Source organism: Olea europaea, chromosome 6 (genome assembly GCF_002742605.1).
Source record: "Olea europaea var. sylvestris chromosome 6, O_europaea_v1, whole genome shotgun sequence".
NCBI lineage: Eukaryota > Viridiplantae > Streptophyta > Magnoliopsida > Lamiales > Oleaceae > Olea > Olea europaea.
In genome coordinates, this window is record NC_036242.1 from 10300519 (window position 1) to 10366945 (window position 66427).

The window sequence follows — 66427 nt, forward strand, 5'->3', positions numbered from 1 at the left end:
GGGGGGGGGGGGGGGGGGGGGGGGGGGGGGTGTTAGAATCAAACATGACATCTCAGGAATATTCCTAAAAAATTTCATTGGCACGGTAAATAGATCTCAACAACTCCATAAAATAAGTGGAAATAAAGCAGATGAAAAAGATGTGCGGCAGAAAAAGACCATAGAATGTAGATTAAGGATAATAAATGTCATATACTGTTGCATAGAAGTTAGAATAAGTTTGCACTTTCTATTTTTACCTTTTGCTTTCTGAAGTTCAATCAATTGGTTGTCTACTTGCTGACCCTCTTTTTTTTGCTAACTGAAGTCCAGGAGGAAGGTATAGAATCAAACATGGGACATTCATTGAGATTTCATTGCCACATTAATAGATCTTACAAACTCTGTAAAATAAGTTCGCAGAAGTAAAGCAGATGAAAAGAGTATGCGGTAGGAGAGGACTGTAAAATGTAGATTACGGATATATTTCAGCATACAAGTATATGCTTAACGCTTTGTTGAGTTTAATTGAGTTGAAAACTTTGATTATCCTAAGTATTGAAGTGTTAGTGATCAAATCACTTCATGTAAATTTGTATTTTGAGAAAATGAGGAATGAAGGTATATGAAGTGCGGGAGATGGCTGAGGCACTCTGATAGAATCTGTATCTCTGAGTGAGCTCGATAAAGCAAAATTAGTATTGCGCAATTAATTTGGACTAGTCCCTTCGAAAGCTTTGTTGCTCTAGGTCCAACTTTCAAGTTACTTGGCAGACCCTCATAAGTAAACTGTAGAATAGTGGATACTATCTGATTTTCCTGCTAACATTATGGTGTATCTGTAAAAATATATCTTCCTAGGTTTATTATTATTCTGTGTGTCAACTTTTATGATATTATGTGCCTTAATTTTCTTGCACGAAAATTGTACTTCTATTCCTGACATTGTTGATTTATTCTCTCAATATATTACATTTCAGGATCTTAAAACTCTTTTTAAAGAGACAAAACAAGAAGTCCAGTGGGTTCAGTTAGGATGGGGGAAAGAACTTCAAAGGCTGGGTGAGATACAGACCACTGCTCCGGTTAAAGGCTGGCACTGTTCAGTGCACAACAACATTTTAGTGTTATACTTAGGTGCAATATTTTCTTTAACTTTACCATGGCCACTACTTTTTCAGAGCACCATTTTAAGAGCCTTGAAGTGGCTGCTTCTTCTTATCACAAAATTTTGGAAGAGAATCGACTGCTTTACAATCAAGTCCAAGACCTAAAAGGTGATACATTTTAAATTTGAGTAAAAATTTACTGTCAATTTTGTAAAACTGAAGTTGAATAAATATGTTATCTGCAGGGACCATTAGAGTTTTTTGTAGAGTGAGGCCTTTCCTTCCGGGGCAGTTTCGTGACCAATCTACAGTTGATTACATTGGAGAAAATGGAAACATCATGATTGTTAGTCCCCAAAAGCAGGGTAAGGATGCAAGGAAGGTTTTCACGTTTGATAAAGTTTTTGGGGCAAATGTGACACAAGGTAAGTCTTTTAACAACTCTTCTTTCCAGTGCTTTAGTTTACTTTGGCCGGCTTTAGAATTAGAGACGTTAAAATCAATCATTCAACAATCATGTTGACCAGAAAGGGAGAATAAAATTTTTGACATTTTTATTATTTACGAATCTGTACATTTGCAAAGAATAATAGCGCTATTACCATCAATATAGAATTTTGAGCTTCTGAAAACATCTCACTGTGATTTGTTTTAAAATTTGCAGAACAAATATATGCAGATACTCAACCATTGATCAGATCAGTACTTGATGGTTATAATGTTTGTATGTTTGCATATGGTCAGACTGGCTCAGGGAAGACATATACAATGGTATGAAAAAGCACATCGTTCTGATTGTTGCTTTCAATAGGTTTCATAACCTTGTATGGCATATTGACATTATGTTTTTGCAAGTTACAATTTGGGACAAGCCATTCTATTTATGGGAGAGTAATTTTCACAACTGATCATTTAAAGGAACAATTCATTTGCACACAAATCTCTGCTGTGGTAGTATGTAAAGTTTTTATACACACACACACATTTCACTTCTCTTCTATAGAGTTTCTGTAGACTACTGAAACTATCATACATTTAACACTGAATTGGTGTCTCTAATTTCTTGTTTGAGTATGCCAGCTAGAGTTCAATCAAGACATTTAGATCTTAGTTTCAAACAATATCAATCTTTCCATTAAATGCTTTTACCAAAGCTTTGACAAGAAAATCTGGAAGACTAACTCCAAAACTTTTGTGCAACACTTTTAGCTTACATATACTCCTTACACTATAGAAATGAGTTTTTTTAGGATTATATCCTGTTTACGCGAATATGCCAAACTTGCTTTCCTTGTATAGAAGTTGTGGATTTCTGAGATAATTAATTTCATATCTAATTGAACATGATTACAGAGTGGTCCTGATTTGACAACGGAGGAGACATGGGGGGTGAATTATCGTGCTCTACGTGACTTGTTTCGCATTTCAAAGGCAAGAATGGATGTCATAAAATATGAGGTTGGAGTCCAAATGATTGAGATATACAATGAACAAGTGAGAGATTTGTTGGTCGTTCATGGGAGTAATAGAAGATATCCTTGACAAATTTCTTTTTATTGTTGTTAAATGAAGACTTTCAAAGCTTCAATATGCGTTGCTTGGTTAGAATTTGAAAACAACCTTAACAATGGACACATTAGACATCCGCAACAATTCTCAGTTAAATGGTCTTAATGTTCCTGATGCAAGCTTGGTTCCTGTTACATGTACTAAAGATGTTCTTGATTTGATGAAAATTGGACAAAGAAATCGTGCTGTGGGTGCCACAGCTTTGAATGAGCGTAGCAGTCGATCTCACAGGTGAACTTTTCTCTACCTCTTTTCAGTTCATATTGTTCCCTTAACATCAATCTTCACTTGTTAATTGTAATAAATTTTGAATGTGACACTTCGCAGCATTTTAACAATTCATGTCCGAGGAAAAGAACTGGTCTCTGGATCCATGTTAAAGGGTTGCCTTCACTTAGTAGATCTAGCTGGAAGCGAGCGAGTAGATAAATCTGAAGCTGTTGGTGAGAGATTGAAAGAAGCTCAACATATTAACAGATCTCTTTCTGCTCTTGGGGATGTCATTTATGCTCTTGCACAAAAGAGTTCTCATGTTCCCTATAGAAATAGCAAGCTTACACAAGTACTACAAGATTCGTTAGGTAGTGAATTAAACCACGTGCTCTGGAAAAGATTCTGATTAGTTTACTCTTCAGAGTTCTCAAAAAATAGATTGAAAGAAACACGTTTATCTTAAAGCTTAGTGAATGAGTTAAGATACGATTAGATTTTACAGTATTGGAAACCATATGGTTCTTATATTCAGTTTCTCTTTTCCACAGGTGGTCATGCTAAGACATTGATGTTTGTGCATATAAACCCAGAGGTCAATGCTATAGGGGAAACAATTAGCACCTTGAAATTTGCAGAAAGAGTTGCCACTATAGATCTGGGGGCAGCTCAATCTAATAAAGAAGCCAGCGAGCTCAGAGAATTTAAAGATGAGGTCCATTAATCTTCGATCACTTGTTCAATTGCATTGATTTTATTTAGCTACTTACTTCTTCTATTATTTCATGTTAATGTGTAGATCTCAAACCTTAAGCTCGCACTGGAGAGAAAGGAGGCTGAATTAGAGCAACTAAAAAGTAGGACTAATATTCAAGGCATGCTATCACCTCTTCGGGTGTCGAAAAATGGCAATTGTGTTAATTCGAAGCCTGAGACTGCTCAGCAACATGGCTCAGAGGTAACTGCCAGGAATCATGTTGTATTGAAACCACAAATAACAGTTCATTTTTCAATTGAGTACTCAAAAGTCACCTTCGACTTTAAAATTAAGTTGTGATTATTTTGGAGTTTAAGCAGGCTAAGAGTGCTTTTAGTGATATCAGATCGGATTCTCATAAGACATAACTAAGCGTTTGTTTTCAAATGATTATTTGAGAATTGATTCTTTGAAAAGTGTTTTTTTGGTGAATATGTGGTTAGAATTTAGGAAAAAATTATATGGGAATGTGTGATTGAAAATGAGTTTGGAAAGAAGTGATTCTCAAAGAACTAAATCAAACAAGGCCTAAATATTGTGTTTCCATGTGGTCTTATCAGCTACAAGTAGCATCTCATCTCTTTAATCTAAATTGCAGGTACGAAGCTGTTCCTCAGGAAAGCAGAGAAGGCCTCGAGTTCCCTCTAAGTTCACTGACAAGGACGTTGTACCAAAAATGCCTTTTCTAGCTGAAGAGAGATCAATGAGCTCCATTAAGCCTAGATCCCCGTCTCCTCCTATTAGGAGATCAACATCAACTGATAGAGGTTCCCTCGTCAGAAGTAGAAACAGACATGATGCTCTTGATAACCCACCTGTCATGAAACAAGTCTTTCCATCTTCTATTTCGGCCAATAAATCCGTCACCAACATACCTGCAATCACCCCATCAGCAGCAAATACACGTCTTTATCCGGGTTCCCAAGAGCCAATAAAGCAGGATAATGTTTCTGATTTATTCAACAGCCTCCAAAGGGCCACGACTCGGAAAGTTCACCTGGAAAAGGAAGATGAACAATTTAAGCAAGCACTAAATGTACGGCAAGGTGGCATCAGAAAAAGCAAACCCGAGAGTAAAGTCAGGTCCAAACATCAGTTGCCAGCTAAGAATCAAAAGTCTGACATTGCAGAGACACTTTCTGATATGGATAATGGCAAAATGCTGGAGGCTAAAAAAACAGATTTTTCAAATCCTGAAAATGAGCCTGTTCAGTTGCCAGTATGTGGTACAACAAGAACACATAAGCTTCATAGAAGCTTCTCAAGGAGCTCTCAGCATCTTGAGCCGAGGTATGACTGAAATATGTTATGAAATTCGTTGCAAATATGATAGCTTTGCTTGGCATCTTCTTTGCTTTAGTTGACATTAACTTTCTTTTCCCGAAGCAGAGAACCAGCACAATTGGTGGAACCCTCATTGGCCGGGTACCATGAAAATAAATTTCCCAACAGTGTACTTCAGAATGTAAAGGAAGCCGGCAATTCATCAGTGCCTGAATTTCGGAGGAGCAGATCTACACCTAGAGGAAAATTCATGGTTTGACCTTAACAAATTTAGAGTATGTGATCATGAATGTACAGAATCTCCTTAAGTTTTGGATCCATTTTGCATGGTCTTCAGGGTTGGGAACTTGAATGGTATCAGGCGAATATTAGAGACCTGCTCCTTCCTTTTATACAAGTTTTGAAGCTTGTCTTCTATACGGTCAATGCTCTAATTTTTCGAGATTGTCTTGTCTTTCTTGATATGTAATTCATATGAGATATTTTACAGTTTTCCCTTACTTAAACTGAAAGATATTGTTACCCCCACAAAAAACAGGAAAAGAAGATGAGTGCATGAATTGAGTTATTGATATAAATATAAGCTTTTGAAGGATGGAATGAGCTCTCTCTCTGTCATCAAATATGAGCCTCTTCTCCAGTACCTATATTGTAGCAATACAGCATTTATGTGTAGACTATTCAGTATATTTATGAGCATTAGAACCTGAAATATCAACTCAGATGCGGATGGGTTGAACCTGTGAATTTCTTTAAGTTTTTAAGGTTTGAACCAATGATACTACTTTTTATTTTTATTTATCTTTTGCTAAATTTAGTATAGAAATTTCAAGACTGCCAAGAATACAACACGGCAGTTTATACATCTGCTATTGTGAAATACTAATCTATCAATAAAGATAAGGCATACGCATTTTCTGGAAAAGAGAGGTTTCATGCCTATTTTATTTGCCAAAGCCCCATTTACACTCCCATCTTTCTTTTCCAGATTGATTTCCTAAGTTTTGATTCTGATTCTTAATCAGAAATTGTACATCTCCGACGAGCAAAACCAAGAAAAAAAATTGTTGGATCAATTTACTGGCAATTCTTGCAGATTTTATCCTCTTTTGAATTCTATGGATTCAAGAAAATCGAGGTAAAATGCAGCTTTATAATTAGTGTCTTATTATATTCTTCTCATAGGCAAAATTACAAAATTAGATTAGACAGAAAGGTGATAGTGGTGATTTTCATTATGAGTTTTAGTTCTCCTTGGGATAAATGAAAAAAATGGATATTGATTTGGAAGGCCCAGATGGATTTTATGAAAAAATTTCCGGGATTCTTACATTTGAATAGGTAGGAAATGCTGATTGAATAGGTCAGAAATGTTTATAATTCCTGTGATTTTTTTAAATAAGGGGCAATTGGAAGAGAAGGCTGTGGATGAGCCAACCACAAATAAACTTGCACAGAATTTTGTCTCCATTCTCAGAGCCAACTGGCGGAAATGTTTTAAAACATAATTGTAACATGGGCCAAAAATATGATTAGCCAATCTCTTTATATCATGGTAGAAAACCCTTATGACGAAGATCATTTCATGTGCAAAATTGATCTTAAAACATGGCAATTTTGGGAGAAAAAAGGCCTGAAATCATTTAAAGTTGACGAGAAGCACATTGATGTTTTCTGGGATTTACGCTCTGTAAAATTTAGTAGCAGCCAAGAACCAGCCTCTGATTATTATATAGCACTGTTTTCTGAAGAAGAGGTGGTTTTATTGCTAGGTGATCTGGAAATAGGCATTTAAAGAAATGTTTTTACACCAAAACTACATTAGGACAGGGTAAAAGGGAGCACAACATAATCATTGAGTCTGCTCTATCCAGCCCTTGTGATCCCGAAATGTGGATTAGTATAGACGGGATTATATCAATTTGCATATCAAATATGCAATGGAGATTTAGAGGCAATGAAACAATTTGGCGGATGACTTGCCCTTACAAATTCTGTGGGACGTTCATGAATGGCTGTATAATGGCCAGCATCAAGAAGCAGGCATATTTATCTTCAAGCAATGTGCAGATGAACCTGAAAGTATTCATCTCGATAGGGAAGATTTAGCAAACCAGTCCTCCATAGATTTCTGCTATTTTCTCTATGCTTGGAAATCTGAATGAGAAACTTCTGGTCCAGAAGTTTCAGTACCATGCCAATGGCCTTAATGATTTATTTTGAAAACAATGTCTAACTTCAGTTTCAGCAGATGTATAATAAATGCCATTGTGTTTTTTTTTTTTTTTTTTTAAACAGCCCATCAGGCATTTATTCATAATAACCCTCACTTAAGGTAGAGGAAAACCATAATAACAACCGAATAATCAATAAAACTAACGAATAGACTAAGCTCCTATCAATATAATCAAACAACAGAAAATAGCTTATTTTTTCTGACAAATGAACAACACACCCACCCTATCTAAGCGGATCAACCCTCGACAAAATCTTGGTAGTTCCATAAATGATAAAAACCGTTCTATCTTCCCCGTCGCACCAAATTTCGCCAACTCATCCGCAATCTGATTAGCTTCTCTGTACTGATGCATGATGTGAAAGTCAAAATTCTTGAGAATTTCTATCAAATCTTCCCAAAAATCCCACAAGTACCATAACGTACATTTCCTTATCAAAATCCAAGAGACCACCAACAATGAATCACATTCAATATCAACCTGATTTAATCCCAAATCCTTACACAAGGTCAATTCATCAATAAGCGCTCACAACTCCGCCTCATTGTTAGTGCCATATCCGAAGAAAGACAAAAAACCTGCTATCAACCTGCCCATTTCATCTCTCACAACCCCACCACCGCTAGCCATACCTGGATTACCTAGACAGCTTCCATCTACATTTAGTTTTACTCTGCCAGCCACAGGTTTAGCCCATTTAACGATCCGAAGAGGTCTTTCTTGTGTCACCATTGGATTAATATCAAAGTTTCTAAGAAGTAATTCTTCTGACCCCGAGAGAGCTTGTTCCTTTTTTAGATTGGATGACACTTGTTGTAGCCAGAATTTTATCGAGCGAAAAATCTGCTCCACAGTTTCATGAACACCTTCCATTCTCGCTTTACAATGCCTCATCCATAGCCTCCATGTCAGTATAGTTGGAAGTAGCCCTTGTAAGCACCCAGCCTGAGATTTTTTATCTGCTCTGGCCCACAATAAACGTACTCTATCATGCCAGTTTTGTTTAGATCTCCACCGGATGTCCAAAGCCACTGAAACTTTCCTCCAAACTTCATTTGCCACCTCGCCTGTACTCAGAACATGGTTAGTAGTTTCTTCCTTTCTCGTAAAGCAGCAATCACAACGAGAAACTAAGGCTACACCCATTTGAAGAACTCTACTATCAACACTTAGAGCTCTAGAAAAAGCCTTTTACATTATCAATGAAAATCTTTTTGGGAGTGCAGAATGCCATACCCATCTTCCCCAAGAGGTTTGAGGATTCCAAATTCTAATCATGTCCCATGCACTCTTGGAAGAGAAGGTTCATTGACTACTCGCTTTCCAGATAAGAACATCATCCCCCTCTCTACATTTACTCACCTTAGCCATAACACTAGCGGCTTTGTCTTCCCCTACAAGTTACAGTAATTGATCCACATTCCATCCACTGTCCAAACAAATATCTTTGATTTTGAGAGTTGGTTGATCAATATGTAATGCATGTCTTGCCAACGGGCCATCCTCTAACCAATGAGCATACTAGAATGAGATAGAGCCCTCCCCGATCCTCCATTGACTATTGTTAATCACATCAAGTATGCATCCCACAATAGAGCACCAAAATCGAGAACCTATACTTCGCAAAGTGGAAACATCAATCAAGCCATGCTTAGTATATTTTGCCCGAAAAAAAGTTGCCCATAAGTAATCTGATGACAGTAATTTCTATGCAAACTTCATGTGCAGGGCACGCTGGACATCTTCAAATTTTCTAACTCCAATCCTCCTCTCCACCACCGATCTACAGAGTTTATCCCAAGAACACCATTTTTTCCTAGTCCTCCCATTAGCCTCACCCCAAAAGAAAGATGAAAGGATGGAATTAAGTCTCTTAAAAATAGATTTTGGAACATTCAACACGGACAATAGAAGAGTAGCCATACACATAAGGACATGACAAAGTAAAACCAGTCTGCCCCCTTGCAACATCAATTGCAGCTTCCACCCTGCAATTTTCTTTCTGATTTTCTCCACCAAAGCTCGAGATGGCGGGCAGTTAATCGACCCTGAACCACCGGAACTCCCAAGTAAGTAATTGGGAATTGACCCTCCTTAAAACTAGTGTCCCTTAGTTTTTCTCCTTTCTAAGCCATTGAACAATTTTTTGAGAAAAATATAACAGTCTTCTCCTTGTTGATCTTTTGACCAGACCAGCTCTCATATAGACATAGATCTTTCTTGAGTTCTATGATAGACTTTTTCCCTGCATTGGCAAAAAATACTAAATCATCAGCATACATCAAATGAGTTATTGCACTTGCGCCCCTAGGGTGTGAGAAGCATCCAATCCGTCCTTCCTGAAAATCTCTCTTCAACAATCTAGTCATCACATCTTTCATGATAATAAACAAATAAGGAGATAATGGATCTCCTTGGCGAAGATCACGCGAAGATTTAAAAAAGCCTTGCATGGTTCCATTCATCATCATTGAGAACCATGGTGTAAATATACATTGATCAATTAACTTACAAAACCTCGCCTGGAAACCAAAAGATGATAACACATGAAGCAAGAACTGCCACTCCACTCTTTCATATGCTTTAGCCATATCTACTTTAACCATCACATTTTCACCACGAACCCTTTTATTAAGAGAATTCACTAATTCTTATGTGAGTGTAATGTTCTCAAAAATACTCCAACCTGGAATGAAGGCTCCTTGCTCTTAAGAGATAATCTTAGAAAGAATATCACTCATTCTCTGAACCAAAATCTTCGAAAAAAATTTATACACAACACAGCAAAGGCTGATTGGTCTAAACTTATCAAAACCACTAGGATTTTCCACCTTTGGTATCAGCACAATATATGATGATGTATAAAATCGAGGTGGCACCCCTCGTTCAAAAAAATCCTTTGTTGCCTCCACTAAATCCCCTTTAATAATATCCCTGCACTTGATAAAGAAAGCTGACACATATCCATCAGGCCAGGTGCGCTATCCACTGGTATCGAAAGAGTTGCAGCTCGAGCCTCTGTCGGTAGGGCACATAGCACCTCTCCTTCCTCTTGTGAAACTGCTGATTCGATGATGTATGATAAATGTGGCAAAGTTCTGCTTTCCTTGCTTGTAAGAATAGTCTAAAGATATTTCACAGCTTCTGAATGTATTTGTTGCGGTGTTGATAGAATAGTTTCGTCCGTAAGCTTCATCTTATTCAACTTTGATTTTCTGCGTCTCTGCGATACTAAGCATGATAAAATTTAGAGTTTTTATCACCATCAGTCAACCATCTCTTTTTTGCTAGTTGAGACAATCTAATTTCCTCTCTCCTTTGCCACTCCTCCAATTCAATTTTAGAAATCAAATATTCTTGTTCTACATCATCAGAATATGTGTCTTGTAACCTGTGATCGAGAGCCTCCACCCGTTCTTCTTACTCCAAAATAATATTATCTACCTTACCAAAAACCTGTTTATTCCACACTTTCAAAGCGTTTTTAGTAGCCTTCAGTTTAGTCGCTAATTTTTCTAATCCACCCAACATCATACCACTGTCTCCCAATTTCCATGATGCCTCCACACATGGCAAAAAGCACTTATGCTCGCACCACATTCGTTGGAATCGAAATGGGGTCTGGCCATAAGAAGCATACTGTTTTTACAAGTGAATAGTCATAGGACGGTGATCTGAAGATGTACCTGGCAGGTACTTCATATTTGCCTATGGGAAATCACGCAACACCTCTTCACTTACCAATGTTCCGTCTGGTCGCGCCCAACTTCTGGTCAAGCCTTCAGGTCCATTGCAGCAAGATAATTTTCTACCTAAAACTGATAGCTCTAAGAGACAACACTTATCAATGCAATCATTAAAATCTTCCATAGCTTGAAGAGGTCTAGGGTGGCCACCCACTCGCTCAGAGTCATTTCTAATGATATTGAAATCCCCAGAAACTACCCAAGGAAGGCCAATCACCAAAACATTCTCCAACTCCTGCCAAAGTTTCATCCTTTCTGAAACATTACATTTCGCATAAATGAACGAAACTAACATCTTATACTTCCCCTTCATGAAAATTCCATGTAAAGCTTGATCCGAAAGATGAACCCACTCAACCTTGCAATCATCACCCCCAAAAAGCTATAATTTGCCTCCTTCTTTCTCATTTGATATAAAACTTGGTAACTTTATTTTACAAGCCAAAAACTTCATTTTTTCTTCCCCATGAAAAGGTTCCACAATCCCTAGTATTTCCACATTAAATTTCCTCACCAACTTTCGTATCCTTCATTTTGACGTGCCCACCCCTCGCACGTTCCACATTAAGAAATGACCAATCATAAGTCAAGTTTAGCAGGGCGTGTTCGCGCCCTCTATGATGCTCTAGTACCCTAAGAGATAGTCTTCTTTAATTCAGCATATGTTTTATGGACCTTTGGCTCAGACCAGTAGTTTGGATCTTTCTAGCCTTCGGTTCCTCTTATTTCCTTTTCACCATCAGACTAATGGAGGAGAGGGCTCTGTACAATTTGCTGCTGTTCATTGCCAACACACTGCACATTCAAATCATCGCCTTCAATAGGATACCTCTCCCGCACTATTGATATGTGGCCATCTTCAGCCTCCAAAACTTCGTCAACCACTTTGGAGTGGTCCTCACACTATCAAAACTGGTAGAATCTTCCTTCCGTGCACTTGTTTCAGCACATGTTGGATTACCTCTCACAGTCATCTCCTCACTTGATTCATCCTCCAACAGTATATCTTTCATATCTTTAGTTTGAGCATTCTCTACCACATTCAAACCACTTTCTCTCGTATTCACTGCGGGGCCAACCTCTTTAACAGATACTATTGCATCACACAAGATTCTCCCTTCCTAAGCTTGTTTTCCTGCCCCCACCGATGAGTCCCCATTCTCTCTTCAAGTAAACTTTGGTTGTTCAAATAATTCCTCCACCTTGTCTTTATGTTTCTCTCCATCCTGCCCCTGCTTCTTACGCCATTCCTGTCTCTCCATCACTTTGTAAGGGAGCACACACTTCTGTCCAACCCGACACACTGATTCAGGATGACCTTGCCGACCACATTTTATACAATAGAAACCTGGCTTCTCATACCGCACCTCCTGCCAATGCGTCCTGGATGGAGTAACTATAGGAAAATCACTCACTGGTTTGGCAAGCAAATCCACTTCAATACAAATTCTAGCACCAGTGGCCCGAGAACGATTCAATGTTGCATGATCTTTACCTAAGTATCTTCCAAATCGAGTTGCCAAAATTCTCCGGCAATCTGTTCTGTACGTATACATTGGCAGACCAGGTAAGGAAATCCACTGTGAAGCAATGGATGGTTCTCTATTTATTTATTTAATAGTATTTCACTGTTTAGCTTGGATCGTGAATAGGTTCCTCTTCATTGCTACCAAGTCGAAATTGGCAGGAAAGGCCTCCGTGCGAGAGCCTAATAACATGTTCATGGCTTTAACATCCCAGCTTATAATTGGGGAAATGCAATGGTGGTGCAAGTATGCCAGTGCACATGCAAATCCTTACATTTGTAAAAAGTGCAAATTTATTTTTAACCTTTATTTTAACACTTATATTCAATATTTGTCATACATTGTAGCTGATTCAAAATCATTTTTTGCTATGAGAAAATTCTTGAATATTGAAGGCATTAGCGTCAACCTTCACCATACTCTGGATTTAGGAAACTTGACATATATGTTTTGGAAGAAATGGGCCAAGAGATTATTTCATAGGTTTCTAAAGGTTTCTATCTAATAGGAAGTTAACATTTAGCGTGTGTTTGTTTCCCATATTGGTTGCAAAAAATGCATTTTCCGGTCAAATCAAAGTGGGCCATGTTGGTGGCTTGTATTCTGAATTGAATTTGAAATACCATAAAATGCCAGCATTGCCCTTGTTCTATTGTACCATCACGTGAAGAATCCATTAGCTTTTGACAATTCAAAAGCTGCCATATTCCCCAACTTCTTCAATCATGTGGGGCCGGAGACATTTCTCCAATTTGGCTATTATTCCACACCTAAGGTAGAACACATGAACCCGTTTTCTCTATCCCAAGACTAGGTCAAATTGTGCCACACCCCCAAGTAAACTGACCCACCCACGCTTCGTTCACATTAATTTGTTGCCACATTCGTCTCCGACGTTTTGAATTAAACCTTGTTTACTCACAACCCACGTTATCAACGCACTCAATCTCATTGAACTCGAATACAAAATGCAACAATCTTAGGTACCATACAGTGACAACGTCCACCCAAATTGGAATGGATATGAAATGTGGGTACATGACAATGATAAATTTTCGATCAAAAGCGACACTCACTACGAATCACCGTTATGGTCGTTGTGTTATGTAGTCACACAATCTGTCCCACTCATTTCGCTATATTTCGACGGCATTCATTTCGCCACATTTCGACGGCATTCATTTCGCCATGCATTTCGTCCTCCGCGTTGGACAGCTCCACCTTGACGAGCGCATCCTCATCTGTGTCCGCCCCCAAGAACGCCTCGTCCATAATCCCTGAACGGCGTAGTAAGTTATGAATATCCATCGTCGCTACGACAACTACCACTTGTGTTGGAAATGGGTAGCTAGGCATACAGTCGAGGATTTTCCACCTCTGTTTCCACACACCAAATGTATGTTCTATGACGTTTCTGCACGACGAGTGCTTGAAGTTAAATCTCACACGCATTTCGAAACCTTCTGCGTCGCCCCGTGCCATCATCAACGAACTGTTGGAAGTGATACAGAATATCTGAGCCTTTATAAGGGGCCATATACCCCGGTCGATGTGCGAAACCTGAGTCCACCAAATAATATTTACCCGAGGTCAGTTGCAAAAAGTGTATTTCGGGACTGTGAATTGCACGAGCTAGTATGCGAGCACCGTGCGTACATCCTGTGGTGCCAGCGTGCACGAAGGTGAAACATAAATTGAAATCGCATGCAGCTAAGACATTCTGCGTTGGTACTCCTTTCCTTCCAATGAAGTTCACACGCTCGTGACGCGGTAGCACGGCCTTCACATGCATCCTGTCAATAGCGCCAATGCAGTCTTGGAATAGTGGATGCTTATTCGGGTCAGGCCTGTGGGGCTCCACACCTTCATTGTAGTTGTCAGCTAGACGGATCATTCGTTGTGCTAATGCAATGACAGCACGAAGCACCAGCTTGAAATAGTGACATACTATTTGCAACGAATGATTGAATAATGTTGTCACCTGGCGGTATCCCTTACCATGCACCAAGATGCAAAGGAACATTCCTAGATATCCACCTGCTGGTTGCTACATAAGCCGTACTCGTCACGGAGAATATGAGCGAAATGCTGCAACATTGGCGAGTACATTCGAAATTCTTGGTGACACATACGTCCCTTCCCTTCTAATGCCTCTATCATAAACATGTGGCCATTCCTTGCGAACGAAAATCTGCGAATTCGTCGTCACTGTCTATTGTAGTAGTTACGGGCGTCACTATCAGATACTCTATAGTACTCCAGCCACGCGTTGACATCCGTGGCAAGGCCATTGCAAATTTTCTCCTCGTGGATTTCCTCCTCCGCCTCTTAGTGCGAGAATAAGAAGCAATTAAAATCCATCACATCCATTTGCGGACTACTATGTTTAGAAAATATTGTAGTAAAGCGACGTAAAACACCCTTGCTTAAACTCGTTATGCTCTTCCACTTGTGGAACAACATATATGTAGAGGTGTGAGGAGCTGAGCCATTATTGCATTTATGACTAATACGAATGGATAGTATGTCATTGTCAGGGATAGATTCATTATTAAGGTACAAGCATGACATGTACAGAGGAAAAAATCTTACAAAGTACATAAAATATCTAAGAAAGTGGGAAAGTAGGCACATGGGAAAACATGTTATTAAAAACAAACACAGTAGCACCAAATAAACATTTCCAACATTAGGCGGCACGCAAACCTAGAGTATATCGCACGTACGGGTAATCAAGGAAAAAACCAACACGGTAAAAATATTACAACACGAACTCATGAAGCGTACAAAGGGTAACACACAGTCGAACCAATGCATACCGAAACAAGCTAATGCAATGATCCATTTAAACTTCTCATCGGCATTTTGCATGACACTGAGCATGTCTTGAAATCTTTTTTGCGCTAGGAAAGTGCAAGCATAGAAGTACATTGGCGTTCGTCACTGTAGCCGACCGGTCGAAATTAATTCCTCCACACATGCAGCTCTGGCATTGTCCGTCGGATCAATGATGCTGTTAATCTTCGCCGCCACATCCTTAGTGGCACTGTTCGCCCGATCGACCGAGAAGGACAGTTCACGAGCTGAAACATGCTTTTTCTTCCCACGCTGCTTTGATGTCGAGGACTTCCTTTTATCGCCACTTGTGGGCCTAGACATGCTCATGCTTTTGCTACCGTTCCCGTCGCCCTCGTCACTTGAACTGCTGCCCTCGCCCTCGACAGGGATTGCATCTCTATGGTCTTCAAGAGCATTGTCCTCAAAACATTCAAATCCAGTTCTGCACAGCTTTGTTGGGGTAACTGCGTACTTTTCGCTGTTGTAATTGTCCCCCAATAGCAGACGATATCGAATGTAAATGTCGCTCACATCTCAATCCTTGAAGTCCTTGTACTCCTACGATAAAATTGGGAAAAATAGTTAAATCAACATCGTACGAGGTGTGAACGGGACATAAAAAATGTACTCCAATATCCCATTCATAAAATTGCACCAACAATTTGCCCCCAATGCCCTCCCATGCATGACAACAAAATATAGTTCAGTGAGTTATGTGCGGAGGCAGGAAAAAAGGCAGTACAATACGTGCACAATGAAGTGGCTTCTGCTTATGTAAAACACGCTTCAGTAACATGTGGGCTGAAAAAAACCACATTCCTCATTTGTCTATGTGGTGCAGTGAGCAATTATGAAAATGTGCATAACGGATTCAAATTTTTTCAAAATGTAAGTCGATAGTACGTAAATCATGTTGAAGTATCCTCAACAAGTAAAGGCAGTATACCATTTTCAGATTAATGAAGCCGGTCAGACATGTGAAAACATTGTTAATTGTCACCTCAAAATGGAAATCTCAGCAATGGAATTTCGATAATTGAATTATAGATTCACCGTTTGCACCATTGAGGGACAAAGTCGTTACCTTAAATTTTCGTGACCACCACACCTCGGAGGCAACAATTTTGCCAGTCGAATCGTCGTATGCAACCTTGCTTCTATTAAGCGGCTCCGACAGACGTCTATGCTCTCGACGCATCGCGTCCTAATGGTTGCAGAGTTGTTGTTTAGTCCAGCTATGCCCGGACACCAAGTTGAATAGCGCCACCACACGTTCCTAGTCGTGTTTTGTGAAACATTGCCCAACGCAATGTCCTTCGGCAATGGCAGTCTCGCAGGCTACAATAAAGTCTGCCTTTCCACTGGATTCCATCGAGTATGCTTTCTTGACCCCGATTGTTGGCCAATTGTGGCGGCCATGGAGGAACTCACTAGGGGAACATCACCTGGCTAGGAAAGTAAGACTCAGAATTACAAAGTATGAAGCTCGAATAGGAAAGTAAAGAATGAAAATGTAAATGTGATGTATGTTTGAGGGCTCCATAGATAGCGGAACAGGGTGTTCTCACGAGGCACATTTTGATGCGGTTGAAAGTCGAGAAAACTTATTCTCGTTCTTGGCAGCCGGAAGTTGATGGACAAAATAATGAGATGTACCGAATTTAATTGGCCGAGATGCTGTGCACCCTTCTTCCAACAGTAATTCCCAAAAGGTTTATTCTCATCTGCGAACAAAATCGGACTGTCACGATCGTCGATTGCTACTGCGTTGCGATGGAAATTGGTTACGAGTCCAAGATTATCACCTGCGTTGTGCTTAAACGCTGTTGGAGGTGTGCCCTTCCCGTCCTTGAGAGCTCCCTGGTAATAATCTACCAATCCGAAAGGCAGGAGGTTGGGCGCTGTGTACAGTATGGCGACGTGCTTTGTCTGATATGCAAGAAGTCGTCGACGGCGAGTATGCGAAGTGGGCTGCTGTGGTACTCGGTGGTGTGGAGGTCTTGGTTCAATGGAAGAGATGCTGGAGATTTAGGAGATCTGTGGGTTGGTGGTGGAGGGCATTTGGGGAAACATGGGTATTAAATGCAATAAATGGTTTTGCAGTGACAGACGACTTTGTCAAGATAACGTTCGAAATTCTCATTTTATTTTCCACGAAATGGGAAACAAACACACGCTTAGCCTTTATTTGACAAATTCATCAATCATTTATAAAGATTAGGGATAAATGAAATTGCGGATGCCATAAAATGTATCTGTTGCTGAAATTAATATTTAATTTTGATTAAATTTATAAATTGACAGTACGCCTACTCGTCAGTAAACTTTAAATGGAAAATTTAAGCATATGAATGTTAAAAGGAATTTGATTGAAGATGAGTTATAATTTTACATGAAAAGATAGTATTTATGAGAGGTTTTGATACATATACATAACCATTTACGTAATGGTTTACCAATAGATGATGTGATAATATTTCATTGGATCAAAATTTCGTCAATCAAATAACTTTTTCACTTACATTTTGACACTTCTTCATTATGTAACCAATTATGTAAATTGTATGTACAAGATATATTTTCCATTTATGAGTTGATAAAAGAAGTGTTTCTACTAAGGGCTATGCTACATGTACACTTTTAATGTACATAATTGTTTACATGCATCAAAGGTGTACAAATAGACTAAGGATCTTGCTACGTGTACGTAAAGATTTACATAATGGATTACATAATATCATATGTTACTTTATCAATTTAAAATACAATTAACTTTTATAAAAAAAAATTTCCATCCATATTATATTATGTAAATCATCATGTATATTTTCTATGTACAAGTAGCAAAATGTATAGACTAATCCTTCTACTAATTTTCTCATATGGATTTTCGGATCATTGGGCCTCCCAGGATGGCCCTCTAACTCGTTAACTAATTGCTAGCAGCCTCCACACTATATATATAGAAGCCCCAAAATGAAAATTCATAATCGGGTTCCTGTTTTTCCCGGAGCTCTCTAGGGCTTCGATAATTCGAAAGATTCTTAGATTGTCGTACACTAGACCTATCTTTTCCTATCTATATCTGAAAATCAAATCAATAATCGATGGGGAGGAGGAAGGAGCGTAGACTCGCGGCCATGAGTGCCGCTGGTCGTAGAGTTAAACTGGATCTGTTCGCGGAACCCTCTGGTAATTATCGGTTAAATAGTATTTGTATATGATTATGCACGTATATATTGTAGCACGTAAGAAAATATATTCAGTTTAAATATAATAAAGTTATTTTTGATTGGCAAACAAGTTGGTATTATGAACTCCAGGCTTTCGATTTTCCCGCTTTTTATTCTGCTCATTGAAGTTAAAACTAAATGATAGTACCTTGTGAATTACGTTGGAACTGTTTTTTGTGGAACTTCTCTGGAAACTAATACTTTATAATCTTTTTAATTCTGCTAATAATTGGATTGTTCAATGATTTCCCATTGAGTTAATTTCTGAATGTTGCACACTAAGTTCTAAGATGGGTAAAACTTCAATTTTCTGATATTTGCCATCTTCAGTGATATTTCTCCTTCGGTGAGAAAATTGCACACTATCTGTATAATTATGTCCATTTTGGTCTGAACATTGTATGCTGTTCTTGTCCTCTCTTAGGAGATTCGGGTGCCTCCTCTGCCGAGGATAAAGTTGGAGAGAATGGTGACTCTGAAAATCATGCTGGGTTACCCAATTCACCATCATCTTCAGGTGGGTTCCGTCAGTTTTCTTCAAAAAGGACTGCTCTTTGTAGAGAAGACATGATGTGACCGCATAAATATTGGTGGAAATTATTGCTTTTCTTTGCACAAGACATGTTATTTGCACCCCGAAAGATTTTGTTTTCAGATTGTAGGGTGGCAATGATATTGGGGACAATCAATTGGTAATCAGATTACGTCAGTCCCTGCCACAGTGAATTATTATGTAAACTTTCAACCTATCATGCCCTTCTTGTTGGCATCAAAGGAAGTTTGGGGATCTCAACAAGGAATTTTTGCCCATTGGTTCGTATGTCCTTGACTTGTTTTTGCTTTTTAACATACTGATGGTTTTCAATTTCTGTTGCAGGTAGAATGGGTTATGCAGAATACTATAAATCTTGATTATTATTTGATTAATTGACTATCTTATTTTACTTTTTGACTGCTTTTTGTAGTTTCTCGCCAAACTGCACGTGTTTTTTATTTTTTGTTAAAGAGATGTTGGTTGTTACAAGTTGATTTCATTGGCATTTGATAGTCTAGAATTTGTTTGCAGGACAACAGCCAGGTAATCCTCTACTGCTTCTTGAGCAGTATAGTGATGAAGAATTGGATGAGGAATCAAATGAAGGACGAAATCGAGCAGTTTCTGAGGACCCATCTGTTGACACTGATGGCCAGGTGATTTGCATAAGTATTACCAATTTTTCTGGAATAATGTTATGTGTTTTAAATAGCAACTGTTGTGTTTTTGAGCCAGCGAACAAAAACAATGTTGAATCCAGCTCTTTGTGTGTAGCGGGACAACTTGATATGTATTTCTGTTGACTTCTGTTTCTTAGATTTTCTTAATCTGTCTCATTTCATCTTCTCAAATGCTGTTTTACTCGGATCATGATTCTATAGGCTTTCTGCATTGCTGTCACTCCATTTTCTGTAGATTGGTTGCATCCTAGCTCATCATCACTCTTCTGCTTTTAGTTTTCATGAATTTCTTTTCTGAGACGTGGTCTCATTGGTTGCAAAATCTAGCGACAGCCATGTTTTCTCTTATGAGATCCATTAGCAGGTGTCTAGTAATGTACTTTTTCTTGCTGCATTAGATTTATGTTCTTTCTTTTTCTCAGAAGATTATGTTCTTTCTTTTTCTCAGACAAAAATTGCTGATGGGAAAGAAATTGGAGATACTGGAAACAAAGATGGGAATGAGCCTTCTGTTCTTGTGATAGATAATGATTCTACTCAGAATCCTTTGCAGAAACTCAGGAAAGGGAGTGAGATAATAAGTGATTCTAGTGATTTGGACAGAGGAACAAATCCAGCCGAAGAAGTCACATATCCTGGAGTGTCTGATGTGCAAGTTGTTGGAGATGTGAGTACAGGCTGGAAGGTCGTGTTGCATGAAGAGAGTAATCAATATTATTACTGGAACATTACAACCGGTGAAACTTCATGGGAAGTACCTGATGATTTGGCCCAGATAACTGATATGAGTTGTTTAGAGAAAGCTACTGCTGATGCTGTAGAAAAATGCATTGGTTTAGAGGGCACATCCGGATCAAGTATACCTTTGGACATGGAACATGGCGATTCCACCACCGGGCAACTTAATTGTGGCTCTGACGCCAATTGCAAAACAGGTTATGTTAGTGAGCAAGTGGCAAAAATGCATGGATATGACGAAGGATGTAATGGTGATTCTGTAGATGAAGAAAAAGGAAACCAAGATGCTGATCAAAATAATGAAACTTCATTGCTTGCCAATAATCTTTTGGGCAATGAGATCGCCTCAAGTACCAAAATAAATCATGGAATGCCTTCTGAGGAATGTGAAACTGGAGCCAACCTTTCTTCTCAGCTGGTGAAGCACTGTGAAAGATTGTTGGAGCGATTGAACTCTGCGAAAGGGTATAGACATACCTATTCTTCTTCTGTCTTTATCACCATAATGATTATCTTTACTTTTTACTCTTTCTATGCTATAAACTATGTATAAAGCATTTCATGATAGATTGACAATACACTTCCCATGTATTATCCTTTGATTAATAAAATTATATGATTACCTTTCAAATAATAATAATAATAATAAAGCATTTCATGAATTTTATTGCATTTTTATTTATTTGCTATTCCCATGAGTTTTGTTCACATTGCGGATCCTTCTCTCAAACAGTGTAAGCTGCCATCTACAAGCGCGTGATCTTATATCAAAATATGTATTGGAAGTTGAGATTAGGCTTTCTGATATCAAGGCATTAACAAATCATGGTACATCACTCCTGCCCTTTTGGTTTCACTCTAAAGGTCAGCTAGAGCAACTTGAAGCTGCTATAGATGATGTTGCTACGCTATATAATTCTTCCCTGACAAATGAAGTTGAGGGCACAAATCAATCGTTTGAAGGCATTGGTGATGCAGTTGTTTCTAGTGAAAAGAAGCCATTATTTCCTGTCATAGTTCCTCAAGATTCTGAATATGCTGCCCACGACTCATATTATAAATCTTATGGTGATGGTGCCTTTACCGCTGGAAGTGTTGCCTCAAGTGGGCATCTTACTGCACATTCAGGTAATAATTCTGGAGGAAAAAGTGAAATCAATGGATTTGCACTTCATAGTGAATTAACTCCCAAAACTGTCCTCCATTCTGGGGAGGAAGTAGACATGGATGTGGACATGGAAGTTGAAGATACAGTTGCTTCAGCAAATCCATCTATACAAGATGCATTAGGTGCGGAATCTCTCCTCCCATCAGAGCAAGCAAATTTGCATAATCTACTGGCTGACCAGGAACATTCAGTGCCAGGGCAAATATTTAGCGTTCCACCTCCTCCACCTGAAGATGATTGGATTCCTCCCCCGCCACCTGATGATGAACCTTTTCCTCCCCCACCACCAGACGTCGAGCCTCCTCCCCTGCCACCTGATGAGCCACCTGAAACCTCAGTCCCCCCACCATCTCACTTAGAGTTAGGACAACCTTTTACATACACTGGACAGTACAATCTATCATATCCTGGCAGTAGTCTCGACTACTATGGGCAAACAAACACAGAACTTGCTGGTGCTAGTCTCTATACAAATCCCGAGGGAAGTCAGGTGGCTGTCTCCCATCTACCACAGTATTATGACAGTGTCTCGAATGTATATGGTGCTGCTCCCTTAGTAGTCAACCCTGTTGAGCCTGCTTCGTATTACAGCCTTCAAAATGGAACTGTACATCCTGCTTTGTTGGTTAGTGGCACAGCTGTGGAGTCTTCTGGGACTCATAGTGAAACTATTCTCGAAAGCCTCGGCTCTGAAACAGCTGGATCCTCCAATGCCCATGCAGAAACGGGTTCCAGTTTGTTATCACAGACAAAAGCTGATGTTCTTGATGCTGACCAGGTAACCGTCAAGGTGCCAGTGGCTCCTGATTCTGAACACACTATTGAAGCTCCACCAACTGCTTCAAATACAAAAAGTGTCTCTGTCTCATCAACCTCTTCAGTTACTGCTGCTACTATTGCTGGAGCAACATCTTCTAAGGTACAATCTAAAGGTAATTATTGAAACCAATGTACACGAGGACTCAAGCAAGTTTGCATTTAACACTAATGTTTTTGTTGAGGCAGACAACTTATACATATGTTTTCCACCTTGTTCTCAGTTTCACGTACTAAAAAAAAGACTGCTGCTGTGGTATCCACGTTGAGATCTAATAAAAAGGTTTCCAGCTTGGTCGACAAGGTAATCCTTTAAACCCATTGTGTGAATCTGTACACGATTCATGATTTTTATCTTTTGAAATTGAATGTTTTATTCTGTTTCTTTAGTGGAATGCTGCAAAAGAAGAGTTGCATGAAGAGGAAGAAGAACCTGAAAATGCCGATGAAATGTTAGAGAAGAAACGACGGCGTGAAATAGAGGTTTGTAAATATTAGCATCTGTTTGCAGTACTGATGAGTAATGCTTTTCCATCTTTTTCCTTAACTTCAGTTTAATTGCAGGAATGGCGAGCACAGCAGATTGCCAGTGGAGAGGCTAAAGATAATGCTAATTTTCAGCCACTGGGGGGTGATTGGTATGGAGCCTGGACCTTCTGGATATTATCCTTTTTTTTTCTTTTCTTTTTTTAAGTAATCAAATATTTTATTAATCACGGACAATACACAGGAAGTGTATTATCAATTTATACAAGAAAGAAACCATATAAAGTTGGGCAACCCATTTATACGAGTAGTAGCCGCAGCATTAAACCAATTATACAAGGTCAAATAAAATGATTCTTTGATATGCTCTGTAGTCCTTGAATGATTGTTAAAACGACCGCTGTTTCTTTGGACTTTCTGGATATCACACTAGTATATGAAAGTTTAGGAAATATTAGGTTGCGGTTGGTTTAGTTTTTCATTTTCCATTTTCGGTTTCAAAACGATTTTTAGTTTTCCCCGAAAACGGCGCGTTTTGGGTTTTTTCCGCGTTTTGGGAATTTATAACTGAAAACGCTCAAAATGATAAAAAGTCGTTTTTCGTTTTCAGTTATAAATTTTAACTCGTTTTCGAAAATGCATTTTCGAAAACGACAGACCAAACGCGTTTTCCGTGTTTTCGAAAACGGAAAACGGAAAACGGAAAACGGAAAATGGCTTGAAAATGCCAACCCAACCACAGCCTTAGTATTTAGACTGAGTGATTCAAATTGTTAGATACCTGGTCCTGACAACTTTTTCATCGCTGACCTATTCATGTCGTTTTATTTGACGTTTCTTTATGACAGGCGAGAACGAGTGAAACGCAGGAGATCCCAAAAGATGAATGAGACTGAAAAGAGTGAATCAGATGTTGCAACGGAAGGGAATCAGCAACCTGATTTAGCTTCACTTTCAGGAGGTCTTCCAGCTGGATGGCAGGTACCCCTTGTTTCCTCAGGGAACAATGAGCTATTGGCAGAATTTTTTCAGAAAAATCTCAAAATGTGCACGTGATGTGTATTATATATCATCTTTTGTACGTCCATTATATTCACATTGCTTTCTTGCCCTTTCTGCCCTTCCATTTTCCCTGTATTCAGGTTTACTGGGATGACTCTTCGAAGCAGGTCTATTATGGAAACACATTGACGTCGGAAACAACCTGGATTAGGCCAGCAGATTAGGCTGGACCTCTGTCCAAATCAATTTCTAGTTTTGCTATAATGTAATTGATTTTAGCTTCCAATATATTGAAGTTTCTAATCATTCATCTCTGTCCTGGTAGTCTTCTAGTAAAATATCATGTTTGCAAAGTGAATTTTTTTTATAATTACTTTTGGTCAAAAATACTTTTTATCCCCAATTCTGAAGAAATGTGGATGCTAATGCTATTTTTCATGTTACGTAGTACTCAAATTATGATCACTTTCCAAACTTGCATTCTAATCCCCTTTTAAGTTGTATAAAGTCCATTATGGAAACTCTTAACTGTGTGACAAAGCAAGTTATCCCGAGATACTGAACACACACGACCGAGTTAAAATCCGAGCTAGAGATCCAACACTGAACTGAACACTTGGGAGTTTTACTAAGCTCACGTCGTTACAAGGTACACCAATTTGCGTTATCGAGTTAGAATACCCTGATTGAACTATCAGAAGGTCGAGCTAGAGAGTCGGAAGTCATGCAATATACGAAAGGTATTTGAGGTGCAGAATAGATCTACCAAGTAGAAGTCACAATATGTTCCTTTCCATTAAGCACATATCAACTTCTGGAGAAGGAAAAAACATACAGGATAGGCATGATGAATTTCTTATTGTGAAAAAATAAAAAAAATAAGAACTTTTTTCTTCTCAAGTAGAACCCTTTTATTTACATAAACATATTTCTCTCTTGCCTTGAGACCGTCGCAAATAAATTTTGGGTACAAGGTGAGCTACGATGTACAAGAAATTCACTCGCCTAGAAACCATGTGAAATTCATACGATGGTAAATATATATCTTCAAGAACAGATTTTTGTTGCTATTTTTCGTTTTTTCGTTGTGGGTTATTTCTCTAGTCCATGTTTACAAAGAGGACAGCAAGAGATAATCTTGAGCCATTGATCCACACACTTTAAATGAAATATATGAGTACATGGCAACTGCCTAATCTCATCCTTGACTCTGTACTTGGCCAAACAGATGCAGCATTCCTGTTAAAACATAGAAAAATCATTAGCTCCTTATTCCTTACCAAATAATCAATTGGTTTAAACGCTAAAACCTCTGTGTTTTTTTTTTTCCAAGTTGCTAAAATCTCGCATATTAAAAAAAAAAAATTAGTTCATTACTGACACGTCTAGTTTTATAGAAAGAGAGATTTTCGAAAATATGAAATTTTTAACCTTCTATGAAAAGATAGGATAGTTATTGACAACTTTATCAAACACCGACATGACAACATTAAGAAACAAACTATCGAGCCTAATGTACAATATTACATACCAAACATGTACAAGAGATTGATTTATCCACATTTTTTCTGATGAAATACTATTTCGATAACCAAGTAAGGTAACGTACTGTATTTTCATCGTCTTTTGTCGAATTCCCAAGATCGAAACTGTTGCCAATATCCTTATATTTCCAGGCTGGTAATTTGGCAAGTTGTTCATCAGTTGCCCCTCTATCATGGGATGCCATGTTCATGTTATAACCTAGGAAGCTGCTGAGCATGGGCACACAGCAGCAAAGTAATACAAAAAGTAAGAATGGAAATGAATAGCTGAAAGCATTCCAAGAAAGCAGGGAAATGCAGAGGACATTAAGTTTAGGAGCTTGTCGAAACAGCCCGAACCGGGAGTCGAACACCCATACATTCCCCATCACAAACCATATTGCAAATAAAAGCTCAAGCCATGTCCTGCATTTATCCATGTTCTGCAAACTTCTAATTATGGTAACCTCATATCAGTAATGATACTATGTTTACAAACAAATTTACATTAAAAAGTTGTTACTTTACCTTGATTCTTGAACATTTCTTTGCTGTTCAATATCAGAAAAACTGGGATCGTTGTTTCTTTGAGTTACGTAGAAGAAGAGATAGCGCCAGTTGAGGAGAATAAGGCTAAGAAAACACCCAAAAGCATACCCGGAAACCCATAATCTCATGGGCCAAACCGGCTTCTCATCTTTGGAGATGCTCAGAGTATATGTAATGAGAGTAATTTGAAAAGTTAAAGCAAGAAATTCTATCAACATCCAAGTCCGAGAATTGAATGGATTCGAACTGAGATCCAATCTTGATCCATTTTGGTAATGAAAAACTCTTCTCAAGAAACTGTAACACCTTGATCTTGATATTCTCATGGCTAATCTTATCAAGAAATCAGCAAAAGGGGCAGCCCTATTTCTCAAATTATTTGCTGATATATCTCTGTTTTCTACAGCCTCCCGTGGCAAAACTGGTGAAAAAGAGGCTACACTGCTAGAGTTGCATAACTGATCTGGTGTCATCAAGAAATACCTAATACTCATCGACGTTAATCCTGGATTCTTAATTTAAGATTCAAAGGGACACAAAGAGTGCAAGGAAATGAATGGATTCGAGTTGCGAATGAAAAGATTATGAAGCAAAAGAAGAAGGGTGAAAGGTACAACTAACAAAAGCAGTAAAGCAGATGAGATGGTGACCAAAAATCTCAGAGTTTTGCTTTTAATCCAAGTGAATTGGAAGATATAACCATAACCGTTGGCCTAACTTTCACAGGGCGGGGGGGCTTTAATTATTCAGTAAGCAAAGCTGAAAGCTCTGTTGCCTCTTGCTGCTTCCTCAAACATGTCGACTCGCCTTGTCGAACAGGGGACGGATACATTTATTTATATAAATTCATTTTCAACGTGACTCTCAAGTACTTGCCAAATTCCCATTTGTGTAACTTTTCATAATTTAAGGTGTAAAAATATTTAAAATCAAGATTTCGTATCATCTCATCTAAAATTTGAGAGACTAGAGTATAACTTTCAACAAATCAAGCATCATCCTTGTTAATATGGAACTAAATCAAAGATATTATTATTTTTGTAACGTTATTGTTGAGTTAATCATGCTATAATTTAAATTAAGAAATAATATTATAACATTTATTTGGAAAGAAATATTGAAAAAGATTTCGAATTCTGGCGGGTCCAGAATGGTTGGCCAACAAATCCGTGGACCCACCCTCGAGTTAGCCTCGTATTGTATTTCAGTAGAACCCACTGCCACGTGTAATAAAAATGAAAGGAATAGTGTCTATACAAAATTTTATACGATGTTATTTTCAGCCACTTGGATTTGAACATAACATAGATTAATCACGTGGTAGAGAAGTAGTCACCGGGATCGTGTTTGGCCAAGGTCAAACGGTTTACTTATAAGTAAATAAGTTTTTTAAAAATAATTTTCATATAAATCAAGATCAAACAATGTAATAAAAGTTGTTTTCAAAATAATAAGGTAGTGGTTGGTTTACATTTTCATTTTCCATTTTCATTTTCAAAACGATTTTTAGTTTTCCCCGAAAACGGCCCGTTTTCCGCCTTTTGAACATTTTTGACATTTGTAACTGAAAATGCTGAAAACGATAAAAAGTCGTTTTGTATTTTCAGTTATAAATTTTAACTCGTTTTCGAAAATGCATTTTCAAAAACGACGGATTAAACCCGTTTTCGAAAACGGAAAATGGAAAATAAGTCGAAAATGGCAAACCAACCACGGCCTAAGGTTGCAGTTTAGTTTTCCATTTTCCGTTTTCGGTTTCAAAACGATTTTTAGTCTTCCTCGAAAACGGTGCGTTTTGGACGTTTTTCGCGTTTTGAAAATTTATAACTGAAAACGCTCAAAAAGATAAAAAGTCGTTTTGCATTTTCAGTTATAAATTTTAACTTGTTTTCCAAAACGCATTTTCGAAAACGATGGACCAAACGCGTTTTTCTGCGTTTTCGAAAACGGAAAACTGAAAACGGTCCGAAAATGCCAAACCAACTGCAGCCAAATTATTTTAACTTACTAAGTGTCCAAACGATCGTAAAACTTGTTTTCATTAAAACAGTTAAAAATCCTTATAGGCACGCTACATGTCATCTTTGGGCCTACTTCTAGGGAAGTATCTTATTTGCATTACATGGGAAAAAAACTATGAACTTTGAGTACACAAGTTAATATGCACGTTGCACTTCTACTTACCTATCCAATAAATTCGGGTTTTCTTATTTATAGTAACTTTGCTTGATATACAACTTTAAAAGCTATACACCTTTACATCTTCCTCACAATGAGGGGGCCCACAAATATTTTATCTACATGAGGAGACTGTACACCATGGTGTAAATGGTTTTTTTTTCCTTCTATTTTATGAATAGATTTTAAGTACGGGAACAACAATTCCTTTTTCAGTTTTCTTGATTAGGTTGAGAATTTCAACCTCTAATACATATTTTGTTGCTAATATTTAACTAGAATCTCAACTCTTGGTAAATTTTTGACCCTACTTTGATAATTAAAAATAAAATTATATTGAGATTATAAACTAATGGGTCCCATGAAATGTGGCATTAAAGATTGGATAAAATTTGTGGTTAAAAATAAAGTTTGAGTAATTTGAAAGTCTTATATATGGATGGGTTAATCTTTTATTTCCATTGTTTTTTGATACCTTATAAATGGTTGATTTTGGCACCTTTGATGTGCATCTATTTTGTTTCTTATGGAGTTTTCAATTTTTATTTTATTTTTTATGTTTTAAATATTAACTGATGTCTATGGCCTCGTTTGTTTCTTATTTTTATAAGAATGTGAATGAAAAATATAGTCGTTATGGGTCCCATATAAAATATAAAAATTCAAATTTAATGATTTGATGTGATAGATAACGATCATATTTTTCATTTTAATGGAGAAATAATGAAAAAACAACTGGAGCTATATTATTGATTGGTGTCAAATGGTACTTTGGTCTGCCAATAAATATTTCTTTCCTTCACTCAGTGCTGTTTATGTGAATTTATCTTTTCTATATCTATACAAGAACAGTGCAGTCCAATTATGTTAACTAGATTTTGTTGGGTCAGCAATCTGAGGTCCATGAACCTTCCCTGTTGGCCCACATGGACCCTTTCCCATGCCCGATGAAGCCCATTGGCCATTAGTCAAGGGATGAATAAATATAGGGCCCGTTTGGTAGGGATTTTGAGAATTGATTTTTTGACCGTTAGAAGAAAAGTGAGGTCCACATATGAGAGAAGAAGTCAAAAATTACGGCTTGAATAGTAAAATAACGGTCAAAAAATCAATTTTTTGGGGCAAAAAATCCCTACCAAACGGGGGCATATTTTCGACAGAAGAAAAATGAAAAGTCAAAATAAATAGTATTTTTAGAGCGTAAAAAATTTTAGTCTCTAAATTTAAAATTACTATATATATATATATAGGAAATAACCAAATCCACTGAATAATATATAGCCCCGTTTCATAGATATCAAAAGCAGATTATTAGTAAGTTTCGATAAAAGTTAATAAAATGTATAGTCGAAAGTTGTGAATCCCATGAAATGTGTAATTAAAATTCATTGTTGACTTTGACTTTGATTTGGATTAAAATTTAAATTTTAATCCTTACCAATCAGAGACTCTAGTATCTTACAAAAATGAATAAGCACAAGTGTCGACCCTTGCTACTTCTATTTTTATTCCGAGCGCTCAATAATATATATCAAGATAACAAGCTCATGTGTGCCTCGTACGATACGAATGAATGACCATAATAGAAAGTTGTCGGGCATTAACCATAATTGAACACTATTAAAGTTTCCTAACACCACAAGTTGTTGTGTAGTTCTATCACCTGCCTTAGGATCAGAAGACTGCTCCCGACATAACACAAGATTATATAGAAACTAGGAGACATAAATAAAGATTGTAATGTCAGTATTCAAGCTTCAAGTGAGACAAAAGGGTTAATTCCTCAAGTAATAATCCAAGTAGTCATATAAACAACATCAAATCAATATACTCACGATTAAAAAATAAGAGTACGATAAAAAAAATGTTAAGAATATAAATATACCAATGAATAAAATTAAAATCTTTAGTTCTTATTTGAACCCCATTTTGAGGGAAAGAATACATTTTGAATAGTAGATTGTTGGAGAATGTGTGATTAAAAATTAAGGAAAAGTTTTAGGCTTGCGTATAATATTATTTTATTGAAAAATGTGTAGTTGAAAATGAATTTTGAAAAAATGAGACTCAAACAAGGACTTAATATAAATAAGATATTATATATTTATAGAATGATATGACATGAATATAATCAAATCTTCAATAAAGTTAAAATTTAAGTTGGGCAAAATTTTCGAATCGAATTGAATGGGACTGGACCCGAATTGAGTGGTCTAGTAAATTCAGCGAATTATTTTAATTTTTCTTTTCTAAATTTGCCTATTAACTAATTAAGTGATTAACTGGTAAATACTAGCAATACTTACATTTTTTTATTTCAATAACTTCCAATATATCAATATATATATATATATATATATATATAGATTTGAAGGTTTGAAAGCTAAGGAATAAATGGAATGGAATTACCGATAGTTCAGTGTTATTATTATTATTATTATTATTTTTTTAATTTGTATACATTGGTGAATTGATCTTTCTAAAGAACTTGTTATTTGTATATTTTTAAATTGGATCATAATGATGGCAAAAAAATCCACCCTGCTCTAAATGAGGCAAAAAAAATTCGTACCGACGAAGCGTAACTCACCGCTCTGTGAAGAGAAAAAAATTAAAAATAATTTTATTTTTGAAAAATTCACCCACTAAAAACTCATTTTGAATTTGTATTTTATTTTCTAATAGTAGCATAACTTGAAATTTTTAAAATGTTAAAAAAAAAAAAAGGAGGGGGCAGCAAAGGTAGCGATGTCAAACGGGTCGAGCGGCTCGTTGACTGACGAGCCGGAGCTGAGCCTGCTCGGCTCCGCTCGTGGGCTCATCAGAAAATATGAAATTTTTTTAAAAAAAAGTTCAAAATGTGCAAATTTACAAAAAAATTAAAAAAAATCACGAGCTCACGAGCGGCTCGTGGGCTTGGCTCAGCTTGGCCCGCGAGCTTGTGACTCGTAAGCTCATGAGCTCCACCCCGAACAAAGAGCCGAGCTCGAGCTCGAGCTCGGCTCGTTTTCCACGAGCCGGAGCCGAGCATCTGAGTTAAAGGACCGAGCACTAAGCAAAGGCAGGGCGAGGTTTGGGCTCCCTGCCCCAAACCCGATGCACTGCCATCCTTATTAAATCATGTCCGGGCCTAGATAAAACAACTTATTAAAGCCCGTTTAATTCCCATTTTTCTCTCTTCATTTCAATTAAACATTTTTTATTAAAATAATATTACACGTAAATAAAAAAAAACTTTTCATCCACACATTCTCCATCAATCTAATATTCTAAAATTTATTCTTCCTTAAAAATGGGTGTCAAATACCCTCTAAGTATTGTTTAATGCTATTATTGAAAAAATAAATAAATTATGTTTTGAGTAATGATTTTTTAGAGAATGTGTGGTTAAAAAAAATATAAAATTAGGTTTACGTACAAAATATTTTATTGTGACAATTTGTATCTGAAAATGAGTATGAAAATTAAAGAATTTTGTTTTAAATGGAGACAAACGGGGGACTAATTCTGCTAAAATAGCTCCTTTTGTTCTTACTAGTCAACAAAATCAAAAGAATAATATTATTTAGTGTCATCAGTGTTAAAATCTCAATTTATGTGGCTTTAGGTCATAGGTTAAGTAAAGGTGAAATTAAATTACTCATTTAATTGTACATATACTAAGGTTATACTTCTAGTGGAGCTACATAGCATTTCTCAAACCAAAATCACGAGAATAATTTTTATAATATTAGATTTATTAAGGTTTGCATGTGCCACTATTATTTTTTCTTTTCTTTTCTTTTTCTCTAACTAGTGATAAAACTATAATTATAATTATCATTTTACTTTAGAGATTTATTTGGAGTTAATTCATTTATTATAGAAAAACGTCATCATTTAAGTTGATGAGTTGAAAAAGTAATAAAATAAAAAAATAAAAACAAGAACATATGTAATCAATTATGCCCAGTATGTTTCCTTTTAAAACAAAAATCTTTAATTCTTATACTCATTTTCAGCGCGCATACACAATAAGTTCTTGTTTGTCTCTCTTTAAAACAAAAGTTTTTAATTTTCATACTCATTTTCAACTATACATTCAAACAATAAAATATTTCGCACGTAAATCTCAACTTTTTGACAACACATTCTCCAAAAATCACAATTTAAAACATCATTTATCTCTCAATAATAGCCATCAAACAGGATTTAAAACATTTTGTACGTAAACTCAAAATATTTTCTTACTTTTTAACCACACGTTATTCAAAAAATTAATATTTAAAACTCTATTTTTTCAAAATAACGGTCATCAAACACAGGAGCTAAATGGACTTGACATATAAGACAGTTCTACCCGTAGTTTTCCTCTACAAATCTTTATCTACTTTGATTTCTAACTTTATTCTATACATGATTCATCGCTTTCGTTTATAGAAAGCGTTCAACCGGTAACTTCTGCAATTTGCTTATGGTTAATTCACACAATTTATTTATTTTTTCATTTGATACTTGGGTGCTGGACCGAACATGAACATTATCGCATATGATTGCTTGCATACAAAAGTTCAGACGAATCTTAAACCATAATTGGCCATCTGTGTAAACATAAATTTAAATAATTTCATAATTTGCAGCTGCAAGTTTGATTTGATAATGTAACAATGGAATTAAACAACTTCTCTCTTTTTCTTTACAGCCATTAATGCACAATCCTCCTACACTTCTCTATAAAAAAACCGAACGAATACTTACACAGAGGGATGAAAGGGACACGACACGAACACAAAATTTCACTGGAACAAGCCATGCTGAAAAAACGGAAAACCGAGATGATTACAGCAGCAATCTTCAAACAAATCAGCTCAAGCGCGGGATCAAATCTCCTCCTTAAAGTTTTCAGAACAATATCATCCTAATTACTTTTCTCCTTTGGTTGTCCCAACACAAACTCTACGTACAAATCCTTGAGAGCTATTACAACAGTAGTTATCAGTGGCCCCATTATTGCTCCCTGCCCAGTGACAACCCACATTGAAACCAAATTTTCAATTCAACCATATAAGTTTATTAACAATGGATGATGCAAAATTGCGAAATAAGAAAGTGGTCGAGGTTATAAATCTATGAAATACCAACATTATGTGTCAATTGTTATCTATTGGACCCATTTACATGTCTAGTGCATGTTAGAACTAGACGGTATAATAAACGAGATTTTGACTTGTTTTCTTCCTCAATACTTTCCGGTGCTCCCTATCAAACAAGCTTTTTTAAAAGGTAAAACTAGTTCTTCAAGTATCTTCTCTTAGCTGTGGAAATAGGCTTTGGTAGGGAAGAAAACGCTGCTGCGCTAAGAAGGCTTCTAATTTCACCTCGGAAATAAATTTTGTGCACATGCAGGCAGTTTCGCAACTATTATGGACTAATAGAGAAACAATGTGAAAAGGCTTTCTGAACTTTTTGCTGTTTAACATATCAAGATAAAGAATATAATGCTTTTTCAGCTAAAAAGTTGATAGACCTTTTTGCAATGAAGGCTAGCTAGTGAAGTATTTACATTTTTTCATGGACCTTGTTAGATAAAAAATCAAGTGAAAATGTGCAGGTAATTGCAGTCTAAAAGACCCTAGCATTTTTTCTAAGAAATTCTGTACAAACAAAGACGGAATATTAAAACATAAAATGTCTTTAGACATAATAGAGAAATAAGTGACAGGCAGAATAATAAGGTCAACTGTCAGGATAACTTCGTACTTACCTCCAATGCAGACGGGAACAATGTCATGCCACCAATGATGCTGAGACCAGTAAGATAAGCGCTGTAGCCAGGAATATCCTCTTGAATTTCAGTAGTTCCATAATCCAAAAGCACCAGATGAATAACAAATAAGAAGATGGCCAATATATATCTCCCTTCCAAAACCAGTTGCAGAGCAGCTGGAATTGTTGAAATCCAAGGAGGAAATAATGGCAAAACAGAGCTAATAAATGCAAGAACAGTCGACATGAACAAGAAGTGTATTGAGAATAGTCTAAATAGCAGCCAGGTCAGACATCCATGAACGAAAGCAATCTCGACATTTGCTAAAAGAACACCGGAAATAGCTTTGTCGAGAACCTCAACACATCGAGTCCTTGCAGACTGTGACATGGGCAGCATACACATCACCTGTTCTGTAACACCACCAGAATCTGACGTGATTAGATAATACAAAACCCAAAAGAAAACCATCGTCTGTGAAAGAAAATTGAATAATTCGGCAGCTCCAGAGACAATGGAATTCATGATCAAGAACATGAGCTTTGCACTGCCAGCAAGAACAGATGTACTGCTAACTAATACACCCTGCATCACATTCATTCCTTGAATGGCAAACCCTTTAGCCTTCTCAACCAAATCCTCTCTAGTAATCAGAAGCTCTCTGAAAATTCCATCCACTTCTGTGTATATTTGCCCCCACTCGCGCTCCCTGACCCTCCTTTTCAAGGTTAAAAATTTCTGAGTGTACAGAGAAGGGTTCATCAGCGCCGTAGACTTACCTGAGGAGTTTGATGATGGGGTGGTTATCATAAAATGTTTGATCCCCGTAACAAACTCAGTCATGTTGTATTGCATCGCTAAACTATCAATCTGATCAGATACAGTTTCATAAAATTTAGTCGAGTACGTATCCACCATTCCAGGCACATCATTTTCATTCATCCATTTCCTAAATCCTATCTTCTCAGCATAATTACTCTCTTCGACATGAGATTTAAGCGCATACACGGCATCTTTTCCTTCCACGCCAATTTTGTACGCAAAGAAAATCATGCCAGCCAAGGATCCCACACTAATTCCTACAATCAACCCTATAGCAACTATAGTCTTCAGTCTTTTCAATATTCCTCTAGTGAAAAATGCACTCACCCGGAGCCGGCGAAAGCTTTGACTCCTCAACGACGTAACTGTACTCATTGTTGACTCCACCCCAGCAGCTGTAAACATGAACCCTAATGCAAGAAGTGAAATAGATCCAAAACTACCAATATGTTCATAAACCATCACAAATACCCAAAAGGATACAAGCCACCTCAACAACTTGTAAAACCCACTCTTTTCCCTCCTCGTAATATTGGATTTCTTCTTTCTAAGAACAATCCGAAGCATCATTTCTTTAATCTCTACAAGAGTCCCAACAAAGATTCTGAATATAGCCACAGGGACAGCCAATGTGGTCTCTGTGAGCCCTAACCTTAGTGGCTTGGACCAAAATCCAACGAGGGTCTGTTGAATGCCTCTTAATGGGATTGAACAGATCACAGCCCATAAAATTGGCCTCAAAAAATCCTCAAGAAGTTTGCAGACTCCATAGAGAACAAATACTGTAAAGGCAAGGCCTGCGTGGGCCATGGCTATGTAGAGGGCAAGACGTACCTGAGGATCATAGGAGAGAGAATTGGCTCCATCTTGTGGTGGTGGCGCGTGGGGTTTTGGAGGAGGCGCGTCGTTAGTTTCCGGTTTCCTACTGGATGCAGATCGGAACATGTCTTGCCATGGCAGTGATGAACTGTCTGGTTCTGATTTTGAATCAGAATTAAAGGGCCCTAACTCCATTTAAAATTTTCTTGACATTAAACAAGAAAGAAAGACAAAAATTCACTTCTCTTTCTTGTTTACACTATTCAAATAAATGGAACCCAAAATAACAATAAACAAAATAGTTCATGAGCTGGGACCTGAGATTTTGGATTTATGAAGTGAATATTGAGATAAATTACAAGAATGGATCGATGGAATTTATTCTGTCATATAATGATGTCTTCTCAATTTTAACTGACTCGTTCCTGTCAGGGCACAATCATTTCCGAGAGAATTCATTTATGCAATTAAGTGGGACCTACTAAATGTCGGCATGGAGTGGGACTCGCTAGTATAATTTACAAGAAATAACTTCTACCCACGTTTGGACGCTCATTTTGTTAAAAATAATTATTATTTTGAAAACAATTTTTACTTACGTCGTTTGATCTTGACTTGTACAAAAATTATTTAAAATAAACTTACTAATTTACTTACAAGTGAACGTTTTAACCTTAGCCAAACATTGGTCTCTGATTACTTCTCTACCACGTTTGATTGATTCCAAGATAAATTTCACTGGTGATAGGTGCTAAAGAAAAAAAAAAAAAAAAAAAAGAATTTACATTTAAAAAGAAATAGGAATGCCAAAAATCTCGTGCAGATTATAATTTATCATTTGCCATCAAAATTCACTAACATTATGGTAGATGTAGCCGAAAAATATTGATAATACCCTGAGATCCTAATCCTCTAACAAATTAAAGAAAGGAAATCGACTAGTTATGATGTTGCCAAAAAAACTGATTTTTCAGCAAAAGAAGCTCTACTGAAAAATCTTTCATACCAGGACAAATATATTCAAAGCACTTCTCACCCATAAAAATTGTTTGGTGTATTTCATGGACGCGCTACATTTACACTTGATTAGACCCATGCTTTGAATATCATTTTAGTCCCACCGAGAAGTCGCATGTGACGGATTTCTCAATTCACTAATTTAGGTTTTTCCAATTCATCTGTGCATGTTGCAGTGGCTGCTGAGGTTGCAATTGTGGTTGCGAGGTAAGCACCCAATGGTCCAGCCACTGCCTGAGACTGCTGTGGAAGTGACTTAAGTGTTGATAGATTTTGTGTTGGCTGATAGATTCCAGGAAAGGTCCCATGGCCAACCTGTGAAGGAAAGATGGAATGTTGTCCTTGTCCCAGAGGAAGGTTGTAAAAAACATTGGCCTGCAAAGTTGACACGTCTCGGCCTGGTGCAGAAGTCCATGCATGGAAATCATCATTCTGCAAAAAACAAATTGGAGTTGTCCAGGTGGTTATATTACGTGATCATAGGTTAGGTTCTCTGAAAATTTATGATGGCAAATGATAGTGGTCTATTGATAACCCTAAAACTAGAAACATATTTGATTACAGACCTGTTTAATAGTAGAGTAGATTGTCTTTTCTTTCAGCTCAGATCCCAAAATATCATTGTTGTTAGCAGAATTACCAGGTGCCAAAGCCGCACTGGGACTATAACTAACCCCGGAGGCCCCATAAGAACCATAACCAGAAGGAATTCCGTAGTGTGTCAGATTTCCAACAACAGTCCCTGGTTTGCACAATGAAGGAACGGGGAATTTTACTCCCGCGGCAGTAGCAGTTGGTGGCATGTAAATGTTGCCAGTTGAAGGTTGCTGTGGGAACCCACTGTTGCCTAAGAATTGGTGAGCATTTGGTGGTGTCATATATAGCTGTGAAAAGTAAGGGTTGTATGGTATGCAGTTAGGAGGATATGGATGTCGAAGGTAAGGAAACATCTGGGGTGATACAGGAATAGAATTCTTCCCGATTCCGGCTGGTTGAGTCATCAATGGATCCGAACCTGTTGTTGATGGAACCTGAGACTTTCCTCCCTGAAATTGGACATTAGAAGAATGTGGGTTAGAATTAAATAATAAAATTTAAAATGAATATGACTTCAATGGGTGAATGTAAAATGCATACTTTTAGCATTCCACAAAATATTCCGTGGGGGACACCTGTGTGGAGGATAAAAGACCAACAGAGAAGGGAAAGCAAAAACATCCAACACGATAAGGCAATGTCAAGAATGTTATTTGTTCATGCTCCTCACAACTTTTAACTAGCCCAAATTCAGAAAGTCAACTAGAACATTGAAATTTGATAAACCCAAAATACAGTTCATATCAAGCATTAATATGGCTAACAAAAAACATAAACTCATATGACGCAAAATTTAAAGACATTATCTTGAATAAGAAACAGAAAAGGATAACATGCCTGCAGCTCAAGACCTTCGGCTTGCACCAGACGGGATCCTATAACCGGATGTACAAGACTGAGACTATAGTCTGTCACAGTAGAAATAAATGGGTTCTGAGATCCTCCTACTGATTGGAGCAGCTCCTGCTTTGCTTGATCATATCTCAGAGCGGCACCAGTAGAAACATTCTCTTGTGATGGTAAAAAATTATCAGATATATGGGGATGAGACGGGGGGCAATCAGGATAATCATCTTGTCCAGCTGTTGAGGATGCAGGTTGATCACTGCACTCAGTGGTTGTATTATGTCAGTGTTTAATTTTAGAACATAGAAGAGTAATGAACTGCCATGAACCTAAAATGCTGCCTATGATAAGCACAAAGTATCGGCGAGAACTTAACTCACTAGAGAAATTATTAAGGTACGAGTAAACCAAATGAGAAATGCCACCATTTATAGAAATGAACCAGAAACTCGAGAGATTTAACAAAGAAGAGAGAACATCTGATTACTAATTTAAAGTTAGGATAGAAAGATGCCTTTTAACATATATTAAGGCGAAGAAGCACAAGTAACATAATGCAGTAGTAGTTGAACAGAGGGCAAACACCTTGGTTGGTTACTTACATCACAGAAAATTCCTTAACAGCTTCAACATTAGTTGCAAAAGATACATCCACAAGCTTCGACTCCATGTTGCTCTGTCCCATAGGAACATTCAAACTTCCAAAAGTCAAACCATTCAAGAAAGCTTCAGGTACATGAATATGATTGGGAAAAATAACAGATTGGCGAGCAGAGATATGTAACTTGGGTAGCTTAGTATCAACTTCTGAGATGGCTTGTTTTGAAGCAGAGTCATCTAATTTAGGAAAGAGATGGAAAATTAGCTTCTAATCCAAGAGGAGTTTCAAAAAGAATGACAGTGAATATATGATTTGAAATAATAAACCAGTAAAAATGAAGGCAAAAATGTTATTGCATCTATTCATGTCCTATTGTTATCTAAACAATCTCGTAGGCCTCCATCAACCAATAAAACAATTATAATGCATAAACTTTAAAAAACATTTGCTTCCGGTAGTTCACTGGAATCACAAAGAAGATGACTGATGAAAGTATAAAAGATAGTGCCACATATTGCAAAACAAGATAAAACTTGGCTACACGTGGAATTAATAGAAAAATAATTGGCGAAAATAATTAAAGGAAGAAAATGGAAAACATCTCCAACAAATGATGGAAAACTCAAGACACCATGCAACTAGCATCTCTAAATTGATATCATACTCTGAAGATAATGTGCTTCCAGGTTTCATAATTTTCATCAATAATTAAGCATGGGTACGAGAATACTGTTGGCATCTTATGCTGTAAATAACAGAGTCAAAACTATAGCTTATTCAATGAAATTGGAGAACAAATTATCTTGAAACTTTGCTAGCATGAACATCGAGTGAATGTTGGAAAACATGGATCGAGATATGACTACAAAATAATACCTTTTGAAGGATCATTGATTCCTTGCAACGGAGGAGTTTTCTGATTAGTTCTGCAAGCAGGAGTAACATTGTGATTGGTTGAAGATGCCATCAGGGGAGGCTCCGCCAGCTGACTCCTGTCAACTCCTCCGGATAGTCTTGGCTGTTTGTTGCTTGTGGAGTCAACAGATCCTGAGACTGCAAGAGCTTTAGTTACTATTTGACCATCTCTAATTCTATTGTCCGCTGGAGGGTTGGTACTAACTTGAGCTGCAATCTGCTGCTTCCCTGTTTCAGGCTTAGTTATACCAATTCCCCCTGAATATTGGGGATTTATAGATGGCACTAGCAAGGGATCAGATGCAGATGAATACAAGCCTGAGACAGATGTTGAACCCATGCTATTTCCAAGATGACTAGATATTAATTTGGACTTTCCACCTTCAAACATAGTGCCTGTTACAGCAGTGGAAGCCCTAGTGGGTGTAGGGCTGGGAGTGGGGCCAGGATATAGATTTGGGATTTGCTTCACTGCAACACTTTGTAGAAATGGCATTTTCCCCAACTTACTATTTTCAGAAGTTGAAGTATCTTTGATAGTACCTCCAATATTACACAAGGATAATTGAGAAGTGGATTTCTCACTAAGGCTTCCATTAAATACACTTGCTGAATTATTGGCAGAAGACGTGGAAGAACTGAAAATCATTCCAGTGGAAATGGTAAGTTCAGAAGTAGATGATGAAAATTCTAAAATAGCATAAAAATGGAAAAAGAAATAGTGGCTATTGAAATTATTACTTCATGACAAAACATGATTCATTGTTTTCTGTTTTATGAGGACCTGGAACATAAGACTTAGAAGCTCTCTCTGTACGCCTATTGTAACCATTTTCCTGACCAGCGTTCACTTGCTTTCCACCTCCAACTACTGAGGAAATGGTCAAAATATTGAGAGATGTGAGACCACCTCATTACAGGAGGTTTAAAACAGCATAGAGTCAGAAAATTGGAAGGGGGAAATGGTAAATTTGATAAATGGTATTACATGGTGAAAACTTACATATCTTTTAAAAGACGCAAATAAGGCGAGGAAGATATTTAAAGGGAGAAAAGATAGAAGACTTTTATGAGGCTTCAAAAGATAAAAGGTTAACCTGATTCTTAAGTGTAATTGTTGAAAACATAAGTGAAGCTGCATTTATTTCCAGAAACATGCAAAAGAATCTGATTGGGCAATTTTATCATAAGCAATAGAAAATAAGTATACATTTGTATAAATATAATTTTTGGAAACAGCACAAGGTAGTCTACTAGCCAGAATTAACGAACTAAAAAAATTAAGGCCTTCCAAATCCAGTGTATAACCTCATAGAGAGCAAAGGGTATTTAATACTGTACTTCAAACTTCAATGACGAACTGCATCAAGACAGACAAGTGCATTATATTTTACCAAATTTTCCGTTAAAATAAGTTAAATAATCCAAAAGCGAGAAATCATAACGCGAAGAAAGAAAAAAAAAAAAAGTTTTGAAACTCAAGGGCAGATTAAAGGGAAACAATCAGAAGTTTCTTATCGGTAGACAACATGGAAGGTATACCATCAGAAATAGAAGAAGAGTAATAGTTTTCACTACCACCCCTAGTCCCTCTCCGCTGCATGCCAGGTGTCCGCCGATGATCATCATATGCTCTGCTGTTCACAGTCTGTAACAAGGCAGAAAGAACTTGAGAAATAGTTATGATTTTGATAACAAACAAAATTGGTACAAAGTTGAACCATGGCTAGCAACTAGATACCCTCAGCACACCTATTCCAACATATGGTGGTAAACCGACATTTTTAGACAAGAGGCGAAGTTTACAATACAGATAAATATACCAAAACTGAAAGAAATGCTCGTCTAAACTAGTTGTCAATGTCTTCAAGTAAAGCAAATCCTCAGGGACAAGACTTCCTAGTTCTTAGAATGTTCACATCAAATAAATATCTAGGTAGTTCTTTCATCACAGGGTCAATGTTTTCCTCTGCTTTTCATTTCAACCAAGGGATGGTGCAAGATTATGGATTTGAAGTATCTAATGGCAAGGGTTCAAGCCGAACGATACAGCACCCTAACAAGATTAACTGTTCCACAGGTGTGATAGACATTAGTTGGAAGAATGAAAGAGGTTGTGCTGACAATGTAAAGACTAAACCGTGGAAAAAACCTCCAAAACAACTGAGTCTTAACTCGGTTTCAGAAACTCATAGCACAATCATGCTAAGAACCTTCTTCAGGGTTCATTGATACTAAAATGCAGAGAGGGGAAAGACAAACACGGCAGATGCTGAAAGAGATTATTCCAGCGCAAGCTACTGAAAAGGAATATGTTCAATCAAATAACTCACCACTTTCCTCCGATCACGTTTGCTCTTGACCTCGTGAAATGTGTCTGCAAAATCAAGCCTAGGTTTGTTGCATTTACAAATAGAAAATAATGACAATGAATTACAGATGTGATGTGCATATCAAATTTCATATCATACTCAATTGTTTTCAGATCACTTTAAGAATATAAAAGAAAGAATCAGGAGAGAAACAGGTAAATACAAGCATGAAGACACCCAGAATTTGTAAAGGTTAGCAGAATAATACAAGCTTATAAGACAAATGAATGAATTCGTATTTAGCTCAAAGAGTGTCAGAGGACTTAATTTTCACTTTTTTTGCTAAAAGTAAACAAGAGGGAACAGAAGCCACAGAAAGGGGAGAAAATTTGCATCTTATATTTCTGAAACCCCTAATAGCCACAATCTCAAGGCAAAACAGTATAAAATTGAGATTTCCAGGTTATCTAGCTCAAATATTTATGGAATTATAAAAATTGGTATGAGGGTCAGCACTATGTCCACCATGTGACAATTCTCAGACTATCAAAAATAAATACAGAACACAAGGTCAAAAGCAAGTATTGTCCCTTTCAAACTGCTTGCTGAAGCTCATAGATTTAAAAGATTGTTGAGTTGTATTTCAAGTAAGGTGGAAATTTTATGTTCCAAATAGGCTACAAGCAAACAGGTGAAATTGATATTTCATGCTTTAACTTAAATCAATATGTTAATATGCATTCATCTTATTTCATCATTACCATTTACATTTCTTTATTTCATGAAACAGAATCATTGTAATTGCAATTGAAAAACTATCTCAAGACAGTAAAAGGTGACTACAAATTCATAGACCACGTGAAAGCCTATCAGATTGCTCACTGTTTCTCAACTCGATTAAATAGAACAATTAAAATGAAAGTTAATATTTGCTGTATTTAAGAATAGATCCCTGTTCCCATATCAAGAAAACATGTAAAAATATACCCAAAAAAAGTAAAGTTCCAGTAAAAATACAGTTCCAGGGCACCACTTAACATATAATTTCTATGTGATTAAGATAATCAAATACTTAATAGATAATTGCTTATCTGAGGGTGCAATAGCTAAAAAACTGCAGCAAGCTTTTCAATTTTTACTGCAGGGATTAACTAAAGCCTTTGATTCATATATTTCATCCGTCCCTAATTCTTCAGTCATTAGCTGAAAAAATTAACCTAATATACAGACAGATCAGAACTTAACACCATCAAAATCAAAAATTTAACGCACAACACACAACTATAGACACAAGTGCTGGCGTGAACAAGATATCTGCATATACATATATATATGTCTGTGGCATGCATGCGCGAGCCTTCATGTATGAACAAGCGTATTACGTATATACCAAGATAGAGGAGTTTTTGAGCGGTTTCATTGGGATCCATACTGCACTCCTTGAGCATTGCATAAATATCCTCATCGCTGTGCTCTCCGGCTATCTCCTTGATGTCCTGGATCGTCTTCTTCAGATTGTTAGGAATCGAAACCCTAGAAGCGCCGCTCATTGTTTCTCCAACGAATGCAAGGCCAAAATCGATAAAATTAACAATTGTAAGATCACAAAACGGAAAAATCAATTATGAAATCGACATTATTGTTACGAATGCAGAGAAGCATGAACAGTGAAGCATGCAGAGAGAGACGGAGGAGAGGATTGTGTGACACAAATAGGGGATTTTGAGAGAGAAAATAGGGACTGACTACGCATGGAAAGATTTTGAATTGAATATTTAAGTAATGGAGGATCGACAAATTCATCGCCATGGTGTTGCGGAAATTGGAAAAAGGAGTAGAGAGAACTGGATACGTGAATCTTTTGTAATTCTCAAACGGATATATCAACTTTTGAAACTTGCTCACTTTGGTACATAAGGTTTTGTGTAATTCTAAAAATTGCTCATTAACTGTTAAAAATTACTTAATTTAGTGCGTATAGTTTTGTGTGATTCTAAAACTGGTAAATGAACTGTTGAAATTTACTTCATATTGTATAATTTGTATCAATTCAATCGAATATATTATTAATGTAAAGCTCATGCTTCTTGAATAAACAATAACTATTTAAAAATTTAAAATCTTTGATTTTTTAGTAATCTTGTTAGTTTATATCTTTTGATTTTGTTGACACACAAAAAGTTCAGCCCAAGTCGAATAGCTCAAGGAATGAAGCCCAATTGGAAGATCCCCAAAATCAAATAGTCCAAAGAACGACCCAATCAGACAATGCAGGATAAATACCCAAATAGGGAAGCCCATGAACGCTGTAATACCATCGTCCAAGGTTACAAGTAGCCCAAGATTTGAACGAATGGATTGCCATGCAGTTGCTCAGAACTGTGCCCCTATTCTCGCCCAAACCTTCGAGTCGCCCAAAATCTTAGCAAACGTAAGATGTTATGGTTACCCAAAGGTGCGGTTAATGAACCAGTTATTGAGTAGCCCTATCACGTTCCACGATTCAAGGAATTCAATTGAAGACGGTCGAACGACAAAAAGTAATGGCAGCAGTTAGAGAAGGCAGTTCCATGACAAGTTGGCCACTACGAGCAAAGTGGACAGTTATAGAGCGATCAAGCAGTTTTTAAGCGGTTGATCACGAAGAGATCATCCAGGGAGTATAAAAGGAAGAAAAGACATAGAGCAAAAGGACCCCCGAATCAAACATTCTCAAACAGAGAATATGTAACTTTAAATTTCTTAGTTTAGATTTAAACACTTCTTTTCAGTAACTCATGTGCTTGCACCCTTTGAAGACATTCTGTTTTTATTTTCCAATTGTAAAGTTATCGCCAATAAAAACACCCCTTTTCGGGACTTTGTCTCAAAATGTTTGTCCCTTACACAATCGTCTGATCCCTTTTTAATTGTTAGCAACTAACTCGCGCGAAACAATTTGGCACGTCCAGTGGGACAGTGGTGTTTGGTGTTGAAGATACAAAAGGTGAAACAATATGCCTCAGAGATCCGATAAGAAAGCAGTAAATCAGGGAGGAGTCCAGTCTATGATCAAGCGATATGAGGAGCAGCATAGCTCTCCGCGAACAGATGGACAGAATCAGAGCAGTAACAGTCATTACAAATCAATGATAGAGTTGAGTCCTCGAACTATGCGTGCACTACTTAGAGAACTCACACAAGATGTCATTGAACAGGTAAATTTTCGAAATATTCATAATATGGAAAGATTTACCCAGAATGGGAATGCACATTATGACAATATGACCAAACAACCGAGTACTTTGAACGAAATAATGAATAAGTTAGTAGGCCAAATTTGTCAACCAGTTATGCCTCTTGCAAACCACTTTCAAACTAGGACAATTGTGGGACATAATCCCCCAGTCCTAAATCCAAGTCAAGGGGTAGAACCACATTTCGTTCCCTCTACTTCAAATCAAAGGGATGGTGTAACGCCAAATCAGAATAATGGTAGTGGTACGCCTAACTTGGGGGTAATCCAAATGTAAGCGATAATGTCCTAAATAATGGGTAGAATACCCCACGTGTTAATGAGGAAATAAATGTTCAGGTTAATGATAACAATAGCCCAAATCATGGTAACTTTATTCCTAATCAAGGACCAAATATCCGGCCTCAAGCAAATCAACCGGTCAACCAACCTGTAGGGATTCCATATGACCCCAACGTCATGTTGAGGAATCAGATTATGAAAATCGTACAGGACCAGATGGCTTTTGGGGTACGTCCTGTCATTAGGCCGACTTACACAAGCCATATCCTAATTGGATAGACCAAGCATATCCATGGCCTAGAGGGTATAAAGTGCCAGAATTCTCACTGTTTACCGGTTTAGGGGAGGTGTCTACTCTAGAACACATAGGACGATTCACACTGCAAAGTGGTGACGTAACTGATTATCATAAAATAAGGCTTTTCCCTAGTTCATTAACAGGAGTGGCTTTCTCCTGGTTCATCAATTTGCCAGCGAACTCTGCTCAAACATGGCAACAATTGGAACAATTATTCCACGCTTAGTTTTATAAGACTGAGTCTGAAGTTATTTTGGCCGATTTGGCGAACCTACGTCAAATGCCAAACAAATGGGCAGAAGGTTTCCTCCAAAGGTTCAAGACAGCAAGAAGTAAATGTTTTGTACCTCTGCCAGAAAAAGAGTTTGTCAAAATCGCTCAAGGTTGTTTGAGCTTTGATTTGAAAAAGAAATTCCAAGATAAGGAATTTCCTGACCTTTTTCAATTGAGCGCGAACGTGATTAGGTATGAACGATTGATAAGAGAAGAAGAGCAGATAAAAAATTCTAGTAAGGGGACTTATTATAGAGACCAAATTCTGATGTTCATACCATCAATAACGAGTCATATGATCAGACCGAAATGTGTTTGGTCGAATTAGTCAAAGAAGACACGTATACTTGTCCTATAATGGCTAAGCCTAGACCATCGGGTAAGGATGAGCTTATGAAAGATGAAAACGTAAAAGTTATAACGTTCTCGTTCGATGTAACCAAAGCTGACCTTATATTTGATAAATTATATAAGGATAAGCAGATAAAGCTGAGCGATAAGCATAAATTGTCAAACCCTGAACAAATTAAAGGTAAAAAATATTGTAAGTGGCATAATGCATAGTCACATTTGACTAACAATTGCTTGATTTTTCGCCATGTGTTACAGGATGCCATTGAATCAGGACGAATTATGTTCGATGATAAGAAGAAGATGACAGTGGATGAAAATCCTTTTCCACAGCCACTTGGAGTGAATATGGTGACGTCTGGTTTCAAAAACAAGTTGCCAAAATTCAAACTGGTTATAGATGATGGAGAAGAAGACCTTGGACCACATCCCAGTGTCTTTGAGCGTATTAAAGGGAAGGAGCCAAAAAAAGATGAAGACGTCTTATGTGTAAGATGTAAAAGAGAAGTGAGTGGGAATACGGAGAAACCAGGGATATGGCAGCATCCCCATCGACCTACTTTCTTCCCAAACGCTCAGTCTGGTAGAGGGCGATGTACATCGTTCTATAAGGGACCGCCTTTTGAGAGGCAGTTCAGGCTAGTAAATAATGGGAGAGCATTCAGGCCGCAACCTCGCCGACCAAATGTATGACATTCGTTCCATTATAATGCAGGAAAGGCGATACCTTTCAACGAGATGACTAGAACCCAACAAAGGCGTTTCCAACAAAATTTTGGACGAATGATGAGGCAACAACAGGGAGTGTCATGTCCTAAGGCCCCTAAACTACTCGAGGTAGCCAATCAAAATGTTCTCAAAGATAGTGAAGAGACTGGTACAGATGAATCAATGAAAGAGTTGCCAGAAACTTCTTCTGGGAGATCGAAGTTTGAGCGAGACAGAAGGGATGGAGAAGATCCAGATCAGCCCCTTACTATTCAGTTCGGTACGTTACCTCCTGTTGTGGCTAATAACTATTTACTAGCCAATGAGTTCAAAAATAAAGAGAAAGAAGAAGAAGAAGAAGAAGAAGAAGAAGAAAGAGAGGATAATGAAGGAGAAGCATGCGTGCTGAAATATGAAGAAGGCCAGACTTCTAGAGACGCCTACAATGGTGAAGAAGATGATGGTATGACAGACATTGAAGAGGAAATCGACCTAGAAGCTGAAAGAAGAAGGAGAGGAGTATCGTACAATACTCTGTTGAAGCAACTACATCGAGAGGGAGTTCGTGAAGTAGATTTATTGGGAGAACCATTTGGGCGTTCTTTCGATTTTTACGTGCTGTACGGGACGCCCAAAAGGAAGAAGAGAGTGCCCCACTCTGAAAAGTATGGATCACCTTCAAGAATAATGTCTCCTCTCACAGGTTGGGTAACTGAAGATGAAGCATAAGAAAACAGTAAAAAGGTTCAGGAGATAGAGGCTCAGTGCGATATGCTGCACGTTGACTTATCACAAAAGGATAACTCGACAGAGGACAAGCAGGAAGTAAAAATAGAGGCTGCCGAAAAGGTTATTTTTAAATGGCTAGCCATGAAATTGACTAAACACTTGAGGCCTTTGTACGTTAAAGCTCTAGTTAACGGCATACCTGTGGCAAAAGTACTTGTCGATAATGGAGCAGCTATAAACACCATTCCATTTAGGATGATGAGGAAAATTGCAAAGACAGAAGGGGATATGATTTCAACAGAAGTCATCCTTACAAGTTTAAATAGAGGAGCAACTGCAGCTAAAGGAGTTATGCCATTGGACATAACTATAGGTACAACTACTAGGACTACAGTCTTCTTTGTACTAGATGGTCCTACTAGTTACAATGTATTATTAGGAAGAGATTGGATACACGAAAGTCGCTGTATACCCTCATCGCTCCATCAATGCCTGATTTTTTGGAATAACAAGGGTAAAGCAAAGGTGGTACAGGCCGATCATAGGCCCTTTGTTGCAGAAGCAAACTCAGTGGAAAGGTTCATGTACGAAGGAAACTATGAACCTGTCAGGGTAGTCCAAAATGGGGAAGAAACTCAGATTGTCGCGCAGAGTGAAGAGCCATTTTCAGTGGACGAACTCACTGAAATGTTCAGTCAGATGAGGCCAAATATAGTGGCCCTAGAAGAGCCAGTAATTGGCAAAAGAATAATCAAGGAGTCCTGAATGAGTTCGAAGCAACAAGAGCAAATGACCGATATTCAGGCCTTCAAAGCCAAATTAATGGTTTTCAATAAAGAATGCAAAGACAAGACGAAAGAAGAGGTAGCCCTGAAAGCGTTGAAAGACAAATTAGCAGTATTCGAATTGGAACAAATTATTGGCCGAGAAGTCAACAAGGTGGATTGTTTAGAAGAAGAAGTGCTTACAAGGGAGTTGGACGATGAAGTAATGCGGATCATCAAGTCTAGATACGCTCAAGCACAAGACCCTCTGATTAAAGTAAATATTGGCAATGAAGGAGAAGATTGTCCAACATTCATCAGCCAGATGCTCGATCAAGAGGTTAGTGATAAATTAATCGCTTTGTTAAAGGAGTATAAAGATTATTTTGCTTGGGAATATGAACAAATGTCTGGTTTAGATAGAGACTCAGTGGAACATAGACTACCAACTAAGCTTAATTTTAAGCCTCATAGGCAACCTCCCAGACGTTTTGCTCCTAATGTACTCCCTGAGATTAAGAAAGAGATAGAGCGATTATTAAAAGCAGGCTTTATTAGAACTGCCAGGTATGTCGAATGGTTGTCCAATATCGTGCCAGTACTAAAAAAAATGGTAAACTAATGGTGTACATAGACTTTAGGAATTTAAACATAGCCACACCCAAAGATGAGTATCCAATGCCCACAGTAGATTCTTTAGTAGACTCAATTGTCGGACACGTCATGTATTCTTTCATGGATGGGTATTCAGGATACAATCAAATTTATATAGCTGAGAAAGGCATACACAAAAATGCCTTTAGATGCCCTGGATCTTTAGGATGTTTCGAATGGGTAGTCATGCCTTTCGGCCTGAAAAATGCAGGAGCAACTTATCAAAGGGCAATGAATTTAATTTTTCATGATACGATAGGCAAGTTTGTTGAAATATATGTAGATGATATAGTGGTCAAATCCATTAAAGAAGAGGACTATTTCGAACAGTTAAGATGTTCATTTGAGTGAATGAAGCAATATAAGTTAAAGTTGAATCCCTTGAAATGTACATTTGATATTAATGCAGAAAACTTTCTTGGTTTCTTGGTACACAAAAGAGGGATTGAACTTGATAAAAATAAAATGAAGGCCATTCTAGAGGTCAAACCACCTAGGAACAAAAAAGAATTGCAAAGATTTCTAGGCCAAGTAAACTTTTTAAGACGCTTTATTTCTAACTGTGCAGGGCGAACTAAAATCTTTTTGCCACTTTTAAAGCTGAAAAATCAGGACGAATTCGTCTGGAAAGAAGAACATCAAAAGGCTTTTGAAAGCTTGAAGACATATTTATCAAGCCCGCCAGTGTTGGTGTCACCAATCCAAGGACGGCCAATGAAAGTGTGTGTATCGGCTGAAAAAGAATTAATAGCTGGTATGGTCGCGCAAGAAGACCAATTTGGTGAAGAGAGGGCGATTTACTACTTGACTAGACGGTTAACAAAATGTGAATGTAATTACTCTACTATCGAAAAATTATGTCTTGCATTGTATTTCGCATGTACAAAATTAAGGGTTTATTTACGGTCCGTAACTGTTTATTTGATTTCTAGAGTAAATTTGATTAAGTACATGTTCTCTCACCCTATTTTACACCAAATGGTAGGCCTTTGGACATTAGTTTTATCAGAATTCGAAATACAGTACATACCCCAAAAGGCAGTCAAAAATCAGGCTTTGGCTAACTTTCTAGCCGATCATCCATGCCTCGACATGCCTGAAGAAATTGAATTAGAAATTAATTCTTTCGAGCTAAAACCTTGGGTGTTGTATTTCGATGGGTTAAAAACCTCTAAAGGTGCAGGAGTAGGAGTAGCATTGATAAATCTTTTAGGGATTTGCTACAAGTTCACATTCACTTTAGATAGGATGTGCACCAACAATCAGGCCGAATATGAAGCCTTAATCGTGGGCCTAGAACTAATGATAGATATGGGGGTAATAAATGTAAACATTAGAGGCGATTCTCAATTGGTAATTCACCAACTGATTGGTGATTTTAAATGCCAAAGTGATTTCATCATGAGTCAATATGAAATCGCCCAGGAGTTATTAGAAGAATTCGACCAAATAGAACTTCAATGCGTTAATATGATATACAATAATGTGGCAAATGAGTTGGCCCAGATGACCTCAGGGTACTCAAAGATTTTAAATTGGAAGTTTACTTGTGAGTATGGAACAATATTGCCCGTGATCCAAAAAAGGGCGAGAAGGATTGAACCTTAATGCATACAAGATGGAGATGCAATGGATTGGAGGGCAGAGATTAAGGAGTTCCTTAAAGAACCTAATAAAAGAGATAGTAGAAAAATGAAGTTGCGTTTGCTAAATTATGCACTGATAGATGAAGAGTTGTTCAAGAAACGCTCTGATGGTATACTGCTAAAATGTGTAAGTTTGCAAGAAGTCAGGACGATCATGGCTGAAGTGCACGAAGGGATATGTGGAGTTCATCAAGCTGACCAAAGGATGAGATGGTTAATTATTAGGAGTGGATATTTTTTGCCAAAGATGGGAGAATTATACGTTCAGTATGCGAAGAGTTGTTTAGCATGCCAAAAGTATGGTCCAATACAAAGGGCGCCAGCACGAGAGATGACACATATTATTAAACCATAGCCGTTCAAGGGTTGGGCGATAGACCTGATAGGGAAGATTTATCTCCCATCGTTCAAGCAACATACTTTTGTTATAATTGCAACCGATTATTTCACTAAGTGGGTAGAGGCGGTACCTTTAAAGGAGATCACCAAGAAGAATGTCATAGAATTTATCCGTGATCACATTATTTATAGATTTGGAATTCCACAAACTTTGATGGTAGATCACGAGACATCTTTAAATGGGGATCTAGTGAATAAATTCTTGAGCGAGTTTGGAATTAAATTAGTAAACTCCATATCATATTACGCTTAATCCAACGGGTAAGCAGAATCTTCTAATAAGATTCTAAAAAATATTATAAGGAAAATGATAGATGAAAATGCCAGAAATTGGCACGAATGTCTGAACAAGGCCTTATGGGCTTATAGGACGTCGCCTCGGTCAAGTACCAAAATTACTCATTTCCAACTTACTTATGGACAGGAGGCCGTTTTGCCTATGGAAATCAACGTACAATCGATCATAGTGTATTTGCAACATAAGTTAAATAATGATGAGTATACCGAATCACTAGTTCAAAACTTATTAGAGTTGGACGAATTAAAGTTTGATGTCCTAGATAGATTGCAAGTTCAAAAACGAAGAATGAATAAATTTTATAATAAAAAAGTTATAGCCAAGTCGTTCAGTCTGGGCGAACTGGTTTGGAAAATAGTACTCCCTTTGGATAGTAAAGATCCAAAATATGGCAAATGGTCTCCCAATTGGGAAGGACCATATAAAGTGAATAATGTATTGCCTAATGGAGCCTATCATTTGGAAGATTTAGACGGCACCAAGCACATGAGGTTCATTAATGGCAAATATTTGAAGAAGTATGTTCCTTCCTTATGGGAAAGTGAACAAATAAAAGCATAACCAAATCGCATTGAATGATCGTAGAGTAAAAAGGGCCAGAGCGAAATACGTTCAAATAAATTCCTTTATTATCAAATGTTCATTACAAAGCTGCGAAATACAAGATGCTAAATGCTCTATAAACTACAATTAAGAGCAAATTAATCTCCCGATCGATCGCCGAGTAAGAGGGTGTACTGGCCTTGATTGCCATCATGATCGCACTGCTGCAAAGGCAAACAGAGAGGTCGAGAAGCACCTCAGCAAGCAGAAAGGAAGATGAAGCGCCCTCACATCGCTGCAACGACGGGCAAGGAGGCTGAGAAGCACTCTCAGCAAGCAAGGTGGCCTGCAAGCACCCCAAAAATTGTCTTCCATCATTGAACTCCTTGTAGGAACGGAGACGATGGGAAGAACTTTGCTGCTGGTCAAAAAATATTTTTTATATCTCCCATACCAAAGGTGACATCAAGAAAGATGGTAAAGTGGGCGGATCAAATGATCCATTTCCATGGAAAACAAAAGTTTTGGATTGATTGTCAAAAATGTCAAACAATGGTAGCAAATTGGTTTTTTGAAGAAGAAAATAGAAATGAAGATGGAAAGTATGAAATATATGTGCATTTATAGGAAGGTGAAGGTGAGAAGACAAAATATGATGTGCATTTATAGGGAGGTGAAGGTGAAAAGACAGAATATGAGGAGCCACATTCGTGTCTAGTAAATGGGATTAAGTGGCCCAAAGTCTAAAAAAAAAGGGCAGAAATACCAAGAGAAAATGTGCAAAAAATTTTAGTATAAAGCAGTTAAATGCCTGAGCGATTGACGATTAAAAGACGAACATCAATAAATACATAAGAGGCTAAAATAGTTATTCATTAATAATGATGACTGTTGTTATGATCAAAATTAGCAATGTATACCAGTACAAGGTTACAAAGGGAAAGTCAATACGAAATTACAAAAAAAAAAAGTTAAGGCATTATATGTCTTAATTACAATTCGCCCCATACCAAACGAATTCTTTCCCTAAGTCTCGCCCAGTCCTCGCTCTGCCGAGAAAAAGTGATAATCAATTCAGCCACAACATCATCATCAACTTCCAACTTCTTGTATTGCTCGGCCAAAGACTTAGTTCGCTCAATTCCTTGAGAGACATTACGCTTTTTAGCAGCCATTCTCGCCTTGCAGTCGTCCATCTTGGCTTGAAGCTCCTTCATCTGTGCAGCCAAATTAGTCATCAAAGAGTCTTCAATCATGACTTCGGAAGAGATTTCTTTCAACTCATCCTCAGCTTTGTTGATCTCCAGAAGCAAGGACTCTTTTTGAGATACGGGGCGAAGATATTGAGTACTTTTGGCCTTCAGTTCAACATTCTTGGCCAGCAAGGAGAGGACCTCGGAATGGACAACTTTCAACGTCGCTTTAAAATCAGCAGAAAGATTGAGCGATGGAAGTGTCAGTACTTGCTCCAATTTCGCATTCAAATGCTCAAACTTATCCTCATGCGTGGCAGCACTAGCCTTATCGATATCCATATCCATGAAGGACACATACTCAAATATCGACTGTTTGAGGAACTTCATATCTTCCTCTGAAGAACTCCTTCCCGGTCAAAAACTGAATCCAAATGAACAGAGAGGTGCTTGCACTATCCATAGTGGATGGAGGTTGCACATAATTCGGAGTCAAAAAGGGAGGAAAAGGAAAGAAGGAAGGGATTAAATCCAAAGTATAAAAGAATGAAAAAATGTCACTTCTGAACATATTTACAGGAGTCAGGGAATCAATGGCTAGCCCATAGTAGCTAACAGAAGGAGTGGAAAAAGATGGAGCACCAAGTGATGGAAAATAGACTCTCAACCACATTTGAGTGAACTAAAAAGGCCCACTACCAGTGGGAGATGCACCATTCTTCAATTGGGATTGAAAAGAAGCCATGCCTCTATAGAGGGCAGCTAAAAAGAAAGAATACAAATTCAGAGGTCTACCACGGGCCAATTCGTGCGCTATGAGTAAATAACTCAGGGAGGGCTTTATGCCTGGCACACACAAAACGTATTTATAAAGCCAAATCAGAAGAAAGGCCACACGCTCAGCATGGGAAGGCTCAACGCTTGAGTGGTTATGACAGGTTTGCAGGCTTGAATAAGACTCGGTGAGTTTTCTTTTAAATTTTGGGGCGACATCAGAAATCAAAATACTAGGAAAAATGGTATCACCCAAAAGTGGCAGATTTACTAGAGCCCCAACATCCCTTAAGGTAATGGACATGGGGCTAAGAGGGAAAACAAAAGTATTATACTCAGAAGACCAAAAACTTAAAGCGATTGGAAAAAGTGCTGAATCAAAAATAGGGGGTCGAAGAGAGATTTCTAACAAATCAGAAACCTAGCATTATCAAAAATTGTCTTAGTAGGACCATGGTCTACAAGGTGAGCGTGCCACCTACGGAAAACGACATCAGATTTAGGCCAAGTGCGAATACCTCTTTCGCGAATTGGCCCCAGCGGCAAGGAGTTTAGAAACGGAGGGCCTTGAGTACAAGGGAATAGCTGACCGACCGCCGCTTGTTCGATGGCCTCGACGTTGTTGAATGAAGGACCTAGATAGAACTCTTTGAGTTCGACATTGGCTGGTGCAAGGAAGTTCGGAGTTATATATGGCCGAGTGAGGAGTTTTTGGAAGTCTTCGAAGCTGAAGGAGTCACCAGACTGGGATTGTGAAGCGGTCATTAGGGACGAAATAGAGTTTTTCAGAGTTATGTAGCAGAGAAGTAAGGAGATGAACAGTAATATTGCGAGAGAGAAGCGAGAAAAAATGAGGCGTGATTTAATGGTACAATGAAATGGTGTATTTGGGGGTTATAAGGGTTTGTAAAAGTCGCACCTTTTCAAGTTATGGAAAAAAACAATGATTGAAATTTTTGGGAATTTCGAATGTTGCTGGGAAACACAAAGTGAATATGGCAAAAATTAATAATTGGTATTAATTCTGCCATATTGGGGGGTAATTGTTGACACACAAAAAGTTCAGCCCAAGTCGAATAGCCCAAGGAATGAAGTCCAATTGGAAGATCCCCAAAATCAAATAGCCCAAAGAACGACCCAATCAGGCAATGCAGAATCAATGCCCAAATATGGAAGCCCATGAACGCGGTAATACTATCGCCCAAGGTTACAAGTCGCCCAAGATTTGAACGAATGGATTGCCATGCAGTCGCCCAGAACTGTGCCCCTGTTCTCGCTCAAACCTTCGAGACGCCCAGGATCTTAGCAAATGTAAGATGTTATGGTTACCCAAAGGTGCGGTTAATGAAGCAGTTATTGAGTAGCCCTATCACGTTCCACGATTCAAAGAATTCAATTGAAAACGGTTGAACGACAAAAAGTAATGGTAGCAGTTAGAAAAGGCAGTTTCATGACAAGTTGGCCACTACGAGGAAAGTGGGCAGTTATAGAACAATCAAGCAGTTTTTAAGCGGTTGATCACGAAGAGATCATTCAGGGAGTATAAAAGGAAGAAAAGACACAGAGCAAAAGGACCCCCGAATCAAACACTCTCAAATAGAGAATATGTAACTTTAAATTTCTTAGTTTAGATTTAAACATTTCTTTTCAGTAACTCGTGTGCTTGCGTCCCTTGGAGGCATTCTGTTTTTATTTTCCAATTGTAAAGTCATCGTCAATAAAAACACTCCTTTTTGGAACTTTGTTTCAAGAGGTTTGTCCCTTACACAATCGTTTGATCCCTTTTTAATTGTTAGCGACTAACCTGCGCGAAATAGATTTATTCATAGATAAAAGTGTGAATTTTATAATATTAAAGTGTTCTTTTGCTCAAATTTTACGTACCCTTTTGCAACTGTTCCATGGAACTACTTAGAGCTTGTTTGGTTCTGATTATGAGAATCAATTTTTTAACCATTAATTTGAAATGTGGATCTCATTTGTAAGTGAAAATGTCAAAAAATGACTGCTAATTATGTTAAGTAATAATCAAAAAATTAAATTTTTTTTTTTTTTGAAAAATCAGAACCAAACTGGCCTTAGTTAGAAGACCTTTTTACTCCTCCACGTGTGATCTCACTAATCGATATCAGCGTCATCGTGACAAATCATTCAACTACTTACAGTTGATGGGTTTTCCACCTCTATTAGGCAAATTGGGCCAAGCCCAATAAATAATTATGTGAATAGGCCAATGCAAATTTGATTCATATAATTTTAATTTTAATATGTTTTTCTCTTTTTTCTTTTCAATTATACATTTTTTAATAAAATAATATTATACGTGAGTTCGGAATTTTTTTTCTTTTTTAACCACATATTTTTTAAAAAATTGCTATTCTAAAATATATTTTTTTAAAGCCTTATTAAAATGAAGTCCAAACAAGGGTATAATTGGATAAGAGATGCTACAATGTCCGGGGGGGGGGGGGGGTTCAGATTGTAGTTTTTTTTTTTTTTTAGTCTCTATTTGGTTGAAACTAAAATTTAGATTTATATCAAAGTAAAATTTAATAATTAATTTTAATCATATATTTCATAGAATTCACAACTTTTCAATCACAAATTTTATCAAAATTTGCTAAAAAAAAAAAATTAATTTAATTCGCAATAATCAAAGACTTGGTTGCTTAGTCATTTTTTTAAGATGAGGATAAACTTGTCATTTAATTATGTTTTAATGCGAAAATGGGAGTGGAGACGGGCTTGCAATTAAGTTATAGGTTGTATATATTAGGTATTAATAAAGGTTGATGGTAAATTAATAACATTTTAAAAAGTTTAGGGATGAAAAGTGCCCAAAAAAAATATTTTTATTACGAAAAGATTGCTTCTCAACATGAATTTTTATTGGATCATCCTATTTGTATATTTTTTTTCATATCAATTTTCACAACACACACATGCAAGTGGGTGCGATCCACGATTAAAATAATCGTGGACCTCACCTTTGTAACAGGAGTGTGAAAATTGATGTGAAAAAAAGATGTACAAATAGGATAATTGAATTTTATTCAGCCCGTTTAAGCAAAAGATTCAAAACATTGCACTATACCCGAATCCCCTACCCAAACCACCCAAGCCCACAACTCAAAGTCGATCTTCTCTGGGCTTCATCTCACCATTAAGGACTTTGTGTCTACGTTTCCTGGTTTGATCCACCCGTGCATCCAATAGAACAAACTTTAATACTTGGATTGCTGCGGAGAATTGTAGAGATAAATTCACCTAATAGACAATTGACAAACACAAATTGAGCAACCTATCAAGTAAATAATGGAATTAATCTAAGTATAACTATCAAAGCTCCAAGATTTGGCATCAAAATGGATGGATCAGGGCTCATATCAAGAGCCAAAAACCACGAGGGAACACCACACAAATTGGACCAAAATAACCCACTCAAATAAACCACAAGAATACTCAAAACTGGCCAAAAAAGCCTTGCACAAAAGGAAGCAGGAAAAGGGACTTAAATAGGGACTAAAATCGTACACGGCAAAGGCACAAAAACAAGTTCCAAATCACTAGAACAGACGGTCAGTGGGAGCAGCAAAAGACGACCCACAAATGGGCAAGAGACAGAGATAAAAAGTCACGAAGAGAAGCAGCCAAAGAGGGAGTCAGAGGTGCATCCAATGTCTTGAGGAAGCAACCGTGTGTTGAGTCTCTAACACTAGGGAGAGACCCTATTATATATAAAATACAGTAGGTTTAGTAATGGGTCATTATATGGTCGACGAGTAATAGGTCGAGACTATAGAGCAATCTTGGTCCGTCTTTGTAGCTTGGGCTAACATCGTGGTTTTCGACCCAACACTTTGTTGGTTAATTGGGGTGTATGGAGTGACAAATGAACACCTCGTATCACTTGAAATTTCGGCAGAATAATGACTTTGAATGTTGGTAAAATCCTCCAGAAATTTTGGCAGAGTAACGATTATAAATAAAACCAAAATATATAGCAAATAACGCCAAACAAATGTAAGTTGAGGCAACTGTTGAACACTTTATCCTTAAGTCGAATTTGCTCTGCAATGGTGTCTACGGATTTACGGCAATTTACTCCCAAGATACAAAGACTTCTTCTTATGTGAATAACACTTCAACACACAAGAATGTTGAACCAGAAGTATAGTACTCTCGAAATGCAACATTATGAAGAAAAACAATATAGGCAATGTATATGCAAAGATTGGTTGAGAAAGGAGAGAAAGTGAAATGCTTAAGATTGCATATCATTGGTGTGAGGAAAATGACGTCCCTAGGCCCCTATTTATAGAGCATGAAGGGTTGGGGATGGAAGGATGCAAGCCAAATCTCGCGATCTTTCGAACCAAAACACCACTTGAAGTCACTAGTTTTTCACTTGAGCAAAAAAGGCCACTGTTTGATCAGTGCCACTGTCCCTCGCATTTCACTCGAGTGAAAATTGAGCGACAGGCAAGCAACATATAGGGTTTAATTTTCCAGTTTTTCTCGTTTTTCCATCTAACTTTGGACTTCAATTTCTCATTCATTCGAAATTGGTTTTAAGACTTCAAATATATTACGACGATCTACTCAACGAGCAGAAAAAATTGGTTTATTTACTTTCGTATTTTCACCATCAGATCAAGTCCAAATATTTGATCAAAGTTGACACCGAGTCACATTTTCCAACTTTTACTTTAATCAATTTTAGATTATTTTTTAAACCAATTCCATCAAACTTGAAGTGTAGTCATTAATCGACTCACAAAAATTCTATGAATTATTTTCGACCCAACTGTTCATCATCACCCCACGTTTCATTTGGTATCAAAATATCCAAAAAGAATGAATAAGATTGATCACATTCAAGAGCAATAGAGGAAATGAAGAAGATTATACAAAATAATTGTGATAAAATGGTTTACACAACATTGAATGTGGTTTTGGTTGACAGAATTACAAAAATAAAAAAACTAAGATCATTGTGATTTCCTTGTACACCTTGTTCTTCTAGTTGTCACAAGAATATGCTTTCCTCGAACACCAACTAGCTTTCTACTTCCCTTTCGTACTTCTTCTCGAAAGAGCTTTGTTACTTATAGATCTCCTTGATTTTTCTTTTAAAGTCCAATTTTTCATTCACCCGACCATCATTTTTGGTAAGTGCATGATTTCAATCTTCTCACAGACAAGGACACAAATCAACTTTGATATTCCAAAATGAATGATTGGGTCTCACTCAAAATTAGTCCATATATGCCATTTTTCCTACTGGAAGCACCTTACCTGATTTAGTTGGTATTATTCAAGAATTTATGCTTGAAGAATGCACACTTTAATGTTTCTCTTTATTTATTTCTTCTCACTTGATTTTAGTATGTATTGATTATCTACTCTTCTTTTGACAACTTTCTAAATGATGTCTAAAATTTTAAAAGCTAGGAAACCTTCTTACATTCCTTGGCCCTTTGGCAATATATGAGAATTATGAGGTGAACCATGGTACGTATGAAAAATTTGATAAGCCAGCAAATTTGTTCTTTAATTAAGTTTCTAGAAATTACGTAATTCTATTATAGAGATGGTTGTGTTATTCTCGTACACTTAAACTTTTACTTATGACTTAGTCGACCGAGTTTCTAAGAGCACTGACAAACATGCTCTCATGTTGAAATAGCATCAATCTAAAGTATGAGATAATTTGCACAGAATAGGTCGCTTCTCATCGACAAGCTCTCCTTAAGTCCAGACTCCTTTATTATAGGCCTACAAATGAAACATGGTGCTCAATATGTATTTCAGATTTTATTATTATTATTATTATTATTATTATTATTAATATTATTATTATTATTATTATTATTTTGAGAACATTTTGGCTGATTGGGATCATTCCATAAATAAAGTTTAGATTAGGACATAAAATGGTGGTTAAGACCAAATACTAGATCAATGATGAAGAATAATTGTAGATATAAAGGGTGAGTTACCGCTCTTGTAATTGATTAAAAAGACCTTGGAGTGAGTAGATATACAATACAATACAATACAACGTGTTTACGAAATTATTTCTTTCGATTTTAAACCACCGTAAGTATACGGGTCGTTAACAAGTAATAAAGTGGATTCAATGAGTCCGAGTATCGTCCCACAGAGATTGATTTGTCCAAATTTTATCTACCTTAACCTCAACCGAAACTAAATTACCAAAGTGGATGTAGACCTAATTCAACCTCAATTATGCAATTTTTTTTTTTGACTTATGATTAAATTGAAATTAATGTGCAAAACAATAAATTAAACTCAAGAATGAAATCTAAAAATTGAGAACGCACTTGTTATAATTATTGGGAATGAAATACGCTAGGATCACGAATTCTCCTACAATTATCACTTTAAACCCTAGTTTCACAATATGATAACACATTTCGATTTTGACGAATCAATGTTCCTAAGTCTATTCAATACTCTCTCTCAAGATGTATCAAACCTATTTCTACACACCATCGGTCTATATTTCTATAACAAGAGCATATGTAAAAATATATGAAATTTTATGAACATTTAAAGATTCATATAGAGTATAGCGGTATATTTCTATCCACTATCGGACCCTACGATGATTTATACTATGTCAAATCTATTCCAATTCTCTCAAATGTAAGAATAAATCACTTAAATTCACACAATTACGAGCTCTTAATTGCGGAAACATTTAATTGCATATAAATCATTCAACATAATAAAAATTGTGTCTTTCATCAATTTGCAAAACTAGAATATTAAACTTCAATTCACATGGTTCATCGATCTCCTAGCATAAATAAATCTAGCCTAGCATGCTCAAAATAACAAAATACATCAAAATTTGTATAAAAGATATCACCGGGTTGGATAAATCTTGAAGTTCTTCGTGTCAATCTTTGTTCTTGCGCTCAAATCCTCTTCAAGAATTGTTTTTCAACCTCCAATTACGTTCTGGGCGTCTCTGGAATGTTTTTGATATTTATATCTCGTGGAAAGTTAGGTTACCATAGGTGTTTCAATCATATAAGGAAAGAAATTTTTCTCGTCGAATTTGTACCATGCGACCGCATGATTTTAATCCGTGCGGCCGCATGGTTATCATCTTTTTTTATTTTTAAACCCTGTATCACTTCTTGCGGCCGCACGACTTTTCTACCATGCGACCGCATGGTAGAATTTATCTTTCAGTTCCTGCAATTTGGTCCATTTACTTTAATCTTCCACTTTTTTACATCTTTTCTTCATTCTTCACATTTCATCATCCCAAAATGTCATCAATTCATATTTGGCACACTCAATTTCTTGATTTGTTCATCGGGTCAACTTTTGAGTAATTACATCTTGGTCCTTGAACTTTCACTTTGTGTCATTTTAGTCCTTTTTCGAGTATTTTCTCGTGTATTTCACCATGTCCATCGGTGTTACCTACAATTCACAAATATAATGAAATTAAGTCACAGTTCAATCATTTTATTCATAATTAAGTCATGTTTGTGACCTAAATAAGTGTGCAAAATCACACTTATCACAATGCAATAAAAGCATCAAGAAATTGTTGCAGAAATGATACTCAAGATAGGGAGTGAATTCAACAAGATCAGCCATTCTTTATTGCAGTTACAAAACACACTGATATCTTTCATGACAAGAAGACCTTCTACTTCTTTGTCTACCAGGAAAAAAGTTATTGTGGATCCATCTGCATGTGGCTTGACTCCAAGGGAAAGATTTGGCCTTGGACATGGAGGATAATAGTAGAATGTTGCATCAATTGATCCGCGCTCGCCAAATTTCTTAAAAAGGCAGTCCTCTTCTAATCACGGTGACCTTGCCATGGACTTCATCTGTTTTGTATCCTTATAGCGAACTTATCATTGAACAAATATTCCTCGAACTAGAATAACTCACGCAACTTATGAAGTTGTTCGAATTAAGTCATTAACTATATCTTGTACTCTTCATCCCTTCCATATGTTTGGTGGTGTGAGGGAAGTATTGATTTTCAAATTAAAACAATCTAATTCTTATTTTGGAGTCCAACTCCATGCTCCTAGAGACAGCATCAATCCTCATGGAATAAGGGGATCTTGATCAAGCTCCCACCTTATACGCTGTATATTCTCTCATCTTTTAGGCCAAGTGCACGGATGACATAGCTGTAGAAACATGCCTCTGCATTTTAGTCTCTAGTTTATGATGATACTTACAGTTCATTCGTCAATGCGTTAGGAAAAAGTAGAAACTGATTGGAAGATAAAGGTAGGAAAAAGAGAGAATTGACTAGGGTTGGGCAAATCTCTCGAACCAAACCCGACGGTTCTTGTCAAATTAAATATCCGAATGGGTATTTGAATTGAGAATCGACAGGTATGGTTCGGTTCTCGATTTTAGACCAAGAACCGAAAAATCGAATAAGAACCGAATCTTTCTAATTTTTTTTATATTGAATAAATCAAATTATTTTAATTTTAATTTTTTTCTAAACAAATTAACAAATTAACAATTTCTAAATTCATATTTTTGGCCCAATTACCCATTTTATTGTCTCATTTCTTAGTCCAACAAGATTCAACCCACTAAATAACCCTAAACACCTACACTATAGTGCATAACGCTATTTCGACTCTCGCAGCCTCGCTGACATTCCAAAACCTATACAATCGTCGACCGACACTGTGACCTCCGATCGAAGCCGTGACCTCTGCCAACCGAATTTTTGACTGTAGCGATCATTTGAACAAGGTAGTCTACTAGTTTCTGACATTTCAAAACTATTGAATATGTCATTAGTTGTATTTATGTAATGTTGTTATAAATGTTAAAAAATTTAATTATAGTACAGAACCGAATCGAACTGAACCGAATCCGAACGGTTCCATTTACTAAATACCCGAAAATTTTGGTTCGGTTCGGTTCGGTTCTAAAAAATTTAATTATAGTACAGAACCGAACCCGAACGGTTCCATTTACTAAATACCCGAAAATTTTGGTTCGGTTCGGTTCGGTTCTCTTTAGAATCGAATCGAACCGAACCGAACCGACCCGCACCCACCGCTAGAATTGACACATGTTCTTAAGAGAATGTTGAATCATAGCTGACGAACAGTTTGTGGCGCATGCACTAATTGGAAGAGGGATATCTAGTTTGCATGAGCTACAATCAAATTATATTTTGTATCACAATTAAGACGGGATATAGAATCTTGTCCTGGATGCTTTTTCATTAGTCTATTGTTTACGAAGCTTGATTTGCCTAGGATGATGTTTCCGCTATCAATTTCGTGTGTAGTAAAAGCTTTTACTATCACTGCCCAAGCAGATAAATGTCCTTGAAAGTTCAAAATTGAAACTACTTTTATTGAACATTAAAAATTGTGAAACTTGTTTGATCATAATTTCTATTCTTAAAAAAAATTTGGGGCTCAGTTTTTGAAAAGTTAAAAGTTACTTGTTAGACTAAAAAAATGTTGATTAATCTGTTTAATGTTGTAAATGGTAAATTTATTATTAAATGACAATTATGCTTCTACAACCCTAATTATTCCCTATAAACATGGTGCTTTAGTTTTCAATAAAACACACACAAATCTATTTACTTTTATTCCCTTTTCTCTTTTTCTCTCTTTTCATAATATGTTATCAATACGAGTATCTCAAAATCAACATGAATTAATTAGAGGGTAATAATTGTTATAAGAATAATTATTTATCACGTATACCAAAATTAATTTGATGAAATGTAAATTTTTTTGTCGACGCATCCAATTCATGTCTGTAATTGGTATATGTAATTCAACAAAAATCATATCTAACTATTCATGCATCCAATTCATAAATTAACGAATCTCAAGGCTACCTTTACTTACACCTCATATTTTATACAATTGACGTGTATCAATTCTATCGATTACCAATTCTGTAAATCGGTACAATTGATACTCATATAATGCATGTTTGGAGATTTTAATGCCTTTAATAACGTCTTAATGCATATTTGGCTATTTTAATTCAGCATTGTGTGTATATGAAGATTTTTTTTTTCCCTAAAACATGTATGGTAATTAATAATTTTTTACCTGATTAAATAAATTTAGATGTTCTATTATAAATTATAAATTGATAATATATCATATTGATGCTCTTGAAGTAGCATAACATTATTACTAATATTCTAGAATAATATTAGTTGCTCTTGAAGAGTATAAATTATAATTTTTAATATTTTAGAAAAATATTGTCTTGTTGCTCCTGAAGAAGTACAACTCTATAAATATTATATTCTACTAAAAAAATGGTCTTGAAGAGTTCATATTTTTTAAATAATAGTTTTTTGTTGTTCCTGAGATAGCATAACTTTATAATTATATTTCAGAAGAATATAACTTGCTATTAAAGAGCGCGAATTATAATTTTCAGTATTTTAGCAGAATTCACATATTCTCTTAAAAAAGTGATAGTAAAGTATAACGTGCTCTCGAAATAGCACATATTTTGAAGAATATATTATTTTAGATTAATGTTTGTTGCTGAAGGAAAATATATAACTTATGTCATGTTGATATTAGCGACTTGATTAATTATTATATGATTATAGAATATTTAATCATATTTTTAAAATTAATTGTATTTTCTTTATGTAGTAAATCAAATAGCAAATATCACAAAAATTTGAGCTTGCTGCACTCGACATTTGTGGCAAAAACCATCATCGTGGATCCTTGATACTGATATTCATTTTGTCTCAAAATATCTGGAAGAGGTAATAAAAAAAAGGAAATAAAGAATCCTTACAAGATCGTGAAACAAAGAATCCTTATAATATCGTGCAAAAATATTTATCTTCTTTTATCATCATCTTCATAATGGATTAAAAATCAAACAAAGATCTACAGGTTCTTTGGAAAAAACTGACCGAAATATTTGATCACCAGAGAATTATAATTCTCCCCAAGGCCCGCTATAAATGGATGCACATTTGCTTTTTAGACTTTAAAACTGCTAGAGAGTATAATTTTGAAATGTTTAGAATATATTCAAAATGGACCTTGTGTGAAGAAAAAATTATAGATGAAAATATATTGAAGAAATTTTTTTTCACTTTTCATTCCTCGAATGTGCTCCTACAACAGTAGTATTATAAGTCTGGTTTCAAAAAGTACTCAAAACCCATATCTTGTCTTCTTGTAGTTGAACAAAATAATGAACTGTTAATAAAAAATCATGAGCTACATTCAACTGGTAACCATTGTCTGAAGCAAATGCAATATCAAGACAATGACGTAGACTTAGACGCGTACATGGACGTGGACACTAATTTGAATGTTGAATAAATCATGAATGAAATAATCAATAAAGCTATTAGCAAATGACAACAATTTCAAAAAACATAAAACAAACAAAAATAGTGTATTCAAAAAAGTGTACGAAGAAAGTTGCTTTAAATATAAATTGAAAAAGCTTTGGGCGTGTATTGTCGTATGACAAAACATCCTGTTGATCTCTACTAAAAATCAATCAAGAAAAAGTGGAGACAAAATTTTCTAATTATGATGTTCAATTGATATGAATAATTTGAATGTCTCCGATTTCTTTATTGATCCAAATGACAATATTGACCATTTGATTGAGGATGGTGTGATGGAATATATAAATTAGTTTACTTTCTACATTTTTAATATTTCCATTTGTTTTAGAAATTTATTTTGAAATATGTCTTTATTTTTCACAAAAGTAAACTATATCTATTTTTCACAAAAATCATGGGCTACATTCAACTGGTTACCATTGTCTGAAGTAAAGGCAATATCAAGGCAATGACGTAGACTTGGACGCGTACATGGATGTGGACACTAATTTGGATATGGAATAAATCATGGATGAAATAATCAATAAAGCTATTAGCAATGTGACAACAATTTCAGAAAGCGTAAGTGTATCCAAAAAAGAGTACGAAGAAAGTTTCTTTAAATATAAAATGAAAAAGCTTTGTGCGCATATTGTCGTATGACAAAATATCTTGTGGATCTCTACTAAAAATCAATTAAGAAAAAAGAAAAAGTGGAGATAAATTTTTCTAATTATGATGGTTCAATTGATGTGAATCATTTGGATGTCTCCAATTTCGTTATTGATCCAAATGACAATATTAACCATTTGATTGATGTTGGTTTGATGGAATATATAGATTAGTTTACTTTTTACATTTTTAATATTTCCATTTGTTTTAGAAATTTGACAAAATTTGAAACTATATTTATGGATTTATGATGAATTGTCAAGATATATGTTTGATTGACAGTGGAACTGTGCACATTTTTTCAAGATAAAAAAGACTTTTTAGACTTAACAATAAGAGAAAATAACGTTGACACGATATAAAGTGTATCAAATGTTGTTGCGGGCT

The 66427-nt window shown here is 36.7% G+C and overlaps 5 protein-coding genes across 11 annotated transcripts in view; 2 read left to right on the top strand and 3 right to left on the bottom strand.

Moving 5' to 3' along the window:
* Positions 1 to 5511, top strand: part of LOC111395137 (kinesin-like protein KIN-14F) — a 21839-nt gene extending 16328 nt beyond the window's left edge. The window contains exons 3-15 of the mRNA XM_023021148.1: positions 256 to 319; positions 472 to 600; positions 841 to 1041; positions 1161 to 1256; positions 1334 to 1513; positions 1753 to 1859; positions 2442 to 2620; positions 2724 to 2888; positions 2985 to 3238; positions 3419 to 3582; positions 3667 to 3825; positions 4223 to 4914; positions 5014 to 5511. Coding sequence (XP_022876916.1) covers positions 256 to 319; positions 472 to 600; positions 841 to 1041; positions 1161 to 1256; positions 1334 to 1513; positions 1753 to 1859; positions 2442 to 2620; positions 2724 to 2888; positions 2985 to 3238; positions 3419 to 3582; positions 3667 to 3825; positions 4223 to 4914; positions 5014 to 5167 — 2544 coding nt within the window. The 3' untranslated portion in view covers positions 5168 to 5511. The remainder of the gene's footprint in view (positions 1 to 255; positions 320 to 471; positions 601 to 840; positions 1042 to 1160; positions 1257 to 1333; positions 1514 to 1752; positions 1860 to 2441; positions 2621 to 2723; positions 2889 to 2984; positions 3239 to 3418; positions 3583 to 3666; positions 3826 to 4222; positions 4915 to 5013) is intronic.
* A 12724-nt stretch (positions 5512 to 18235) lies between these two features.
* LOC111395813 lies at positions 18236 to 24316 on the top strand. Of its 2 annotated transcripts, none has more exons than XR_002702873.1 (10): positions 18236 to 18447; positions 18913 to 19005; positions 19555 to 19679; positions 20152 to 20906; positions 21175 to 22528; positions 22650 to 22729; positions 22816 to 22908; positions 22990 to 23063; positions 23760 to 23892; positions 24054 to 24316. XR_002702873.1 is itself a non-coding variant. In XM_023021974.1 (10 exons), exons 1-10 carry the CDS (start codon positions 18363 to 18365, stop codon positions 24135 to 24137), a joined length of 2889 nt encoding a protein of 962 aa, XP_022877742.1. In that variant the 5' UTR covers positions 18237 to 18362; the 3' UTR covers positions 24138 to 24316. The 2 variants fall into 2 exon arrangements, 1 of the variants encoding a protein (XP_022877742.1); XM_023021974.1 differs by having other exon boundaries at positions 18237 to 18447; positions 21175 to 22541.
* Positions 24317 to 24683: 367 nt separating this feature from the next.
* Positions 24684 to 26857, bottom strand: LOC111395814 (E3 ubiquitin-protein ligase At1g63170-like). Of its 4 annotated transcripts, none has more exons than XM_023021976.1 (3): positions 25965 to 26857; positions 25523 to 25886; positions 24684 to 25152 (listed from the first exon to the last, which is right to left on the bottom strand). In XM_023021976.1, exons 1-3 carry the CDS (start codon positions 26477 to 26479, stop codon positions 25006 to 25008), a joined length of 1026 nt encoding a protein of 341 aa, XP_022877744.1. In that variant the 5' UTR covers positions 26480 to 26857; the 3' UTR covers positions 24684 to 25005. The 4 variants fall into 4 exon arrangements, with proteins under 4 accessions (XP_022877744.1, XP_022877745.1, XP_022877747.1 ...); XM_023021977.1 differs by having other exon boundaries at positions 25523 to 25667; positions 25965 to 26856; XM_023021979.1 differs by having other exon boundaries at positions 25523 to 25664; positions 25965 to 26855.
* A 5863-nt stretch (positions 26858 to 32720) lies between these two features.
* LOC111395815 lies at positions 32721 to 35977 on the bottom strand. The gene is made up of 2 exons (XM_023021980.1): positions 33907 to 35977; positions 32721 to 33159 (listed from the first exon to the last, which is right to left on the bottom strand). The coding sequence occupies exons 1-2, from the start codon at positions 35743 to 35745 to the stop codon at positions 33061 to 33063; spliced, it is 1938 nt and encodes a 645-aa protein (XP_022877748.1). The 5' UTR covers positions 35746 to 35977; the 3' UTR covers positions 32721 to 33060.
* A 377-nt stretch (positions 35978 to 36354) lies between these two features.
* Positions 36355 to 43681, bottom strand: LOC111395816 (GBF-interacting protein 1-like). 3 transcript variants are annotated; one of them, XM_023021983.1, is made up of 10 exons: positions 43229 to 43680; positions 41860 to 41903; positions 41069 to 41174; positions 40835 to 40886; positions 40268 to 40397; positions 39488 to 40164; positions 38613 to 38847; positions 38002 to 38269; positions 37134 to 37613; positions 36355 to 36999 (listed from the first exon to the last, which is right to left on the bottom strand). In XM_023021983.1, the coding sequence occupies exons 5-10, from the start codon at positions 40270 to 40272 to the stop codon at positions 36697 to 36699; spliced, it is 1968 nt and encodes a 655-aa protein (XP_022877751.1). In that variant the 5' UTR covers positions 40273 to 40397; positions 40835 to 40886; positions 41069 to 41174; positions 41860 to 41903; positions 43229 to 43680; the 3' UTR covers positions 36355 to 36696. The 3 variants fall into 3 exon arrangements, with proteins under 3 accessions (XP_022877751.1, XP_022877750.1, XP_022877749.1); XM_023021982.1 differs by lacking the exon at positions 40835 to 40886 and having other exon boundaries at positions 39509 to 40164; positions 43229 to 43681; XM_023021981.1 differs by lacking the exon at positions 40835 to 40886 and having other exon boundaries at positions 43229 to 43681.
* Positions 43682 to 66427: the final 22746 nt, after the last annotated feature.

Coding starts and splice junctions, on each gene's coding strand:
- LOC111395813 (XM_023021974.1), top strand. CDS start 18,363: ATGGGGAGGAGGAAGGAGCGTAGACTCGCGGCCATGAGTGCCGCTGGT. Junction 19,006..19,554: donor CAATTCACCATCATCTTCAG/GTGGGTTCCGTC, acceptor ATTTGTTTGCAG/GACAACAGCCAGGTAATCCT. Junction 22,909..22,989: donor AACGACGGCGTGAAATAGAG/GTTTGTAAATAT, acceptor GTTTAATTGCAG/GAATGGCGAGCACAGCAGAT.
- LOC111395814 (XM_023021975.1), bottom strand. CDS start 26,479: ATGAGTATTAGGTATTTCTTGATGACACCAGATCAGTTATGCAACTCT. Junction 25,890..25,964: donor AGAAATGTTCAAGAATCAAG/GTAAAGTAACAA, acceptor TACCATAATTAG/AAGTTTGCAGAACATGGATA. Junction 25,153..25,522: donor CAAAAGACGATGAAAATACA/GTACGTTACCTT, acceptor ATGTTTTAACAG/GAATGCTGCATCTGTTTGGC.
- LOC111395816 (XM_023021981.1), bottom strand. CDS start 43,388: ATGAGCGGCGCTTCTAGGGTTTCGATTCCTAACAATCTGAAGAAGACG. Junction 41,175..41,859: donor AACGTGATCGGAGGAAAGTG/GTGAGTTATTTG, acceptor GCCTTGTTACAG/ACTGTGAACAGCAGAGCATA. Junction 37,000..37,133: donor TCTACTCTACTATTAAACAG/GTCTGTAATCAA, acceptor TGTTTTTTGCAG/AATGATGATTTCCATGCATG.
- LOC111395815 (XM_023021980.1), bottom strand. CDS start 35,745: ATGGAGTTAGGGCCCTTTAATTCTGATTCAAAATCAGAACCAGACAGT. Junction 33,160..33,906: donor TGTTCCCGTCTGCATTGGAG/GTAAGTACGAAG, acceptor GTCACTGGGCAG/GGAGCAATAATGGGGCCACT.